The sequence below is a fragment of the Lissotriton vulgaris genome, chromosome 6 (assembly GCF_964263255.1).
Source record: "Lissotriton vulgaris chromosome 6, aLisVul1.2, whole genome shotgun sequence".
NCBI classification, from domain to species: Eukaryota; Metazoa; Chordata; class Amphibia; order Caudata; family Salamandridae; genus Lissotriton; species Lissotriton vulgaris.
The window spans coordinates 1,774,768,346-1,774,840,434 of NC_141694.1; the positions used below are offsets into that span (position 1 = coordinate 1,774,768,346).

Consider the following 72,089-nt stretch of genomic DNA (forward strand, 5'->3'; position numbering starts at 1 on the left):
ACCAAATCAGTCTGTAAACCATAGATTAAAAGAAGGCATGCAAACCCAGTAGGAGAAGGCGATGTCTGTTTTTTTTAAATGTGATGCTACGCTGAGGGATGTCCACAGAAAAGGAAAACAACAGGTGAATTTAACCATATCACCCTGTGTTCCTGCATTGACACATAGATCATTATTTTACTGTCCCTAAAATGTTAAAATACACATGTACTCGGGGCTGTGTGTTGCTTCATGACATAGGACCACTTAAAAAATCTCAAGAACTCTTTGCGTGACAGCCATGATTGGAAAATCTAATTCTGCTTTTTACCATCCAGTACTTGTAATTTTAACATGCCACCACAAATGGCACACGTCAGTTTCTGTAATGCACAAAAGAACTGCTTGCGATTAAGTGTCAATCAAAATGTCTCCCATGTGGACTGTAAATGTCACACACAGGCACTCCACAAACGGAAATGTCACATGTGCACCGTGAGAGCCTGGCAGCTGTGGACAGGGTATTACGAGATTCGTCTCAAAGCTCCACCACATATGTGCACATCTGCCTTTGTATGCAACTATGCAGACAATATACATCTTCTCGTTTATTCCTTTAGTCCTTTTAAAGCCCTGATCTACTGACATTCATTTGCCTTCCGTCAAGGGTACATGCTGCAGCCTCCCCTGCTGCATGTCTGTCTGCCTTTTCATTGCAGCTTTTTCATCGTTGACCCTTTCCGCATAATTCTGTGGGTCTTTTTTACTACTTCACTGTCACTGTCTCATCGTTTGTAATTTTAACTTGTATTTTTTACATTACCCATAACACTTACTATTTACACCTTAAAATTACCCCTTACCATTACACCTAGTTTAACCTCTGACCATCTATTATTTACCCTTATATTTACATATAACTCCTAAATGTTCCCGTAACCTCTTACCCAGTTGACCCTTACCTTTACATTCTTAACCTCTTACTCCCTTGTACCTTTACCCTTACCCTTCACCCCTTCTCACTGTCTCTTTACCCTACCTACAATTTATCCTCTGCTCATATCCCCTTATCCTTTGAAGGAAGTGACCCGATTAGGGCCGCCTGGGTTACTTGCGGCCACCTCTCTGCCTTCCGCACAAATGAAGTGTCGGTCAGACAGTAGAGAATGCAAACCAAAGACATTTATCGAAAGTACACCCAAGTGGAGTCTGGTCTGACCAGCCTCCTTAGATTTCTGCAGAGGGACTGACTTCAGTCAACATGGCGATGCATAAAGTACATTTCCAATACCCCTAAAGACACGCCCAGGCTGGATTTTTCCAGTTAGTTGCTGGTGAACAAAGGAGATACATGAATGATGGGTTGCAATCCAGGGACCGGGCACACATTATCTTGCAGTCAAGGTTACTCTGCCTGCTCTCACCGCTCTGGGTGGGGGGAGCAGGTCTATCTAGTCAGCAATGTATGCAATATTAAAAGTGGTCTATTCATATAGACAACAAAACTCAACCTTGGAGAAATACACGCACAGAGGATACATTGGCAGCTACTTTTCGTTGAGGCAGAAACAAATTGTACAGTGCATAGGGTATTCAGCAAAAGCATTTCATCCAGTCCAACACCTTCCCTTTAACACCTAACCTCTAGCCATTTACCCCTTACCAGTTAGAATTACCATCTTATACAGTTGCCCCTTACTCTTAACTCTGTCCCCATTACTTTAAACCTTAAACTACTTTACCCTTTACCCCCTTACCCTTATCCCTTGCCCACTTAACCTGAACTCTTTCTCTTACATCCACATCCCCTTCCTTTGCCCCAATCCTACCCTACTTGCAATTAAATGTCAAATGATAAGATGATGTACAATGACATTGTGTTGGAAATGTCCAGAAGCAAATGACATGACACTGAAATGGTTGCAAACAAATAGTATGGAGGGATTACCTTAAATAATGGGAGTAGGATATGCTTGAAGATCGAGTCTGTCTGTCAGCCTAATGCCCATGACATTTACACAGGCATTGTGGCACTTGGTGCATACATGCTTTACGTTTTAGGTCTTGCCAGCAAACAGCCTTAGTTGTCTGGTGAAAGCTCATGTCATCACACTCCACACATCACACACTACACACACAGTACATACTTATGCATGCACACAAAGGGGCTTTAAGACGGCCCCTTTCAGCCATTGGAAACTGTTCAGTTTGCATTAGGCATTGGCTTTATGGGTTGCGCATCAGACTTTTATCAGCAAAAGAGGGGGAGTTTCCTTTCTGTGGTTATTTCTGTATCATTATATTCTCATTAAGACCAATAGAGTAAGACCCCTGTTATGAAACAAGTTTTCTAGTATCCTCAGTAATACATATAACATCAAACCAGAAATTGTATCAAAAATTGTCACATTTATTAAAAAAGAAGAAAAAAGCATTAATATTAAAGGTTTTCATACAAATTTCACATAAGCATAATTATATCATAGAAATACATGCATATACTTTTCCTTCCAAGTATTACAATAAAAACATATACAGAAAAAATGTTAAAATAGCCAGTGTTGTCGACGCGTTTCGGTGCTTAGTTGGGTAGAACACCTTCTTCAGGACTATGTTTAAAACTTCATGAATCTAAAAAACAATACTATATATGGCATGACATTAGTATGGGGTACATGAGGATATTTTTTTAGAAAACAGAAACACTTTTGGTCTAAATTCATACAGGGTCAAAACTACTAATGGTCAAATAATCTTACTTTAAAAGCATTTTCAATTTGCTATGCCAGTCTTGATCCTGGAGTGGAATGTCCTTAGTTTGTATTCTCTTCAGCTTGACCATATGAAGAATCTTAAAAATGCAATAATACTCAATTTAGCTTATGGTTCTCTAAGTAGTTCATATTTTTTCCTTTACGTGCACCAATGCTTACTTGATAATGGTGTAGTGCTGAATGGAGACTTCTGCAAGCGCCTTCGTTTTTTCTAGGTCGCCTTGAAATATACAGGAACCTTCTTGCAAGTTAATTTAAATTACTTGTTTCTTTGAAGGGAATTAAGGCGAGATTCTCACCTGTAAACGAAATTAAACCGGCAAATTTGATTACCGTGGTTGGTTATAAGTATATTTATGTGCATACAGTCAATTTACAGCAGCTAGCACTTGATCCCTGCTACGTTTTATTATTTACAGAAGCCTAAAGGCGCTTAACTGGTGGCTACAAAATTATAGCGCGATATGATAAGAGTGCCTAGGTTAGCTTACTATAAGGCTACTCATCAAATGGTGGCTATATCATTTATGCCTCATTGTGTTCGTGCTGGTTTTTCTTATTACAATTGAGATAGCATTGTAGATGCAGTTGCACCTCCGTATATTGGGTTCGTAATCCATGGCCTTAGAGTGCGCAGGCATTATTCGTGTAAGGCACATGTTAAAAGGTTTTAAAAAAAAGCTCTGTTTGGATCATGATAGTAGAGCGAGCTAACGGAGTATTTCAGCCAATACGGGAAATATATGGCATAAAAACTGCTAATAGATGCATTATTTTTTATCTTAATTGTGGCGATCATATTATTAAGGCTAAACAAACAGAGAACTATTTAGAGCATGGTAACAGTGTATTGCAGCCAATGCAAAAATTCCCTGGCACAAAAAGCGGCTACTACATGCACTGTTTTTACTTTTCTGTAGCGGCGATATTCATAAAATAGACGGGAGTTGCATTTAAACTGGGCAGCCAGAGAATTGTATCTCTGTACATGCATGTTAGGTTCCGCGATCGAGGGCAGAGTCTTACCTGGATTCAAATCTTTTCGCGCTCTCCGCCTGGTCTCCCCGGTCTCCAGAGTCGGTATGGAGGCCGGGGCGCGGAGGTTGTATTTATACGCGTTCAAGAGAGCGGTAAGCATGCTAACTAGATGCACCTGTTAATTATCAGGTGAGATGATCGAACAGCCGCGCCATTTTAGTAGTTTTTCCATCGGCTTTAGGACTCCGAAAGTGAGGAAGGACTTAAATACGTGCCGATTAGTTGTCAAAATGCCGTATATTTTGCGTTAGTGTCCGAAAATAAACACAGGCTTAGTTTACCGTCGGTGCCATTATTTTGATAAATGGCTACAAAGCGTGCATCAAAAGGAAACGGGTTCCACTGGATTTCTTTAGCATATTTAGTTCGTATTTACGACCTTTTGAAATTAAATATATATACGCAAGACCTTACAGTGATCTTTCAAGCAGTTTCATTTGTGTGTAAAGTTAAATTAACAAATACATTCGGTTCACAGATATAAGGAAAAGAACGTTCCTATTATCCAGCCTGCAATTCCAAATGAGCTAGTTATACAAGGATATAATATAGGCAGTAGTGGAAATACATAAGTTACATTACGGCACAAGAAAGTTTTAAGGAGCAGTAATACTTGTCGGGACACCTTATGTAAATATAGGAATATATGGACAATTCCATATATATGGCTATTGATAATGGAACGTTCTTGTACATCAATGGAACCAATATCTTGAACCATCTGGGCAGTTATACATCAGTATTATTTATAGAAGTTGTTGTTTTACTGCATTATGTCTTCAAGTCATCTTGCAAAGTACATAGTTATAGTTTACAGACATGTTTGGTGCATTCGTAACATGATTATGTCTGCAAATTTCATTACACATCACATCTTAATATAATCTGACATATTCAGCTATCATATGGTGGAGCAGTGTACACTTAGGGGTCGATTAGGATCGCGGACGGACTTGAGTCCGTCCGCGACCCCAGAGTATGAGGGAACGTCCGCATGGGCTGCGGCGTTCCCTCATGTGCGATTAGGATGTGACCGCCACCCTGGCGGTCACATCCTGGATATTTAACATTGCGGCGGGTGCTGCTTCAAGCAGCACCCGCCGCAATGTTAAAAGTGCATGTGTAACATTTACATGCACAAAGCGGCAGGCACCGCGCGGTGCCTGCCGCATTGTGCATGTAAATGCTGGGGGGTACCATAGGTACCCCCCATGTGCACCCCCCACCCACCAACACCCTGGGGGCCCGCAACGGGCCCCCAAAATCAAAAGTACACATGCTTTTCCACGGCGGAAAAACCGCCGCGGAAAAGCATGTTTTCAAATGCTTCCTAATTTGGCCGGTGGTGTCTGATAGACACTGCCAGCCAAATGAGAGCTTTTCCGCCGCGGTTGTAATCCGACCGCGGCGGAAAAGCAGCGGACAGAAACCAAGACCCACAAGCCATCGTAATGTGGCGGTGGGTCTTTGGTGAGCCCGCAATGGATTTTCCGCCTCCTCCGGGCCGGAGGTGGCTTCCGCCGGCCCAGAGGAGGCGGAAAATCCTCCATCCTAATCGGCCCCATAGTGTTGTAACCATAAAGGGGCATTATTTCATGATCAATATTTGAGCAGGATAGTAACTAGATTATACTGGTGGGGTAATTCTATCTTACCAATCTCTCCCACTCTTCTCTGCTATTAAGTCCATGGTTATAGGTGCGGAACTTAGACATGAAGAACTGCTCCCTTTGTTTACGTTTGAGGTCTATGTTACCACCTCTTGCTGATATTTTGATTTTTTCTACTATGAACCACTTGAGTTCATCCTCCTTATGATTTTCCGTTGTCCAATGTTCAACCAGAGGAGCATTCTTTTTCTTATTCTTGAGCGCCGACCTATGTTCGTTCAGGCGCAATCTCATTTCACGGCTTGTTTCGCCGATATATCCTCTCTGGCAGGGGCAAATTAAAAGGTATACCACATTGGACGTTCTGCAATTAACGTGATCATTCATCCAACGTGATGTACCATTCAATTCCACCTTGTCGGCTTGAATGATTGATGTACAGTGGGAGCATGATCCACAGGGTTGATTACCTCTTACTGGTCTTCCTTGATCTATGCTTAATTGCCTGCCAGTCTTTGGTTCTCTATAAGTATGAACCAGGCAGTTCCGTATTGTCCTATTTCTCCTATATGAAAAAATAGGTTTGGGAAGTGGAATTCTGCCTTGTTTGTTGAGAATGGACCAATTTTTATTTATAAGATTTTTAACTTTAAAGCTGAGACCATTATAGTTTGAAACCATAACAATAGTGTTGTCTGGTTCCTGGTTTTTATTTTTTGGTTCCAGTAGGGTCGCTCTATTCTGATACTTTGCTCTTTTGTAGCTGTCTCTAATAAGTCTTTTCGGGTATCCTCGCTGGAGCAATTTAGTCTTAAGGTTCTCTGCATGTTTCTCAAAGCAATTTTTGTCGGTACAATTCTGTCTTATCCTTATAAACTGACTGTAGGGGATGCCTTCTTTTTGGTTTTTGGGGTGATAACTTGTGGTGGAGCAAGGTATTACGGTCAGATGGTTTGACAAGGAGCTCAACACTTAGCTTCCCCATTTCTGCTTTAATTTTTATATCTAAAAAGTCAACTGCCACTTGACTTTTGTTGCTGGTAAATTTAAGGTTATCATCCCCACAGTTCAGCCACTCAATGAAGGCTGTGAGATCAGTTTCACTACCTTCCCATACAAAGAAAACATTGTCTATAAATCTAGACCAATGTTTTACATTTTCAAAAAAAGGACTAAGTTCGTTATAAATGTGATGTTTCTCAAAATTACCTACGGACAAGCAGGCAAGGCTCGGCGCATAGGTAGCACCCATGCTTGTACCTTTTATTTGGCAGAAGAACTCATTGTTAAATAGGAAAATGTTATTAAGTAACACAATTTCTATACATTCAACAATAAAAGTGTTCTGAGCAGAGAGATAGCCTTCTTCATCACTCAAAATCTCTTTCATCATCCTAATAGTATCATGTTGAGGTATGTTGGTGTACAAGGACTCGATGTCCAAGCACACCAACCATTGGGTTTCATTATTGAAGCTGATACCTTCAACCTTTGAAATCATATCTTTGGTATCTTTTATGTAGGATGGTAATGTCTCTACTAAGGGACGAATAAAACAATCAGCATATTTGCTGAGTGGCTCTGTAATAGAATCTATACCTGAGACTATTGGTCGCATGGGGGGGTCCTCAATGTCCTTATGGACTTTGGGGAGTCCATATAGGGCTGGTATTTTGGGATTGCTGTTAACTAAGAATTTGTATTCATCCTCACAGATGATACAGTCCTCTTTCGCTAGAGTTACTACATTTTTCACTTTCTTTTTGAGACTGTTCCACTCGCCTATGGTTGATTTTCTATAGTGGGATTTATTGCTAAGTAGACCGTACATTTTTTGATTATAATCGTGAGTATTGAGGATCACAATACTGCCCCCTTTATCTCCAGGTTTGATGGGGATATCATCATATGTTTGGAGATTATTCAAAGCCGCTCTTTCCGTTTTGGAAAGATTATTCGTGGTCCAAGTTTTTCCGTCTAGCAGCTTTTCAAGGCCAATAGTGATGACTTTTTCAAAGGTATCTACTTCCTGGCTCACCATAGAGATGTCAGGGGTCCATATCGAGGGAGGTTTAAGCCCAGATTTGTTGTTCTTAGGTCTATTCTCCTTGTTCTCAAAGAATCGTTTGATTCTAATTTTGCGGAATAAGTCCCTTATATCTTTCTCTATTGAGTATCTACAGATACCACGACTAGGGGCAAAACCCAAACCTTTTTCTAGAATATTAATTTCCTCTGTTGTTATATCTGTGAACCGAATGTATTTGTTAATTTAACTTTACACACAAATGAAACTGCTTGAAAGATCACTGTAAGGTCTTGCGTATACATATTTAATTTCAAAAGGTCGTAAATACGAACTAAATATGCTAAAGAAATCCAGTGGAACCCGTTTCCTTTTGATGCACGCTTTGTAGCCATTTATCAAAATAATGGCACCGACGGTAAACTAAGCCTGTGTTTATTTTCGGACACTAACGCAAAATATACGGCATTTTGACAACTAATCGGCACGTATTTAAGTCCTTCCTCACTTTCGGAGTCCTAAAGCCGATGGAAAAACTACTAAAATGGCGCGGCTGTTCGATCATCTCACCTGATAATTAACAGGTGCATCTAGTTAGCATGCTTACCGCTCTCTTGAACGCGTATAAATACAACCTCCGCGCCCCGGCCTCCATACCGACTCTGGAGACCGGGGAGACCAGGCGGAGAGCGCGAAAAGATTTGAATCCAGGTAAGACTCTGCCCTCGATCGCGGAACCTAACATGCATGCACAGAGATACAATTCTCTGGCTGCCCAGTTTAAATGCAACTCCCGTCTATTTTATGAATATCGCCGCTACAGAAAAGTAAAAACAGTGCATGTAGTAGCCGCTTTTTGTGCCAGGGAATTTTTGCATTGGCTGCAATACACTGTTACCATGCTCTAAATAGTTCTCTGTTTGTTTAGCCTTAATAATATGATCGCCACAATTAAGATAAAAAATAATGCATCTATTAGCAGTTTTTATGCCATATATTTCCCGTATTGGCTGAAATACTCCGTTAGCTCGCTCTACTATCATGATCCAAACAGAGCTTTTTTTAAAACCTTTTAACATGTGCCTTACACGAATAATGCCTGCGCACTCTAAGGCCATGGATTACGAACCCAATATACGGAGGTGCAACTGCATCTACAATGCTATCTCAATTGTAATAAGAAAAACCAGCACGAACACAATGAGGCATAAATGATATAGCCACCATTTGATGAGTAGCCTTATAGTAAGCTAACCTAGGCACTCTTATCATATCGCGCTATAATTTTGTAGCCACCAGTTAAGCGCCTTTAGGCTTCTGTAAATAATAAAACGTAGCAGGGATCAAGTGCTAGCTGCTGTAAATTGACTGTATGCACATAAATATACTTATAACCAACCACGGTAATCAAATTTGCCGGTTTAATTTCGTTTACAGGTGAGAATCTCGCCTTAATTCCCTTCAAAGAAACAAGTAATTTAAATTAACTTGCAAGAAGGTTCCTGTATATTTCAAGGCGACCTAGAAAAAACGAAGGCGCTTGCAGAAGTCTCCATTCAGCACTACACCATTATCAAGTAAGCATTGGTGCACGTAAAGGAAAAAATATGAACTACTTAGAGAACCATAAGCTAAATTGAGTATTATTGCATTTTTAAGATTCTTCATATGGTCAAGCTGAAGAGAATACAAACTAAGGACATTCCACTCCAGGATCAAGACTGGCATAGCAAATTGAAAATGCTTTTAAAGTAAGATTATTTGACCATTAGTAGTTTTGACCCTGTATGAATTTAGACCAAAAGTGTTTCTGTTTTCTAAAAAAATATCCTCATGTACCCCATACTAATGTCATGCCATATATACTATTGTTTTTTAGATTCATGAAGTTTTAAACATAGTCCTGAAGAAGGTGTTCTACCCAACTAAGCACCGAAACGCGTCGACAACACTGGCTATTTTAACATTTTTTCTGTATATGTTTTTATTGTAATACTTGGAAGGAAAAGTATATGCATGTATTTCTATGATATAATTATGCTTATGTGAAATTTGTATGAAAACCTTTAATATTAATGCTTTTTTCTTCTTTTTTAATAAATGTGACAATTTTTGATACAATTTCTGGTTTGATGTTATATGTATTACTGAGGATACTAGAAAACTTGTTTCATAACAGGGGTTTTACTCTATTGGTCTTAATGAGAATATAATGATACAGAAATAACCACAGAAAGGAAACTCCCCCTCTTTTGTTGTTACTATTTCCCAGTCCTTTCTGGGTTTGTTCGGGAAAACTCTCTCTTGTTTTTCACTTTCCTCAGACTTTTATCAGCCCACTCCATTTCGCAATGTGAACTTCTTAAACTAGCACCTACACTGGCTAATAGGTCAGCTTGAACTGAAAGTCCAACTTCAGTCAGCAGAGAGCTCAGACACTCAATGCACTCTGTCATTCACCCCAACACTAATGCACACATTCACCCAACCTCTGACTCATTCTTGCAGTCACTTACTCACCATTCCCTTCTCCATACACTACCGATACCCTTGCGTATTGCAGACGTCAGAGCTTGTGAAATCACTGCATTACTAACAACCCGTATGACATAACAAATTGCTTGATTTGCATGAGCACACTGCATGGTATAGTGGTGAGTTATAGTTAATGTAGTGTGGCGAGTGAAGAAAGAAGACTATGTACAGAAGTGCGCAAGTAATGTGAATTTGAAGGTGGTGCATAAGTTGAAAGGCGAGTTATAAGCATAATTAATATCAGTGTGAAAGTGGTGCTTAAATTATAACATTTAGACATAAATATAACTGTACAATTTCTAATGTTTGAGTAGTTTAAGTTGGGTTTGTATAGTAAACATATATAAAGTTTGCCTAACTCTTACTTATGTTTAATCTTTGTTTTTTTTATTAATTAAAACATTTTTTTGTGAAGTTAGTAACAAATGTGTCATATTGATACAGTTTACTGTTCTAGAGTTGAGTATTATGAAGTAGATTGTAGTACAATATAGTGGTGGATAGTGTTGTAAAATCTACTGTAGTACAATTGGAATGAGGTTGATTGGAGTACAGTATATTGTGGAACACTGCAGTGGTGTACACTGCAATTTAGTAGACTTGATTGGCATAGAGTGGAGTACCGTACACTGGAATAGGGTACACTCCAGTAGTGTACCTTAACCTCTTAAGTGCTGCATCGGGGCGTTGGCCGACGGCAGCACTACCTCCCCAGTGCTGCGCACGTCCATTGGACGTCCATTCAGCACTAGTTCCAATGGACAGCGCAGCACTGGGGAGGGATATTTGCGCCGCATCTAAGGTGATAAAGTGGGGTACACTTGAGTAGCATATAGTGGAATAGCGTAAAGTGGAGTTGTTTACAGTTACATAGCGTTCAGTCGGGAGCAGTATAGTGTTGGGGCGTTGAGTAATGTTGCATACACAAAAGTGTAATAGAATACAGTAGTGAGCTTTATACTAGCGTAGAATATAGTGTTGTACACTGGAGTGGCGTACAGTGTAGTTGGGTGAACTACAGTCGAGTAACATAAAATGGTTTAGGGTAGAATTTAGGGGCGTATAGTGGAGAGTCGTAAAGTGGCCAGGCATACGGTAAATAGCATAGAGTGCAATGGTGTTAAGTCACCTCATAAGAGTGGCATAAGTGGAGTGTGTAAATTAAATGAAAATGTTCCATAAAATTATATGAAAATATGTCAATGTTATATCTCCAAATGATCAATTACTATATGTAAATGATAATTTTGTGGCTTTAAATATAAATAGTGTATTTGTTAACTTATAAATTGTATAAAACATACTTATATATTGTGCCATTGTATACTGTGTACAATCCACGGTACACCACGATATATGTGGCTAGGAACTGGTGATGTGATAGGTTGATGACTGTGTTTACCAAAGATAACAATCCGCCATGTAGTTTTATATTTTGTGTTGTGCCAAAACAAGGAGTGGTATTTTGTTTTCATTTAGCATGATTACATATTATGCTGCATAGATATTTATTTTGTCTAGAAGAGGTAAGTAATCTAATAATTTAATGTATTTAGATTTAGTCATATGTTTTATCGCTTTTTCATTGTTCCAAAACTGTGAGTGTTATTTTGTTTAAATTGGTCTGGATTAGATATTATGTTACACGGATGTTTATTTTGTGTACTGCATGTAAGTAATGTATTTTTTATTTATGTTTTAATGTATTTAAAGTTAGTGATATCTCTTGTCGCAGTATTTTGGCGAACTGTGCCAAGCCAACAGAGGGTTAGGTACAGGTTTATTTAGTGATTTTTGTGCTTCACCCTGACAAGGACTGTGCTTATTAATATTAAATACTACTCTAATTTCTTACATATATTGAATGATTGTGATGAACATAATTAAATATTAATATTAGTATTTAAATTTAGATATGTGCCTATTCTAGATGGTTTTAGAGAAACTTTAAAATAAAACATATATTAAATGTTCTTGTGATGGGATAAAGTATTTAATGATAGCAAAGTTGAAATGAGTTAGTAGATATTTTATTAGCTGCGACAAGAGATATCAAATCAATATTTATAATGGCATAACCTTGTATACTGGACATTAAAAGATTTTTTTGAAGCGCACTTGCTTAGATATGCTGTGCTATGCATCTGGGATGCACTGTGGCTACACCTGCACTTGCAGAAAATATATTTTGCTGTGTTCGCCACCAGGGATAGCTGCTTGCTTGTCACCCACGGTGTGTCATTCACCTTGAGTGAAAGATTTGCTGCATCATGCGTATATGCAGCTACTGCTATTTTAATACAATGTCAATGTGATTGTGTAGGCCCAGGAAACTAACCCTGAACATGGGGATTGTCCATCTAGAACAATTCCCCATTGTAGGGTTAGGGTATGTATTAGTGCACTAGAAGAGTACATTTCATTCTCTACAGAATTCTGAGGATTTTTATGAATCTCAAATATGAGAAATTCTGAAAAAGTATTCATTGTTTTCAAGCATCGGCCCCATTGAGACTGAGACTATAGCGTGATAAGACCCTGTCCTCTTCCAATGAGGGCCTTGTATTGGTGAAACACTATATACTCAAAGTGATTCCTTATCATTTTTTCTCATTGGAGAGTGAATGAAGGCCAAGGGGGGAGGGGTCCAGCCAATGCCTGAGGCAGGGCAGGGACTCTTAAATGTAGAGATTTGAGGGGGTGAATATTATTCCTGTGGTAACGTGGTGCTGTGTCGGGCCCAGGCTGTCGGGCAGCTCGCTCCAGAGCACAGGAGCACTGGTGCCTGGGCACGGGAGCCTGGGGGAACAGGCACTGCAGAAGATATTTGAGGAGTCTAGCGCGGCCTGTGGTATTGTGTCTGGACACTGAAACCCAGATCTCAATGTGTTTGTCGATGCCCTGCTCCTTCCCATTGTCTCATTGGACAGTGTCTGAGCTGCTGGTGTCTTGGGCCAAATTGCTCTGCACACTCCATGAATAAGGGAATACCTTGGAGCGGATGAGGAGTTTTTATCTTTTAGTTTCGCCCCCTAGTCTGTTGACTTCTAAGAGCTCACTGGATCACATTCACGCCTACCGTGACCTTTAGGAGTCAGGGTGAAGCTGATGATGAAGCATGACACTAATAGAGTGTGTGAGGGTTACATATAAAAAAAATGAATTTTTCCTTTACCACCCCTAGTAGGTGGTGTTTAGGTGTGGAGGTAATTCCTTCTCATCACATTAAGGGTTGTGAGATCAGGAGGGATACTCCTTCGGTAATAATAAGTATGCAGAACGCCTGGACATGTCTGATAGACTCATTTCGGATGTTGAAGATAAAATGCCACATTTTGTGACAGTATTATTTCATTATTACATCATTTTAGGTCGACCTTAGGCAGTGTGCATGTGCTGTCTGTAAGACCTGTAGTATTCAGTAAAGGATGTATCTTCCGCCTGGTGCTTACCATTTGTTCAGTGCAGTGTCGATCCTCTTTGCTGCCTTGTAACTGGTTTAGGCAGCGATACGTCACTTCAATTTTTTTTTCCTGAGCAGCAACGGCCAAGTATTGTTTCATTGCGCTAGGAAAGATTATCTGTTTTTTTGTCGGAACTCGTTTTTGTAATTGTATTGATTCATGCTTCTGTCAGTGCTCGGTGCATGTATGTGTCATAGTCCCCACCAGTGGCCCCTCCGACCCCCAGCTACCACTTGTTCTTTCTTTTTTTTCTATAGCACTGTTTTGTTTACTTAGCACGGGGAGTCTGTTTTAATTCCTTTTAAAGCCATATAAGTGCTTGCGTCAACTGCGGTCTACTGTCATTTAACACAAGGTTAATTAATTGTTCCCTAGACATGGTTGTAAAGAACAGTGTTTCCCTTGCAGCTGGGGCCTTCTAAAATCATGTGATGCGTGTGTTTGAAAGTGTTACTCCCTCTCCCTCCTCTTCTCTGCTGCATGCGCTGTTTCAAACACAAACATTCTCTTTTGTGTGGCCCCTTGTAACTGATTGCATCCTTCTTTGGTGCACACTCATAACTCATGGGTAACTCCCGTCACTCTCTCCAGGGCCCCAGAATTGGAGGGATATGGTCCATAACGAAAGAGCCTGCCTGTGCCCATACTTAAGGTATTTGTTCCCAGCATTTGCTGTCTGCATGCTCTACTGGGCTTAACTACACCACATGTAAAGCAAGTATCCCCACCCCCCGCATGGCTTAGAAAGAAGTTGTACAATAATGTATTTTTAAATTAATGGAACTAAGATGAAATTATTTACAAGGACTCTTGCATGCATAATACTTTAAGCCGTTTTGTTGCAGGGCTTGCCTGTAGGTGAGTGTGTTCTATGTCAGATGAAACTAATTGCACGTGGTCACCTTTGACCTTTTGTGTGCTTGGCTTTGGACATTTTATGTTTCAGGTCTAAGAAGATAATTCTCTGTGTAATGTGGATGGGATCCGTATCAGAGGCTGCTTAGAGGCAGTCTTTGATTGGTTCAAAAGACACGGTTTGAAATGCAACTCCGATAAATCGGAGCTGCTGTTCTTCGGATGTGTCTCTGAACCAAACTGGAAAAGTTGGTGGCCACAAAATCTGTTTCCTCCTGCCAATGCTAGTACCAAGGCTAAAAATCTAGGTATCATTGTTGACAATGAGTTAACCTTTGGGCCTCAAATTGCGTGTCTTTCAGGGAAATGCTTTGGAATCCTGCGGATGCTCAGGAAATTTCTCCCCTTGATTTCGGTGAACCATCGAAGGGTCATAGTCCAAGCACTTGTTGGGTCGCGTTTGGACTATGCAAATGCCCTCTATCTGGGACTCCCAAAATATTTGATAAGGAGACTGCAGGTAGTCCAAAATTCAGCCGCTAGGGCTATTTATGGACTCCCCAGACGAACTAGTGCCTCTAACTTGTTGAAGGAACTGCACTGGCTCCCTATAGCCAAGAGGGTTCTCTTCAAAAGCCTGACGTTAACCTATAAGGCTCTTCATGACTCAGGCCCTAGGTATATTAGAAAGCGCCTTGCTTTTTACAAGCCGAGCAGAGCTCTGCGATCTGCCTCCTTGTCTAAAATGGTCGTTCCATCAATCAAGCGAACCAGACAAGGAGGGCGTTCCTTCCACTACCTGGCTCCGCGCGCTTGGAATGAACTTCCTATTGTCCTTAGACAGGCCCCCAGTCTGTTGTCTTTTAGAAAGGCATTAAAAACCTGGCTTTTTACTAGTTAATTTTGCTGTTCCTTTTTTGCAGTTATGTTCCTTTCCATTAAAGGACTTCTTCGCCAAAGCGCCGGGACACTCCGACTGGAGTAGCCGTTGCGCTATAGAAGAGCCCAATTAACATAACATAACATAATGTCAAATGTGCTTTTTTTCTGCAAAACCTACATTTGGGAATGACAAGGTTAAACTTTTCTTATGAAGTAGTGAATTTGAGGAATTCAGAAACGAGATACTATTTATTGGGCGTAATACATTTTAAAACTGCTATTTTTACTACTTCCATTAAGAAATATGTGTGCATCATGAGAATGCTTGGTTTGATAGATTAAGGAGTTGGCATGCGTTAACGTTTGTTTAAATGAGGAATAAATGTAATTATCAGTGAGCCAATCATGACTCAGATGAAAGTGCGAAGTTTAGAGACAAAGCACTTTCTCTTTGCTTCACTGTATATTTCACATATTAGGGGATAGCTAAGTGTTATCGATATAAACTAATTTCAAACAAATCCAGAGCATAATAGGATGACAACTGTCTGAACAGCTTCCAGGCGCCCATATCAAGAATATTTTTAAACATCCATATTATCAACTGTTGATTCAATGATCACATCTACAATTTCTATTTTTTCTGCACAGTTTTCACCCCAGCCCGTTACAGAGACACTCTTTCTGGAAAATCGTAGTTGGAGGGACCTTTATGTGTACTGGCACCTATGGGGTTAATCAGTCTCAAATTCAGACATACATTGCCTGTAAAACCATGTTTCATGCAAGAATGTAAGTGTGTTTTTGTTTAGTGTGTATTGATTGCTTTGTTAACGTTGTTTGCATATTATTCGTCCAGGTCTGTGCTGCACATGATGTCATATAAAAGAGAACTATTAGCTCGCGCACTCGTCACAAGTGATAGTACTCGCAGCTTCGTGAGCTGGGCCAAAACTGCGCTGGACACTGGCCACCAAGAGGGAGCGCGATCGATGTACTGCGCGGTGACGTGTAACTCAGCTGGAGGGCCAATGACAACTGAATCACTCACCTTAACCAGCACCTTAAGTTGTGCAGGAGAGCGCTGTTGAAACACATTCTTCTCTTGCACAATGTCTCGGTAGAAAGAGAGTGCCGCAGAGTGTGTCAACATATATTGTGACATTTGAACTTACTTCATGTTCCAGCTATGCATCAGTTATAGGACAAATGAGTTGTGTTGCAACACATTGGCAGTGGCACTCGACATTTTCTTTTCTTATGGCTATACCCAGCCAGCGTCATGGGTTTTGGTACTTTTGTAATGGAATGTGGTCCCATGGCCAGTTCAAGAGTATGCAGATCTAACCTTTGCTCTTCAAGGGGTAGATTATCTCAATCTCTGGATTCAGTCAATTCAACATAGTGGTGTAAATGTGCTAGAAGGTAGCCCTGCTTTTTGCAGTGTCTGTCGTATATGCACACTACCTGATTTCTTTCCTTGGTGATGGCTTTTCAATGCTGTCGACTCTCTTTCCAAACTCTCTTGGCCTGCAAGCATGAAACATCGACAAGCCTAACCTCAACAAACTTTTATGCATCTTTTTATTTAATTCTACCCTTCTCCTAATGAATTATTTTCTTCTCAGGATTTAGGGGTGCGCAGATCTGTAAAATAGAATTCTCATAAACTTCCCACAATTCTTGGCAGTTTTTTTACTTACTATCTTATGGCTCATTACGTTTTGTGCATACAGGTTTTCTTGTCTGTTTTCAAATCAGGACTTTCAAACCCTTTTTAACTTGTTTTGAGAAAAGCATGTCAGCAATATTCAGTTAGATTTCAGAGGTAAACTGTCTTACATTTAACTCATGAGAAATGTTTTTTGAATGAAAGCCTGGATTCACAAGGAAATATTGCAAATTATTGTGAAAAAAACGACCCAGTGGCTTAAAATTCAGGAAAATGTGGAAACTTCTAGACCTACAGGTTAGCCAGCAATCAATCTCTACATGAGACTTCACTTGCGTAATTTTTTAAAAAGCACATTAAGTTCATGAATATCTACTCACAATTGGCGACAATTTTTAAGAACTGGTGTCATGGCAATATTTAAGACATGCAGGTATGAGGACCCTGCATGTCTTAATTATTGCCATTATGTCAGCTCTTGAAAGGTTCAGACATATAATGATTAGACTCATGTTGTCAGACAATTTTCACGTGTTTCTGCAACCTTTTTAATGTTTTCATAGGAGCCCATTATGAGTTTCTCAGAGCAGTCTGGGCAACTATGAGTGGTCTAATATGTCTGAATCAAAAATGACGGGGTCTTGAAACCCCAGACCTGGTTTTACTGGGTGTGAATCCAAACTCATTGAGAAGAGGAAAAGTAGATATGGGCAGAGGCACATCCAAGCCCAAAAGTCTACCTCCCCCCTCCACCCTCTGGGTGCCCCTTCTTCTCGTCCCTCTCACTGTCTCGCTCTCTCTCACACCTCTCTTTTGTTTTCTCGCCACTCTTCCTGTCACTCGCATATTAGTTCACTTCAGGTCTTCAATGACAATTTCTTTCCTGTGCCTTTTGAATATTTCCTTCCCTCAAACCCATGCTCTCCTCCGCTTCTTAGGGTCTCTTCTGCATGCACTCTTTATTCACCTATGGCCTACTCTCCCCTTCTATCTCTCTTTCGCACACACTCTTTCTGCTCCTCTATCTAGAGTTCATTCACCACTTTGTGCAAACACTACCTATCCCTCCCTATCTTCCTTTCTATCTATTCTTTGCAGCTCCCACCCCATCTATTCGCCATGCACCATAATTCCAGTGCACAAATCCACTTCCCACCACACAGTTCCACTCTACACAATTCCATAACTAACCATTCTAATTCAACCTACATAATTCCACTCCAAAAGAAATACATTCACTCCACTCTAAAGCAAAACGCATAGGTAAAAGACATTGTCATTTACAATCCAAATAGTTCTAACGCTCACCTATTGCAGTGCAAATGCTTGTTACACCTGGTATCAGTGTCTGGGAAAAATAGTTAATTTTCTTAGTATCAATTTTACACCTAAATACAGCAATAATCCACTGAAAGATGACCACTCAATGTTTGCAAAAAGCCTTCTCGTGCACAGGAACCCGAGTCGCCATATCGTTTAAAACGTTTGATCCGTTTTAGCTAGAAACACATTTTTTGGTTAAAATCTACAGATTATGCAGCAGATGATGAATTATGTGGCAAATCCATAACTATGAGAAAATTTGCCACAGCCACAAAATCACATAAATCCTGTGTCCATCCAGAGACTGTGATCTGGCACTTCAACCAAAATGATACAAAAGGGACCTGCAATAGGAGTGGGTCGAGCATCTTGCTGTACTTAGGCTTCGCAATGACGGTCCAGGAACTACGCAGGGTTTTTCTGCTGGTGAAGACGTTGCTCCAACGCATGAACCTAGACTGTGTTATGCTTTACCCTAGTATAGAATTAAACACAATGACAAGTTGTTCTTCTTCACTGACCTGGAGGCCCGATGAAAAATCTCAAATATGAGTCCCGTAACTTTTTATTTAAGGCTCAACGATTGTGAGAGATGCTGTTTCCATTGTGCTGGATGGGAATCACTGATACCGACTTGCTAAGACTATATCCATGTGTAATATTGCATTACTGTTTATTGAGGTTACAACAGATGTTGGAAATGTTTGCCATAGCGACTCCTTGGATCGTGGATGGGAGATCCCTATTAAATAGGTTTCCCTCTGTGGTGATGATATGGGCAATGTATGGTGTGAAGAGACTTGAACATTGATTTAGATAGTAAGTTGGGTCCTTCAATGACACTGATATGAATATTACTACTTTGCTAGGTTATTCCACAGTGATTGAACTGCTAGAAGCCAGGATGATGGTAAGGTGAACATCATGCCACCAGCAACGGCCTTTGATCTCTGCGGACAAAGTACGCTTATAGTTGCTTTTATGTTTTTATTAGAAGCTATTTTGGAGTTGAACTCATTTTGGATGGTAGGCATCTCTGTGAAATTGAGGATTCATTGTACAGGGGTTAAGGGTAAAATAATTGTTATCGGGATATGCATCAACAGCAATTGATTCCACTCCAGTACAATATAGTCGATGGAGAGGGCTGAAATCTTGCATCTACAGGTAAGGAGTTGTCACTGTTCCCTACATATTATCTGGTAATGCTGTAAGCCCATACACCAGCTCATACTAAATGAATCACCATGGTTAGCAGGGGTCTTAACAATCAGATGAAAGTCAGACCCCCTTGCAAAGCTTGCCCGACATGACACACAGCCTACCTACAAGAAACTCACCTTACTAGCATCATGGAAAGAAATGTTTCTAACAGCTGGGGATTACAACAGATATTTCACCTCATACAACTCACATGCCAGAGGAGTTGCAACCCTAATTAGATGGGATATGCGCTTCAGTTTCAGCGGTGGTCAATCATTGTTCCGGCAGGTAGACATATTATACTTCAGGGCTCCATCAGTAACAAACATTTAATGCTGAATAATTCCGATGGGCCCAGCACAGACTGTCCTGAGGTTTTTTTATTATGTTAATCTCTCAATTAACTAAATTTGACACTCGTACTATAAGGTGGGAGAGACACTTTAGTGTAATTTTAAATAAACACTTGGATAGATCCACTAAAATGAACATGTCCTTCACATCAGCAATGAAAGCTCTTCAAAATATTTCCAGGAATTATGTATCATTTGACAATTGGCTGCTCAAGCGCCCGTAAACTAGAGATTACTGATTCAACGCGTTAGTCCGTAATGCAGAGCGCCTCATTAATTATTGGCTTTTAACAAAAGATGCACGCACACGTGCACATTGGTGACAGAGATTTTACCAAGCACTATTTCAGGCCAATCCCCTGTGGCATTGGTACTGTCTCGCCTCGACTATGCCAACTCTCTTTATCGAGGAAGCCCTTCATATACCACGGCTCGTGCCTGATGGCATTTCCAGAATGCAATCAGCACTGGCAGTTTTATCTTGTTTCCATTGCCGCACTATTAACAAAAGAATTGAGTTCAGAGCCTTATGCATTTCCCATAATATAAGGGATTCATCTGGCCCACACCCCCTCTGGCATCCTATATCCCCATACAGTGCCTGCAGAGAGCAGAGATCAAATAACCTCTTCCTTCTTTCCGTCCCCAGAACCAAGAGAGCAAGAGGTGGGGGTGTTCATTCGCCTACTTGGCGCCCAAACTTTGGAACGCCCTCCCCATCCATCGGAAATCAAATAAAAACTTGCTAAGTTTTAGGAAGCAATTGAAAACACACCTTGTTATTTAAAGCAGTATTCCACAAAAAAACCTCACTCATCCTTTTAGCGCCGGGAAGCCCATTTTGGGTAGCTGTGCGTTCTATAAGAGCTGGTTGGTGATGACATTAGTGTTAACAGTGCCAACAGGTTTCAGATGACCTGGATCTTTCCCTCTAATGCTTACAGGATCCTGTTTTTAAAGATAAACTTAGTCAAGGAATGAAGGAATACTTTAAGATAAATGAGTGTTCCGTTTCGAGTAGTTCAAATTTGTGGGAGGCCTTTAAAGTATGTATGAGAGGGCCTTGTGTTTTCAAGCAATCAGGTGTCCTATAAGTAGTTCCCCATAGCAAACACTAGAGAAAGAACTTAAGGTGTGAGAGGAAGGATACTCAAAATATTGTGATACTGAGATGAGAGAGCAGATTCATAAAACCTTTTTGGAGTTCAGGGAGGCAAATGAGCAGATTGTGAACACTTTGGCAAATGTGCAGTTGCAAAACAGTTTGGAGAGAGACAACGCCCCAGTCGTACATTGGCCAGGGTATTGAATCCTAAATGGGCTCAGAGGGAGATTATGGAGGTTGGTTGTGCAGATGAGACTGTGTGTATTACAACGTTTCAGATTTTGGAGGAGTTTACTAACTATTATAATGATCTGTAGACTTTCAAGATTGGCATCTAAAAGAATGATAGAGATGACCCTCCTAATCATCATCAACAAAAAACTGGAATGACTGCACCAGTCAACACCATCAATGCATCCTGCTTTGACACACTCCAGATGCTGAGGAAGATCTTCAAATGGTTCCCAAACAACACCAGAAAAAAACAATCATTCACGCCTTAGTCAACAGTAAGTTGGACTACTGGAACATCCTCTACGCCTGGATAATCAAGCAACTCACCAGAAGACTACAAACTATCCAAAAATCGGCAGCCAGATTCATTCTCCCACATGTAACTCACTTCAAACCACACCTCGGGGAGCTTCACAGTCTCCCGATACAAAAACATACTAATTTCAAACTCCTCACTCACACATTCATGGTACTACACAACTTAAACCCACCTACCCGAACAGTTGCCTCTCCTTCCATCAGCCACCCAAACACTTCTGCTCTGCAGGTCTCCTACTCGCACACATGCCACGCATATACAGAACCAGATTAGGAAGATGAGCATTCCCTTATGTAGCTCATAAAGTGTGGAACGAGCTCCCACTCCACATCAGAGCTGCCTCCTCTCTTCTTGAATACTGCAAGAAACTGGCTTTTTAATTAACTGCCCTGCCATAGGCAGGGTAAGACACACACACCTGTTCAACACCAAGATACCCTCGCAGGTGATAGCGTGCTTTACATACACACATAACAAAACACATCTAGATTATCTTCCCCGAGCCACACTGGTTTGGTTTAAGGCTTATGAAAGGGAGTCGCTCAGAAAACTCATTACTTAAAAAGGATCAAAGCGTTAATAAGTCCTCTGCCTAATAGCAAAGCCCTGGGCTTCGGCATAGCATCTGAATTTTATAAAGAGTATGAACGTGCTGGTCCATATTTACTTCTAGTGTACAAATAGTCCTGTGAAGCTGGAATTCTCCCTCTGGTGTCGAGAAAGGTCACTCTCTTGGTTTTACTGTAACCTGGTAATCCCCCAACTGATTATGACTCTTACAGGCCACTGGCATAAATTAATGTTGACACTAAAAAATTGGCTTAAGTCCTACTGACCCATTTATAACCCTATATGTGAGGCCTAGTGCTCTCCCCAGCACTCAGGATGTATACCCAGGCCATTCTACGCTAGGTAACTGGTGTTCCTCCTTCTCCTTGGTATGCCAAATTGATCTGGAAATGGCCAATATAGCCCTTGTTGGAAGTGCAGAAAGCATCTGATTCTCTCAGATGGTCTTACATGCTCTCTGTGTTGAGGCTTAGGGGTATGGGGAGGGGTTGGTGTGGCGCTAATCCAATGGTCAGCATAGTAATAGTTAATAAGATATCATTGCCTTTTCGGATCACAAGAGGCACAAGACAAGGGTGCCGTCTGTCTCCCCTCTTACTTGCAGTTGCGATGGAACCTCTCACTTGTATCCTGAGAGTAAAGCACCCACATGGATTGATGGTTCTAACGATTTGATATCTTTGTATACAGATAATATAACGCTGTACATGAGAGACCCCTCAGACAATGCATCCTTCTTAATATAGGAAAGGCCTCGAAGCTAACTTACTATCATCCTTCCAGACTCCTTAGATCTTGGGATAAGTGCCTCTTAATGGTCCATGGGTCAAAACATCCCAATCGGGGGGCGGGGCAGGTCGTTCTTGTATCTAGCCCCTCTATATTGATATATTGAAACGCTGGACCTGACCACAGTCGTACATGCATGGATCACCTTTATTTTAGGAAAGCACTTAAGACGACACTGTTTTTTTCTACTACCCTCACTTGCATCTGAACCGTTGCGGTGCCGAGATTACCCTCCCAGGGTGATTTGCACGCATTAAAATTAAAATGACATAATATGAAATGTGTCTGATACTCTGGACTTCAGAATAACTGAAATACCTGCTGTACATGTCTTGACTTTCCCCTTGAGTGGTTTGAGAACCCAGTATGCTATTTAGGCATACAACTAGGGATGAAGAAAGAGTAGGTCATGAAAACTATGGGCCACTACCATCTAAAATGTAAGAAAAGCCATTAAAATGATGGGTTCCCCTGCCATCTTGTAGAGTAGCAATCCGAAAAATGTTTTTCTTACCAAACGTCTTGTAGCTGTTTGCTAATATGCCTATTATGATGCCGATATCCAATTTCAAGCAAATTTGCTAGATTCCTGTTGAATTTACATGAGCCAGAAAACAACGCTGCCTCATTTGGGAAAAATTGACTGTTCGTCACTCTAAGAGGAGTTGGCGGTTCTCAATCCCACACTTAGAACATTGTTACTCAGTGACACTTCTGAGTTCACAGTTGATTGGTTTCATCCTGAGTACAGACCCCCTCATGTGAAAATGGAGGAGGATATGATGACAGCTTTTCCTCCCTCTATGGGGTTGGCTAGGTCGCTCCTGTGTCCACGTGCACAATTCAACACTTTGGCCGCCACAATATATATTTGTGATAAAGTAGCAGGAATAATATAATGGGTCACGATGCAGTCTACTGCCTGGAAATACCCTTGATAGACATTCTTTGATTGACAGTTGTCCTAGGTACCAAAGGCTCAAAGTCAACTAACCCCATCCCAAATCATTAAAGTAGGTGGCTCCTATGTAGTAGGATAGATTCTGATGTTGGAACAGTTTACGGAGATGGGGAAAATCGTCCCTCGATATATTCTTATATTTTAGACGCCGCCACTAAATGCGGGATGGATATCCGACATTTCCCTCGGAACCTCCGTCATTCACAGCTTTAAACCATGTCATTACCTGTAACAGTCACTTAGGTCTTATGTCCAAATTTTATAAAGCAAATTCAAAGAAAAGACAAACAGCCATCAGCAGCGATTAGAAGAAGTGGGCGATAGACTTAGACAATTAACAACCTGACAAAATGTGGCTCTATTGATGCTCTCAGACATAGAGAATATCTCTGAGCAGTAGAAATAGATCTATACATAATTAATTTGTGTATATGTTACATTACATGTTGGCCAAATTGTGTGCCATTGGTCTAGATGTAGACCTCAAAAGTTCATGATGCTTTCAACGCGAGGCAGACCACATTCACGTAGCGTGGGTATGTCCCCTTATAGAACAGTTTTGGATCAAAGGGGCAGATTTACAAGCCCCTTGCGTCGTTTTTGCGCCGCAGTTGCGTCACTTTTTTTGACGCAGCAGCAGTGCAAAAATGCGGCCCATTTACAACGTGACGCATCTAGGGAGATGCGTCACGTTGCAAAGCCCTGCATCACATTATATCTGCGTCAGGTATAATGTATGCAGGGTGGGCGTTCCAAGGCAAAAAAGCCTCGTAGAAGTGACGCAGTGAAATCTACAAGCTTTCACTGCGCCACTTCTAGGGCGCCACTGCGTCAAATTCTTACGCCTGCTTGAAGCAGGCGTAAGGAGTGACACAGCCCAAAGAGGATAGGCCTCCCCCTGCATTGCTGGAGTTGCGTCGTGCTTGCAACACAACTCCAGCAATGCGTGACTTTTGCGTCAACAGATGCGTCAGAATTTCTAACACATCTGTCAATCCTTGCGCCATGATGCACCGTATTGCAAATACAGCGCATCCATAGTGGCGCAAGGGTTTCTCAAAGTGGCGCAGGGAAAGTCATGCATCTTCACAGATGCGTCACTTTCTTGTAAATCTGCCCGAAAGTGTTTGAGGCACTCTCCGTAATGACTGATGTATAACTCTCCCTCTCATGACTTTTAGTATTGGGCTGTGTAAAGGCGGCACCCAAGAGGGTGAGGTGATACACAGCAAAGGTTCATTTACTTACTTAAAGGAAAGTGGTTAAGATGTGGGGGTGGGGGTCCCGCCACACGCAAACCATAGGGACTTGTTGGCCAACTTGATACACTGTAATGATAAGGCTGATACTTGAGCATACACTGTACCTATCATATCGACCAAAACCTTTTGGGAACAATATTTGATGAATCACAGTATGGTACTCAAATAGATGGACCCTCAGGGTCACAGGATAGTGATGGGTGATATGAAACGTCTCACGATGCGCCAGAGACTATGTGAAGTTTAAATAACCTGATGTTTAATATCAACAGTAGGGTGATCTTTATGGGTACTTAAGTCCTAAAGAGGGTGAGTATGGTCCTACAGTCTTACCTAAATTTACTATGGCATCTAGTATAGTTTTGCTTTGTGATACCTTTCAGAAATGGTGGATAAGATAAGTCCAAGTGTGGGTAATTGTTTTGTACACAATTCGTCTGGGTAATGTGGCGCATGCGAATGGCACTGGGCAGACATGAGGTCCCACTCCCAACTTCTTTCTGAATATCTCAATATGTATTTGGATTTGATACGCGTCCCAAACTATGTGAATGTTCACCATCTCACATTTACTAGATGCTAACTTCTTAGGGTACAACATTGACATGGGAAGTATTTCTTATTCTGAAACCAAATGAAGCTGAATTAATTTTGTCTATGAAGTAATAAGTGTCACCATGGGTCAGATCAAAAAAGAGAGATGGAGAGGTCATATTCTACAGATATGATTTGTGATATGTCTTATCTGATTGGCATCATGCATGGGCAAAGATTTGGGGTAGTGACACTTAAGCAGCGAAAGGAGTGTTTTTTTTGCACTTGAAATCTAATCGAATGTGCTACTTATATATGGATCTATCAAACCATGTGTTGAATGAAGTAGTTCAAAGAAAACACATGCCACAACAACAGGACACCAAAAAAGAAACCAAGCACAGTAGGACACAAAAAGAACACAATAAGAAATCACAAGCGAACAGCCCAGAAATGCAACTTAACATAACCAAACTATGTGATTGCATTATTGCGACACTGTTTTGTTGTGTTGTGTTACTGTTATTGTGTCGTGCTGCTGAGAAGTGTTGATGACTGTATTGCATTTTTGTTATTTTTTTGTTAGTGGGCACTGCTGATTTGTTTCGTAGTTTGGGTCTAGTGGTATGTTGTGTTGTTGTGTAGCTGTTTTGTGCTATTTTTGTGTGTCTGCTGCATTTTGCTATTGTGTTTTGTTGTATTATGCTGTGTTCTATTGCTGTTTTGTTACTGCTGTGTTGTAATGTGGTCTTGTGGATAAGTGGTATTTGTGTTATTATTACATTCTTAAACAGGGAGAAACACTTTTGTCATGCATTGCTGCTGCCACATACACCCTTTCATGATGCAGATGGTAAAAGAGTTTGCACCACACAGTGGGCTTCTTATCACTGGCAACATGTAATTGTGGCAAACACACTGTCCGCGATTCTGACCCCAGTCTCAGAAGAGAGCCTTATGCAATATGTGATATCACTCCACCTTTGATGCATTCATGCTCGCCATGTCTTCTTTTACGTTGTTCGTCGCCTACACACTTTTTCCGTTAAGCTTCTCAGGATCCTTGTAGATTCCCTCACATATGTGAAAGGGTACATATACATTTATCCAAAATAAAATAAAAATGTGTTGTTTCATACTAGTTACATTGAAACGTCTGCAACATTTTTCTTACTCTTCCATTTCTGAACTGTCCTCAGCCTCTGTAACAGGAAGTGATATGAGAGGAAGGCAGGAAATTGAGCCTGCATATTGATTAAATCAACACAGATGTGAAGCAAACGGCTGCTTTTTCTTTTCTTTTTCACCATCAAGACAATGCAGCCCTTCTCTTTCCATTGTTGCTGCATTGCTGCACTTCCTGGTCTCCGTTGGTGTCACTTCCTGTTTGAGGGGCGTGTCGAAGTTTACAAAATGGAAGTCGTCCCCAGTAAGAAAAGTACTCACACACAAAAATAATAGGGGGCAGATTTATGTTAACTGGCGCATCCCCAGGGATGCGCCAGTTAATGTGCGCCACAGTGCGCCACAGCTACGCCACCCATGGTGCGCCGCATTTACAATGCGGCGCACCATGGTGCAAAAACGGCACAGATGCGTGACGCATCTGTGCCGGAAATGTGGCGCATTGCTGGAGTTGAGTCGCAAGCGCGACGCAGCTCCAGCAAGGCTCGGGGGTGCCCCATCTTCACAATGCTGCGTCAAGACCTACGCCTGCTTCTAGCAGGCGCAGGGTTTTGACGCAGCATTGGCCAGAAAGTGACTGAGTGAAATCTCATAGATTTCACTCAGCCACTTTCAGGAGGCGTTCCTGCGCAGGAACGCCCCCCCCCACCCCTCCCCCTGCGCAGTAACGCCTCCTTATGGCACAGGGCTTTACAACGTGACGCATCTCCTAGATGCGTCAAGTTGTAAATAGGGCGCATTGTTTGCACTGCCGTTGCATCAAATAAAGTGACGCAATTGCTACGCAAAGAGGCGCAAGGGCATCATAAATCTGCCCCTAGAAGTATAAGCATTACTGGTAAGGAACAACATATATTGCAAGTTTCTTTTAGGTATTCTTGAAGAAGTATCCTTACAGTGCATCATATTGTGGTAGGATGCAGACCCAAGCCTCGTTGTTTGAAATGTGTTGCAGAAAGAAAACTACACCTCTTGCAACCCAACAAAGTAAAAGCGTGACCAATAACACCAGAAGACATAATGCTAAAAAATCAATTTGTATTGATGACGGGATACTGGGAAAACATACGTATCTCACATTAGTACACTTGTCTGAATTGGAAGTCATGAAGTAACAATGAAAGGATAAAATCACATTACACATTCTCTGCCTTGGCAAGCAGTTGGTTCAGATTGTTGACACCTTCAACATTATCGCAAAGTCCAAGAGGTGGGATCACAGAGAGGATTCTGCTCATGTGCACTGATGGGGCGGACATCCCCCTCCCCCACCTTTTTTCCTGTTATTTCCCTCCCACCCCTGAAAAAAAATATTGAATATTGAATGGCTTCACTGGTCAATTCTTCACATTCACAGACAAATAAAGCGAAGGAGCATCCTCTCCACTTCGTATTGTGCGTGGGCGGCTCGAACCACCCGGGAACCATCAGTCCAGATCCACTGGGCGCTTCTACCTGGAAGCCTCTTCCTTCAGCTCTTTGTTCTTCCGCACCTCTTCGGCATGTTTGTCCTAGAAGATCATGGGGATAGAAAAAAAGGTGAGTCCTACCAGCTCAACCAACCTACTTCAAATCACTGCAGGATCAACGGCTGAAGTTCATAGTCCAGCAGGCGCTAATCAGTCCTATGGACACACATTGCATGGTCACTATAGTTATTTGACAGTGCGCATATAGCAGACAGCGGGGGATCAAATCAGTACTTCCTGTCTTTACCTGGATGCAGTTCATTTTGGGTGACTCATGATGTCTGATAGAACAGCGAGTGGCAGTACTTTAAAGTGCTGTTTATCTTACACAGCAGAGAATGCTTAGATCTTGGAATTACCCGCATATATTGTTGTGCAATTGCCGTGGATTGCATAGTGCACGTATAAGCACACAACTCAACTCAACATGAAGAAATACAAACTGTGTGCAGTGCTGCAATATCAAATTTCAGAATTCCATGAACCAGAAATTTTTTGGATGAAGAATGACACATTGGCCCTGATTACCAGTCAGGCCAAGCTGAATTAACGCATTTAATTTGCTGGACCTGATTATAAATTGGTTGGTTTCTGATTATCAGTGGGTAGGTTTGCACACCTTTATCTGGGTGTGGGAAAAGCGTACTTGGTACTTCCATCCAGTGAACCCCAAAGCCGCCCAGAGGCTTGTGCATACATTTACCATCAACTCATAGCATGTGGTAAATGTATGAGTTAAACCCCGTGGAACTGCAAATACTGTGTAGTTTTAGGACAAGACAAATCAGCCCCACGTGGTAATTCCCATTCCATGTAGTTTAACTTGTAATTGACCCATACAGCGGTGGGTGTGCTGCACAGAACAGGTACATTTGTACATTTACCTTTACTCAAGCAACACCAAGCTTGTAAGCAGAGTCATTGTGTCAAATATCATTCAGTGGTGCTTGGGATCACACCTTTGAGCACAGAGAAGTATAATACCAACATGTGGGAAGCAGTTATGCAAGGCATGATGACAAGTGTGCCAGGCAATCTGGAGACATGACTAGATGGCTCATTTACTTCTCATTTACACAGACACAAAACAAGATTGTCTATCAGCACTTTGAGTCCATCCCACTCCCATTAAACACATAGGGGCAGATTTATGTTAACTGGCGCATCCCGAGGGATGCGCCAGTTAACATGCGCCACAGTGCGCCACAGCTACGCCACCCATGGTGCGCCGCATTTATGATGCGGCGCACCATGGGGCAAAAACGGCACAGATGCGTCACGCATCTGTGCCGTAAAAGTGACGCATTGCTGGAGTTGCGTCGCAAGCGCGACGCAGCTCCAGCAATGCTCGGGGGGGCCTATTCTTTCAATGCTGCCTCAAGCCTTACGCCTGCTTCAAGCAGGCGCAGGGTTTTGACGCAGCATTGCCCTGAAAGTGACTGAGTGAAATCTCATAGGGGCAGATTTATGTTAACTGGCGCATCCCGAGGGATGCGCCAGTTAACATGCGCCACAGTGCGCCACAGCTACGCCACCCATGGTGCGCCGCATTTATGATGCGGCGCACCATGGGGCAAAAACGGCACAGATGCGTCACGCATCTGTGCCGTAAAAGTGACGCATTGCTGGAGTTGCGTCGCAAGCGCGACGCAGCTCCAGCAATGCTCGGGGGGGCCTATTCTTTCAATGCTGCCTCAAGCCTTACGCCTGCTTCAAGCAGGCGCAGGGTTTTGACGCAGCATTGCCCTGAAAGTGACTGAGTGAAATCTCATAGATTTCACTCAGCCACTTTCAGGAGGCGTTCCTGCGCAGGAACGCCCACCCCTGCGCAGGAACGCCTCCTCATGGCGCAGTGCTGTACAACGTGACGCATCTCCTAGATGCGTCACGTTGTAAATAGGGCGCAGGGATGCGCCACGTTTCCGCGCCGTTGCGTCACGCAACGGCGGCGTAAACGTGGCGCAAGCCCTTCATAAATCTGCCCCATAGATTTCACTCAGCCACTTTCAGGAGGCGTTCCTGCGCAGGAACGCCCACCCCTGCGCAGGAACGCCTCCTCATGGCGCAGTGCTGTACAACGTGACGCATCTCCTAGATGCGTCACGTTGTAAATAGGGCGCAGGGATGCGCCACGTTTCCGCGCCGTTGCGTCACGCAACGGCGGCGTAAACGTGGCGCAAGCCCTTCATAAATCTGCCCCTTAGTGAGTTAAAACATTTACCAAAAAAGATGACTTTCGAATCTGATCATTTGTAAAGTGTTAAAAAAGAACTGAAAGGGCACAACATAGTACAGCTGGGGATCAGAGAGGATTATAAAAATAACTTTACTACATCCACACTCACAACAAAGTCATAAGAATGAATTGATGCACATAAACACTGTTCAGAAAATATTGAGCAGAACTTACAGGGAAACATTGGTGAGCCGCGCCTCATGGTTAGGTATGCAAATTTGCCATGAATTTCACGGGGAAGTCAAGTCTAGAAGCATAAAGTTCATGGTTAGCCGGATGGTCACTTTTTTTTGGGTATAAGAAACATATGAGCTTGCTTGTGAGATGGAGCAGGTGCACTGCGTATACATGTGCGGGCTACATCCACTACTTCATTTTACATCCCCCCAAATCCCACTTTCTTCACCCGGCCAAGCAAACATTTCGATTCTCTGATACAGTCTAACATGATGGTTCATCAGTAAGCTCCCCTACTTGGGTTGTCTGTTTGCTATTCAAGAACCCCAACAACATGAGACTGTAAAAATACATAAAGGAGTCAATTCAATAAAGTCAATACATTTTGACTTTTGGGTTGGGGTGGAAAATGGTACGACTTCAGGCGACATCCCTAACCGGGAAAGTCATTGACCATAGGGACGTTCCTCTTGGTCATGTTGTGAAGTCCATCTCGACAACCCAAAAATTCTGGTAACCCCAATTCTGCTATTCCCTCAATATCAGGTTAGCAGGTAAACAAGTTGCTTGTATTCCAGGGAACCCATTCCAAGTGCACAAACCCTGAAACTCATGTCTGGTTCAGACCAAGTAGGACAGCGCTCACAAATGTTCCCCGTTACACAAAAGCAGATGACTTTGAAAGATGCACCCATCACAGTCAAACCAACAGCAGGAAGGGCAATGCAAGGACACTTTCTCATAGTCTTCATTTCATATACTGTTTATTGCGACCAAATCAGAATCAAGTGTTTGTTTTGCATTCTATAAGTGGTCTTTTGTAGATGTTTTGATTATGTGTGGTGGGTACCAAGGACTAGATTGAACTCCTGATCAGCCAAGGGAAAAATAAATAAATGTATTGCAGCAAAGTGTAACGTTTTGAGTATGTACCAGACCATTAAGAGAATTACACAGCATCCCAAATTAGAAATGAAAAATATGAGGCACTGAATGAAGCTAAAATGTGGCAGGCATTGAGAGCACTGGTTTGTGTAAAGGGTCAATACCCACATACCGCATACTAACTCTCATGCAGACCAAGCTGCAGTCCTCGGTGAGTCAGATGGCAGCGGAGATGAGTGCACCAGAGGCCACAGTGGGCATGGCCTTTTTCCCTACCATCATGTTTTGTCTCTATGATAGCTGTTTCTTCCTAGTCTTTTTCAGCCTCCTCCAAGGCTACCTTGGAATATCACGAGGAGGAGAACTTCGAGTCCAGAGACAAACATATTCCAAAAGCGGACACGGCTCAATACTTTATTATCTGAGCTTGACCCTCCTCTTCTGCTTGGATGACCACCTCAACGCTCAGTAGGCCCCTATTCCAGCAGTTACCTCAGCCTGTACCCACAGCCAACCCCCAAAGATTTTAGATGAATGCAGAAATTAAGAATTTAAATGTCAATGAGTAGAAGGGTCCAGAAATGGCATCTGCATCTTCATTTATGGTTCATTAGTAGTCGTTATTAAAAGGGGCGCTTGCATTGCCTCAGAACCATCAAGTGGACCTTATGTGAATCAATGTAATAGATTTCACGGTGGGGGCTTACATAAATTGTTACAGTCTCGACCGAGAGGGCTGGGAAATGGAGGCCACATTGAAGAGGACATATGCTCACATCAACCCAGCTTTGCTGGTGGCTGCACACATACACTAAGGGGGCCTTTTAGGCAGGGAATGATTGCTCTGGGGTATTATTCCTCACAGAGACCAGGCTAAATTCACTTCAGATGTGGGGTCTGGTGCACAGGTTTTCAGAGCCCAGGCAGAATGCCATGTTGCTGCTTCCCACTGTCTGTGCTCTAGTAACAAGGCAATTTCTGAAGCTACGTGTCCCAATCTTGTGCCACCTTGTGGACACTTGTAGTAGTGCTGTAAGGTCGGTGTCTACATCTACAGTGACCTCATTGTAGCAGTGGTGCTAAGGCTGAAGTATGGATAACCTCAGGCTGTCAACAGGTGCCAAGAGGGCAGTACGTACACATATCCCCCAGAGTGACATGAAAGCTCATGGTGGTCAGAAGAACGGCATTCTCACGATGGACTTTCAGCGGCGGCCGGCTCAGGTAAGCGCAGTCGGTGGGGCAGGGCACGACAGGTGGGGAAGCTGACAGACGGTGGAATAGGTGTTATTTAATAAATTAACTATACCTATTCCATCATCTGTCGACTTCCCCCTCTCACCCCGCCTTGCCCTTGCCCCACCGCCTCACCACATTTACCTGTGCCGGCCGCCACTGGGTACTTTAGGCCACAATGGAAGAGCCAGACCATAATTCCTCTAACAATTGAAAAAGAACAATGGATTTAACCCAGATCTTTTGACTGGGGGAGAATGTTTGCATTGTCAGCATTCCGTCCATCATTTGTTTGTTCTAACACTTCCCACCACCTATAGATAAAAGCTGTATCCTGGAGCCTTCCCACCGCCTATAGACAAAAGCTGTGTCTTGAGGCCTTCCCACCACCTATAGACAAAACCTGCATATTGATGCCCTTCCAGTGCCTTGGAGCCCTTAGTTCTGTAGGTTAGGATTTGCATTTAGGATCCGTGTCTAGGAAGGGGAAGAAAGAACTGTGCCAATGCTTAGTGACTTCAGATGCAATATCTTATATCTTATCACGCTTGCAGGGGCCTTTCCATCAGCACCATTTGTCCTTTACAATTGGGACTTGTTTCAGATCCCGCCAGTGCAAGTGGCTGTGACTTGCCAGAACAAGAGAAATCAGCCAGTGAGAGATGCCTATTGCCCCAGCAGCTCATGTAATCTGCCATTATACATATAGGATGGTTCAGAGGAATACAATCTCCTCTCCATATAAACTCTTTCAACTTAATATATCACCTTCCTATCTTGTTATTCTTTTCTGCTCCCCATTCTTTCTTCCTCCGACCTTCTCCTCGAAGCACCTAAAGGGAGTAAGGCAGAGAGAGTGTTGGAGAGCCTCTCTATGGATAAATGTTCAGGGCCACTAATAAACCTGCTGTCATCTTAGCTGAAGGATAGCAATTCATACTGCATGGTCCCCCAAAAGACCCTGGTGCCTCTAAATGCCTTGTTGCCATGTTTATGTGTGTTATTGGGGAAAATAATAATTCATAAAACTCTATTCTATGACCTCACCGAAGACATATGATCACAGTGACATGCTTGGGGAGCAATCTGGAGTTAACATAAATATTTAATTATGTTTAGCAAACATAGGTGACCAAATCACACCGCTGCATAAAAAAACTTGAAGACCATCAAGATTGGCCTGTGGACCTCTCCAGTCTCATTTCGACTCACCTTCTCCTGCAGCCGTTCCAGCATGGCAGCCAAGTGGGCTTCTCGGTTCTCTTTGTTGACCTCCATCCTCTGTGCCAGCTTCTCCTTGGCTGTCTTGATGAAGTTGTTGTTCTCCTCGATGGCTTTTTGGATCACCTCTCGCTCATGCTCTCGCTTCTCAGCCAGGTGCTTTAGAAGTTCAGCTTCCTGGTACTAAAAGTATCACAAGAAACGAAGATCTGTTTACTATGGAAAATTCCATTATTAGCATTACTGCCCACCATACTGGGCACACTATCGACTTATTACCCTAGAATGTAACCTTTCTTCCGCCTCTCATTGTGACAAGGTGCAACTCCTACCCATAGTCCTGGATCCTACCATATCTGCCTCTCAAATGCCACACCCACATTCAGAAAGGACTGGATGATATTCAATGTCTTTCCAATTGCTCTAGCATATTGGTTGTTCATTTAAGGAAGGTACTTGCACTATTCCAGTGATTCTGTTTCCCAAGTTTCGATTCATGTTATAAAAACATCTCTCATAAAAAAAAATACATAGGGGCCGAATACGATCACGTCTGGAAAGCATTCTGACCAATTCGGTTCCGGAATGCTTTCCGAACGACTCAGATCGGGGGATTCTGACCAAGCGATTTGGCTGTATCCGCATGATTCCGGATACGATTCGGTTGGACTCCCATTGACTTCAATGGAAGCCTGTGTTCCGACCGAGAACACAGGCTCCCATTGAAGAAAGGGGTTGCTGGGGAAAATCATGCACCCGGTGGCAGGCACCCAATGGTGCCTGCTACACTGTGCATGGTCTGAAAGGGGGTCCTTTCGGTACCCCATCGGGCCGATTCAGAAGGCCCTAGGTGTAGGGGGGCCTGCTACGGGTCCCCAAAGACAGATTCCGACAGCCATTTAATTTTGGGCAAACCGAATCAGAACAGCTGTGCGAATCGTTCATCATAATCGCTCGCTCCGAAACTGAGTCTATAGAGCTGTACGATTTCGCTCCAAAAGACTCGACCTGTCTGAATGCCTTTCGGAACCAATTCGGACAGCCCGAACGGTTTCCAGGCATCGTAATCAGTCAGTGGGAACTGTTTACAATTTGGTCGGAAACAGGGGTTCTGTTTTGGCAAATCCGAACCCGATTCGGAGCCCTTCCGAACGGCATCGTGATTGACTCCATAATCTTTATACTAAAGACTTTAGATTCTATTTTTCCTACATTTACTACTGAAACAGAGGCGCTAAGCAATCACTACAATACGTAGAGTATTTATTGATATATACAAAATAATCAATTACTGCATCTCAGATTTGCCACTGCCAGAGAGAAGACCAGTGCTCAGAGTTGTAGCCTGGTGCCCTTTCGCTCTCATACACTGCCATCAACATGTGCCGTGCACTCATTTTTTACCTTTCGCCTCTCCTCAGCTGCCTCCAGCTTCTTCTGTATCTCCTCAAGTGAGGGGTCCCGTCGTCGAGGGAGCGACGCATTGAATTCTGGGACCCCGTCAAAGGAAGGAGGCTTCAGTATGACCTCAAAGGACTGGCCCGAGGTCCGCTTGTTCAATTCAATCACCTCCATGTCTGATATGACACACCAGGTGAGATCCACAGTGTCTGCTAGAAAGACAAAAGCAAGGCAAACCTTTAATCGACAAACATTCATCAATAAGCACAAATAAAATCATACTATATTTCCACAATGAATAGACGGGATCAGCTTATTGGGGATAGTGAGTTTTTTGCAGTCAACTAAAGAAGACAAAATAATTTCTAATTTATGCTTTTGTAGAAAGCCTTCTTTTGAGTTCAACACATTTTTTCTAATGGTTTGTGACTAAATCTCAACCTCAAAATTGGTATAAAATGGCTTATGGAATTGCTTATTGGGTTGTTGTGACTCTGTCACTGCTTCTGTCCTATCAAATAGAATCTAACTCAATAGTGTCCAAAGTGGATCCAGGAGAATATATTTTAAGGATATCCTTATGCAATGTAGTTACGGACAATAAATATTTATCGAAATCGTTTAGATTAAGGTTATCCTGAAAATGTGGCCCGCATCCAGCCCTCTTTGCCTCATATAAGGAACCTCTTTTCCAATTCCTTGGGAAAAGATCCAAGGGCCAAAGGATGAACACAACTAGGACAATTTAAACACATCAGAAAAATAAAGTTGCTTCTACACTCCCTGATAAATTGTTGTTACTACATTCAATGGCATTTCTACAATACATTTATAATGCCACAGACTTTTACACTGTAATAGTGACTTTGCTGACATTCCTGTGTTTTGTGACTTTCTTAATTTGGATCAGCGTCATCAATGTTGCTCTAATGTTCCATTACAAAAGCAGCCCTGCAGAAAAGTATCTAATATCAACCTAAAATTGTCACTAGCAGGCACGCTCTTCTGGGGTGTTTGGAAGGATGTCCTTTCAAAATCACACCTTAGTGGTCAGCCAGTAAATTTATCGCCACCGCCAATCTTGGTTCCCATCAACATATGAGAAGTCAGGGGAGAAACTGCATATAATATAAAGAAAAATAACAATATAACCCATTTGTTTGCCCCTATTTGAAGGATGTTTGGGCGTAGAGCTCAGTAACCAATCAGAGATAGATACGGCAGTAGATGTGGTGGTCTACTGTCCCACGGGCACGCTGCGCCCACCCTGACACTGCTCAGGATCTTCCCCCTCTACCTTCAGACCATGTGAGTTGCCCTCGAAACCCGCGGTGTTGAATGTCATTCCTACCTTCGTGCGCGTACACCGGGTTCTTCAGGGGGTCGGACAGGAAGCAGGAACAGAAGAGGGACATCAGAGGAAGCTCTTTCATCTTCTCTTTATACGCTGTAGATGGAAAGAGGGAGCAGACGTAGTGTTAATTGACATGTGCAACTACTCAGCCATCACATATTGAACCAACAACCACAGATGTTGCCCCATGTTTACCAATGCTCTGTGATATATGATAAGAAATATATATATTTCTCCTTGTTACTTCCTATTTCCAAGAGTGCTGCAATCTGCAGCACACATTACAAGAGAAATCTGCCTTTAAGGATTGTTTGTCTGCGGGAAGGAATCTCTTTCTGCACAAAAACAATCCTGCCTGTAACGCGGGCACCCTTGCACCATGGAGAAGTGTGGCTCAATGGTTAGAGCGGCAGACCCTGATGCAGAGGTCTAGCCCGGGAACAGGGTTCAATTCTCGGTTCGGCGGGTCTTGGGCTCAATTTCCTCGGACCTGATAATTCTCGCCTCGGTGCCTATTCTAATCATGGGTCTCACTCTGCAACTCTGGGCAATAGCTTGCTTAATCTCCAAAATGGTCCCAAGAGCGCTGGGATGCCGGGCTTCACCATGGGGGTGCCCAGGAGTGGATATTTCACAGGGAAAAGCCAGGAAGGTTTCCACAGTGGTATGCGTTACAGCGCCAGGACAGCCCAGTTGGGGTATTATTGCACTTTACAAGTACAAATTACATTTACCATGTGGTAGGGGTGCCTGCTTTGATGCTCGGAAGCCCACAGTGCATCTGCTCTGGGAGAGAGCTGGCATGTCTTAGTAGATATGGTGCATTGCTGTTCTCTCCCTGTCATGCAAATCAGGGCAGTAAGTTGCCTTGGTGCGTTGCACCCTGTGACAGAAAAGTCAATCTGGCCCAGAGTCTCCTGCGAGTGAGAATTACGTGATAAAAAAAAGTTTAAGAAAAAAAAAATCTAGGTAAACAAATATTCGAATTTACACAAGATGACAGTAGCATAAAAGTGCAATAGTACTGTAGCAGTGCACTGCACCTATCTGAGAACTAGATCCAGGGTCTTTCTTGATGCGGCTAAGACGTTCTGTACCCCGGGGGCACTTGAATTAAGCGAAAGGACTGGAGAAACGCCACCCGAGGTTGGTAAATCTGCAGGGTTTGTGAAAGGGCTGGACTCGGGATCAAATTCCAGCTCGGGATGAATGTTTCAACTTTTAAAAGAAATCTTTCAAACTTTTTTAAATTGCTGATAAGGCAGGAAGTGAAAAAAAGGCAAAGATGTGGTTGTTTCTTTTTTTATTATTATGAAGTGATCCTTGGGATATCCACATTTAAAGAAAAAAGAGGACATGGGGCAAGTAGTGATAGGGGAAAAGAAGATTAAAATGAAATCGTAGGATTAAGGAATTTCCAAATGTAGGAAACAATTATTTATGTTTCTTTGAAATGGGCATTCATCAAGTTAATTTTAGTCAAACTTGACAATCCAATTTGGAATACAAATTTGGACAAAATGAATTAGAGCAAAATGTTCTAATTATGTCTCAATTCAGGATCATGTAGATAGCACCTGCTTGCCACCAAACAAGCAGGAGCCGCCCGTTCCCGCGTCAGCATCACACCCACATTTCATACATGTGAAGAAAAACCATCAGGCAGAAATAATTTTACTCAATCCAGGTAGAGGAAATTTTCTGGTCACTTACCAGCCAGAGTCATGGCGTCGGCTGGGCTTTCTTGCGCTACAGTCTAAGGAAAGAAATGAGAACACCCAGAGGACACAAGACCTGAAACAAAGTAAAAACATTGCATTTAGAAAGGAAAGCAAAGTTTCCATGGCAACTTCTTTATTTTGTTGAAAGCTACTGCTGCGCGCGCGGGCCAGCGCGTCAACGTATGCTTCAATCTGGGCCTTCTCGCATTTTAAGATAAGTTCTCCATGGAAACCACATAACGGAGTAGCAAAATTAAAGGAGGCAGGTACTCTTCCTACTGCACCTACTACTGTACCTACGTGGAGAGCACAAGTGCCTCATGCCAGGAAAATCCCCACATTACAACTTTTGATTTTTTTTCCTCGCCTTGAAATAAAATTGTGTCAGCGCGGGTCTGCAAGTTGCTAAGTGTTTCCAGTGGAAATCCCAGTTTCTATTGAATTGGACACTGGATTATAAATGTCCAGGGGTAAAAAATGCAGCACACTCTACAAATGAAATTTTAAAATGAACAATGATGAAATTGAAATCAACTGTAATTTGCTCCATGGCTTTTTGATAGACGTTGAAGCCCCTATTGCCCATCGCTGTATCCAGTAGGAACCATTTGTCACTGGTCAGCTGACAAGCTGGCTTAAATTCTAATAAAGCCCATTGAATATTCAGCGTTGTGAAATGTGCATTGCTTACTCGTAAGTACAGTTATCATAGAACATGCTCCCAGCTGGGAAGAAGGGCCTGAGACGTGAGTGTCACAACATTTATGTGGTCTGTGCAGAAATGTGCCTGACCCTGTGAAAATGGAACCTCAAACTGAGCTTGGATCTGAATTAACCTGGAGACTTCCCAGGGCACACTGGCAGCAGAAGCATGAGGACAGCGGCTTAATGTTTATGGAACAATTACCCAGCATGCTCTGGTAAGCCGCACAAGGAAGTCCCCACTGGGCATTGAACTCTTGAAATGGCAGGAGGTCTATTAATCTGAGCATGTTGCAATCAGGGCTCAGAGGCAGAATCGATCCGGTGCAATGTGAGAGTAAAGCTCCTGGAATGCACAGTTTATGAACCTACAAGCAGCAGTCTTGCAGTGCAGACCCACAGCAGCCATTATGAACCCAGGAGGGGGTTCTAGGGCCCAGGGCCATACAGCACAACTGAGTCCCAAACAGCTCAGCGTAGATTCCCATTTGAGGATCCTGTGATTAGTGGAACTTGACAAATGTACCAGTCTACCTGAGCATCTTTTAAATCTAGATTTTTTTTGCATGGATTAGACGTAAGCACCAGATTCTCGACAAACATTACTAGGCAGGGGCCTTCAGATCATGGCAACTTAACAATTGTTTCAATTTCAATGACTATTCATGTCGAAAAGACTTTCTATTATTTACTCAAAGTATCTGACTTTTAGGGCCGCATACACCTTTTTATGGGTGGCAACTTTGAAAACCTAGACTGTACCTTGCCTGTGTCCGATGGTCTTTTTTCCACGATCTAGGATTTTCTTGTCTTCTAACTGCAAACCACAGATTTAAATCACTTGTACCTGGTGAGCAAGAAAACAAAAGTTTAAACAAGATCAGTGAAAGACATTGTTGTGAAGGACAACTTGTGTTGCTACACAGGTGTCTTGCACACAGAAGCATGGCACAACTTTCATGTTTCTCAAGGTCTTCTTGAAACTTTACATATGTTCTGAGTTAGAGAATGGTAGTAATAGGAAAGCTACAAAAAATGTTGGATTCTTGAAAGAACGAAGGAGAAGCATGCGTAAGTGTGGCTTCTTTATTCAATACCTCACACTGATTATTACCTTTATAACTGACAAATTACATGTTCCCGGAGTGCATGCAAGTGCACAGGGAAATAGAACATTATGGTCATTTCAAGGAACACTTCGCACTGCTGCACATACCAACAGAAATGAACTAATTGAAATATAACAATTTTCTGTCTAACCCGCAACCAGTTCTACCACCCTCTTTTGAGTGCCATCAATATTGGCCGTCCCACTGGCAAAGACTTCCCCGAATTGCCACATTCTAAAGTCAACATTACTAGGTTATAAAATAGTATGTTATTTTATGTTAAATTATGTTATGTTATGTTATGTTATGTTATGTTATGGTTTTGTATGGTATGGTACGGTATGGTATTGAATTTTGAGGAGCAGAACTACTGCCAACAAGTGGACTCCTGGTTCTAAAAAGGTCAACGTTGTCATGATAAATTGATGCAGCTCTCTGTGTACCCTAGGAAACAATTTATAATGGATTGGGGAAGCCTGCTTCGGCCTTCCACTGTTATGAGGTCCTATGGATCTACAAATAAATGTGTAAACTGAATGTCACAGGTGTGACTGATTGGATTAGCGCACCTCTGAATGTGATATTAGCGATGGCCTATTCTCGAGATCCAATCAGATGCGACACTCTTGAGTACCTCGATAGAGTGGTGGTGAATCTTCACAATTCACTCTTTCCCTTGTCCTGCATTTGGTACTTCAATACATTTCCAAATCAGCCTTTTAGTACCATGTATTCCAGGCTATCCTCACCCTATGCCCAAAGAAGATACAAATTTGTAAAAGTGGGGCCTGTGACCTGGGTCCTACCGGGTTCATTACTTCCTTGTCGGAAGAGGACCAAGTATCCATTTATAATGACTTCAGGAATTAGCTCAAATATATGTTGATCATACTGGCCAATAGGAGGTCAACCGCCTGCATCTTTCCCTGCCACTTCTCTTTCAACCTATATGTGGTTGAGCTGATATTGGTGTTTGAGATGAAGCTTGTGAAATGAATAAACTGTGTAGTAAGGAAAATCTGAAAAGAATAATTACAAAGAGTTAATTCAGAAGGCCTAGAAAACAGAGCACATTTTATGTGTGTTAGTTTATTCTTGAAGTCGTTATAAATGGAAGCTGTAAACACTTAGAAGAAGGAAGATATGAACCAGTGGCACCACAAAGGTGTAAGTTGTTAGTCTTTACCGTACGATACACTTGCCCGTTACTGGGAAGTGCACTGTCCATCACAAGACCCAAAGCTCCTAAGAGAAGCAACCATGGTTGTTGCCTAGCAAAGCAGGCCAAGTACCCCGGGGTCGACAGGGCAGTGAGTGAGCTGAACACAGCGTGCCCTCCCATCAAATACACAACGCACCACTGCAATAATGCGACAAAGGAGGACCAAAATATGTGGCAGGGGTTATTAAACTACGCAGCAAGAGAGATCCAATTATGAGACATAATGGTTCATTTCTGCACCAGCACTATTTTGACATTTTAATAGACATGAATTCGGTGTTAGCAAACGTTACAGATCAAAAGTACCTGTTTACCAATTGAATACAGTAATTAGTAATTGAAAGGTGGCCAATTACCCTTTGCAGATGGTCTGTTGAGTGCCACCACTCTTGTATGGTGCTTTATAGTCACTTTTGATCTGCTTGAGCTAGACCCAGTTGTTTTTTCTTGAAATCTTCAAATTGTGCTGCAGAGGATTCATGATCTGGCAAATGTGCATACCCATATTTATGTGGGAAACATAGTGGCCACAGAATTTCATAATCCTAGTGGCCATGGGCATGATACATCCAACCTTACCACTCAGTAACCAAATTTTAATCCTGGCAATTAGTAACTCAGTCAAATGTCTCTCTGATTGATCCTAACAGTCATTGTACATTTATTTTTGCACGCCTTGGTTCCAAATTGACAGGTGTACAAAAGTGTCTCTAAATATTCAAAATAAAAAGCCCTGATCAGTCATAATCAAATGGAGTGTTATCAGGATCTGTGCAGAGGATGAGCTGAGAGAAAGCCTCGTCTGATGTCCTGGTCAGGAGCATATGGGCCGGCTATATTTATTCTGCGGATTCAGTGTCACATGCTAGCGCACTCAACAATTTGATAAACACAAAGCTATTTTAAAACTGTTTAACGTCAAATGCAGCCCCCAAGAGATGTAAATAGAACACTGATCTCACCACTGGCAACTGAGTCTCAATAATTTCACTTCCCTGATCGCTGATACCCACAAGATCGGTTTTCAAAGGTTTGGGGGATGTTTCAGAGGCTTTTTTCTTATCTTCTAGGAAAATGTATCTAAAAATAACATTGTCCTTGAAATATTTGGAAATAGTTCTAGACTTTCCTGCTCCTCCGCTCTTTGAAATTGAAGGTGAACAATGTAGCCATTTTACCCACTTGGAAGCTTTCAAGGGTAGGCCGGCGCCTCGTAGTCTGACACGTGGTGATTGGCTTGTCTTGGAAAGAGGTAGCTCTCCAATATGTCACGTGCCCGGTTATCACACCAGTACACTGACTCAGTGGCAGGGAAGGTTCAAGTTCATTCAGCCGCGCTCAGTGGTTAATTTGTAAAACAAAAAGTGTCAGGGCCTTCTTCAGGAGGCCACTGCACCTTGCCCCCCCATTGCCCTTGCCAATGCTGCCAATGACAGTACCAACACAACTACTAACCATCGCACTCATGCAAGGGTTGCAATTCAGACTATTCTAGGTCACCCAAAGCCATAAGAGTGATTGGGTGGCAGGTATCAGTGATTTTAGATGCATATTGAATTACTAAACAACTGTTGTTGTGCTCATCTCAAAATTAAACAACAGGGCCACCATGTGGCAGACTGTATAAAGTGCAGGCATTGACAATTAAGGGCTGGGGCTGAGCACTGGTTCAAAGCAAGCACTGGGGCTTATTCGTATGGCTAACAGCAAGCTAGATATCCACAAACTAGGGGCCCGATTCACAAAGGTAAACTGAGATGAAAGTCTAACTCTATGACTTTTGGTTTTCACAATGGGCATTTACCAGTAGTAAAGTTACACTTTTGTCTCAGTTTAACTTGGGTTTTGTCTCAGTTAGATGTAAGACCGAAACGTAAGTTAAACTGAGAGAAAGTTTAACTTTACTACTCGTAAATGCCCTTTGTGAATTCCGAAAGTCATAAAGATAGTCTTTTGTCTCAGTTTACCTTTGTGAATCGGGCCCTGGGTTTTCATCTTGAGTTCGACAAGACAGCATTTGGCTTCTTGCATACAGCTCTGCCGTGTTTTAGTTTGAGCATGGACACATTTTGTCTCCTTACTGTGACTGGCTGTGCTTCACAATTATCTCGCACATTCACACTTTTTCTCCATGCCCGATAGAGTTTGTTTGGAGCCGCACTGTGATGTTGAATGAGCGGATTATGAAGGATGCCTCTCTCTTAAGCGACAGTTCTTCAACTTCCATGTAATGGAACTGCTTTCTTTAGACCCCTCTTCTGAGTGCTCAAGGTGGGTCATATGCCCATCTCTTCCTATTAAGAGTAGTTTAGTATATTATTGTGACTTTCCCCATGTATTGCAGGGGGCACCCCACTCATCCTCGCCGCCACTGATCTATCCACCTTTGCCCTAACTCTAGAGATAGGCAACTTTTGCGATATCTCCTCCTGGTAGATCTGTGGCCAAATGAAGTTGATTGTAAGACCCCAAAGTCATACAACACGTCATAGATGCTATTTCCTTCAATACAGACATGCTGATAAATTGACACACTTCTAAAACTATTGATTAGCCTGCTGAACCTCTTCCCTTGGGTACTGCGACCTCTTACACAGCAGTCTCACTTCTCCCCAGATGCACCTCTTCACTGTGCTATCAAAGGGTCGCAGCTAGAGTTCCATGGCAAACGTTTTGCTTTCCAAAAATGTCTTCCCTCAGCCTGACCACTGGTGTGCTCCTGAGCACACCAGCCACATACAAGGCTGTCCACCCTAAGTGACAGACCTTCACTCTGCACCTTCATTCACACACACCCCTCTTCTAATCCACCAATGTAGTGCTGTGTGCAGTTATCTCCATTGTGATGCAGCTGATAGAACAGCGTAGAGGGCTAATGCACTTACTGCATAGGTCTGCGAGCAAGCTGCAGCATAAGTCTCAAGGATCTGCATAAGTAAGGGGACCAGGGAGCCAGGGAAGACTCAAGTTCAACCCAGAGGAGGAGAGCAGACAATAATGTCGAGGCCGCAGCTGTAGGAGTTCAGAGTCGGTGACAGTGATACAGGAACAGGTCAGGTCAGATACAGGTGAACTGGGACGTTTAAGTTTAACGCCGGAAGGAGGACAAAGAAGTGGTGGGGAATATTGTCTACATTAATGTTCTGCTGTGCAATGGGTCCTCGTGTTTACATGCACCTGGTGGGAAAGCTGTATCTCTTGCCCCTGTGTTTGAGCCCAAACGAGTGTGTCCCATTTGTGAACACAAGACGAGAACCATACAGCTCTTTTGTTCTTCACTGCAATGGCCGCATCGCCATGGAAACCAGACTAGGGTGTGCATGCTAGACACCGGATTTTACTGTCCTCTCCCCTCACATGTGAAACCACACTGCCCCACCCCTTCTCTCACCGCCAAAGGTATAGAAAGACATGGGCATATGCAAACATAATGCCCCTTCAACATATATTTCCAATAACCCTAAACATGCCAGGGCTGGTTGCAGGTGACTCATGCATCCCCTGCACTGTTGGCCACCATCCTGGTCGGTGACTCAGCCTTTCATCCATCCGAGGTCAATAACGACTATTAACGAGTTGGGCAACAACAATTATCTGTTATCTATCAATAGCGCAAATGACAGCTTTGGGGGTGAACGTGGTACAAATATAACATATCTTTTTTTATCACATCATCGACTTACGAACTCAATTATCATTGATATAGCAGGTGCAGTGGCACCGTGCCTAGTGATATGAGGACCCTTCCTTTCCTCAAACTATGCTACAGCCAGAGCAGCACACTTGAGGAACATCCCAAGAGGTCACCCATCACCCAAAAAAGCCCCTCTCATATCCCTTCATTACCTTCTTTACCCTCACCCTGCTTCCTACCGGATCCTTCTATTCCCTTCTGCGCCCCCAGCGGGCTTCTACTGGGTGTAAACGCTGACACCCCAACACATTCATAATCCATCTCCTTCTACAATCTTTGTTTGAAGTTTCAGAGAAGTGGTCAAGTCTGCCCTAAATATCGCGCCAAGAAGTTAAATCTTGAGCCTGCGTTAGATCCACACTTTCCAAGCTCTTCCTTCAGCTCGTCTTCTCGGGTAGTTGGGGTTCTGTGCCCCCAGACAGTCACTCTGCTGCATGGTAAAGACACATCTCAGCGTGTCTTTAGTGCTCTGGTCTAGTTGATCTGTCCTCGCCTCGGCTTCTGATGTGAATGAAGGCAGAAGCAATATTGTAAGTTCAGTTCTCAGCTTGGATTCCAGACTTAATGTGTGGCTTTGATCAAACCGTTGCACTTCTCTGTGACCGCGGAACTAGGAAGTGACCAGAGAAGTGCCTAGAATGCCTTGTGCACACTGTGGGAGCTGTAAATATTCCGTCTATTTCATCCTCATTGTAGCTGTCAGGCCGCCCCATGTTATACTGGAGCCTTGTAGTTTCACCCCTCGTACTGGATGCACGTGCCTACAAGTACCAGCATGCAACGCGTTCTTGGCTGAAAACAAAAGTCTGGCTACCCTGATGAGATGAGGCCGGTCGTCAGCTGCAAGTGATCAAATGCTCAACCATACGCCATCTGCCTGGTAGGATTAAAAACACATTTGTTTGTACCTAAAATCTGACCCCTTTTCTTCCCTCCCTCTGCTCCTCCAGAAGCCTCTCTCGTCTATGCAGGGTTCCATTTTTTTATGGATCACTCCATTGCTCTCAAGTAATTCAGATTCCTACCCGCAGTTATTATAGGCACAAGTCCTGACACCATGTGATAATCTGATTATAAAATGCTTCTGCTGCCATATTGTGCTATTGTTAGAGAAGGACTCATGTCCTGTGCAGCTGCAACCAGTGGCAGCGATGCCCGGTCCTCTGAGCCCCGCGGGTGGCACCGGCTCCGCTCCGGCACCAAGCTCTGGGTGGTACACGTGGCACGCCGCCCTCTCGCTCGCTGCCCTGGCTGGCACCGGCTCTGCTGCCAGGACCCTCATTGTGCTCTTCTAGACAGAGCTCTACGGCATCACAGCCAGGGGGCGCGCGTGCACAAGGCTGCGCGTGCACTTGCGGAGCGGCGCCGAGGTCTGGGGCGCAGACGTCGGTGCGCTTTTGAATGGATTACTAGCGGCCTGCGGGGCTCGGCAACAAAGACGCGCCCGCAGACACCGGGCCCCCCCCGAGGCATGTCCAGGGGCTGTGTGCAGGCAGCCACGTGCCCCCGGCTCCTGGGAGTATGTGATGGCGTGACCTACCGCCGTGGGAGCGGTGCTATATTTACATTCAGATACGTGTCTTTTAACTCCCCAATAACGCACCATCTGCAGCTTTCGGTAGCGCCCTCACCCGTGAGTACTGACGCCACCAATGCCCCCCACCCGCAGTGAACACTGCCTCGAAATCTAAATCCCTGTGTCTGTCCAGCACCCAGCAGATTCATACCCTTCACCCTGCTCTCAAAATCCAAATCTGTTGCTCTTCTTCACGTGCATCTGCACGCCCCCAGCATAGTTGGCGCGGATGGCACGTGCCCAGTGGTCACGGGCCGGGGGCCCTGTGCTGATGATTTGTACACTCTTTCTGGTTTGGGGATTAACGGAGTCTGAATTAACCCCACCCCACCCGACCTCCAACAGGGTGCGGTGGGGGGGGGGGGGGGGGGGATTTTGTTCCCTCCAATCGGATCATAGAAAGAGGACGCGAGCCCTTCCTGCACGTGCTGGGCCTGCATCTCTGCTCCCTGAGGGTGCTCCGAACTGGGAGACTTGCAGAAAACGAATTAGTAAGTGCATCGCTCATTCACCCGTCCAAGCAATGGCCCAATCATCTATTCACCCACCCATTCATCTATTGTCACAAGCAGCAGCTCACCCATCCACAAACCCACGTGCACAAACTCGTTAATGATTGAAGAAGCACACGATTACAAGAAGACCTATGGGCTTTGACAAGCTTCGGAGGGTGAGCCCCGTTGCAGCTGCTGGGATTGACCATGACCGTGAGTTCCCTAGACCGCATGCATTATGTATGACCTCGGCAGCCCTGGCCGTGCTTGACACGTGAGTCAATGAGTCAATCCCAATTAAATGGCGCCTTCGTTTCAGGGGCAGCCGCGCTTCACCTGCGGCCCTCAGGCCGCGGAGTGATTGACAGCTCCTGCGAGGGCGGCATCCCGGGTGAACAGTGATGTGGCCCAGGCATTCATTCATTATATCGATGCAATGCTCACTGGGATCAATGCTTCACTGGCATCATTTTAGAGTCCAGCACGACCTGTGGGTTGTAAAACAACAGCTCTCTGATTGGTTGAGAGGGGGACTCTATGGAGCTCAGATTGTTCATAATTAATTTCCACTGACCCTTTACCCTTATATATGTCCTTTGTTTCTGTCTGTCGGGTAATCAATCAACCGTTCAGTCTGCCTTTACATACGTGCATATCTACTATCTATCTATCTGTCTATCTATCTATCTATCTGTCTATCTATCTATCTATCTATCTATCTATCTATCTATCTATCTATCTATCTATCTATCTATCTATCTATCTATCTGTCTATCTATCTATCGATCTATCTGTTCTCAGATAGTAAGGGGGTTTCTCCATCTTTTCATCAGCCTTTGTCTGCCTCAACATGTCTGTCCAGGTCCCCTGACCTGTGCACATTCTGAGTCCAAGAGCACATGTGATTATTCACTTTGGCCTTAGAGTAAATTCTTCACACCATATCTACAACAGCACAGAAACAATCAATCAAGGTTTTGTTGAGCGCACTACTCACCTGTTAGGGTCTCAAGTAGTGGTGGGCGGAAGTCGCGTAAGGGACTATCGCGGAGAGGCACGGAGATTGAACCAATCTCCGCTCCTCTCCGCAATATTTCCGTTACTCGAGCCCGCCCGCCTCCCGCCCACATCCCGCTTCCCGCCCGCCTCCCGCCTCCCGCCCGCCCGCCTTATTAAATTATATTTAAAGGCTAAAATGAAACTTAAATAAAGCTTTCCTTATTGGGCCGCAACCTTCCCCCATCGCCGCTTCATCTTGGAAACTGCGCATGCGCAGTTTCCAAGATGAAGCCAAGATGGGGAAGGTTGCGGCCGCAATAAGGTATGTTTTATTTAAGTTCCATTTTAGCCGTTAAATATAATTTAATAAGGCGGGCAGGAGGCGGGCGGGCGACCAACTTCCGTTCCGACCGGAATGTGCGGAGATTTGCCCACAATTTCCGCCTTGTTTGCGCAAGGGCAAATCTCCACACATTCCGTGGGCGGAACGGAGATGTCCACCCACCCCTAGTCGTTGCGCATAGGCGCAAGGGATTATGTGAGTATTTTTAATCAACAAATTGTGTACGCTATAAGAGAATGTGGCATTAATACAGATGTATATTGTAATTTACAGTTACACCTGACGAAGAGCCAGATTGGCTTGAAATGCATTGGGTGTGAATAAACTGCTTTTTACGAACCTGGCTCTACTACGTGTTTTTGAAAGAGGCTCAGATGGCCCATCTTTAACATAAGAAACCTGGAAAATTGCTTTTTCTTCACATGTGGATTGGACAGAGTACATGTTGACTTAGATAAACAAAGTATCAAAAAGAGGGAAGAACAAGAGTAATAATCTCGAAATGAAGATAAAACAGACTGCTAATGGCGGTATTTTGCAGTGCCACTGGTTTGGGACCCAAAGTGGTGTCCCATTTTTGAATGTTGTTGAGATTCTTAGTGAGCGACAAGTCCAGTATGATCCTGAGGTTACGTGCATGTAAGCATGGGCGGAAAATCCGTTCCGCTCGCGGATTTTGCGGATTTTCGGGAAATTCGCAATCCGCGAGATTCGCGAATCTCCCGCAAAATCCGCAAATCCGCGAGCAGCGGATTTTGCTCGCACTGCTCGCACTGTTCGCGTGAGTTCGCGCCCCGCGAATAAGTGCAAAATTGCAGAAATACGATCTTAGCAAAACTGAAAGTAACTACTTACCAGGTTCAAAAGTTCAGGCTCATCATTAGTAGCCATTTCCTGTAGTGCTTCCTGAGGGGCCCCTCCAGAGTTCAGTTGCCAGTTGAAACTATTATGTGACCCTGCTCTGAACCTCAGAATAGTTACACATATGCCACAAAGGTCCTGAATTACAGCTAAGGGAGACAAGCAGGAGCCAGGCTGGAAGTTAAAATCCATTAATCAGCCCCTAATTCATTATTGTCAGTTGGGGCAGGGCAGGTGTTGTAACTAATTTTGCAACAATGAAAGCACTTAGCAAGTGCAAAAGATCACTAATCAGGGCGCACTAAGGAAGCAGGTGCCAGCTAAAAAAATATTCTGTGACACATTAATCAGCCCCAAATTAATTCAGGTCACTTGAGGCAGGGAAGGTGTGCTTTGCTTTGCCGAAAATAATGTACACTGGACAACCAGAGGGTGTGGTGATGAAACAGAGGGTGGCATGGGTGGGCCAGAGGGTGGCATGAGTAGTCAGAGAGTGGCAGTGGTGACAGAGAGTGGCAGTGATGAAGAAGAGTGTCCCAAACAGGCTGGACACGTAGAAACAACAAGTTCGCAAAACTTGCGACCCGACAGGTAAGTTCGCAAATTGCGAAATTGTAAAAACCCTCGCGAACTGGCAGAAACACAGGCGAACACAAAAAAAAAAAAAATTCGCGGGAATTCGCGGATTTTGTGGATTGCGAATCCGCAAATCCGCAAAATTCGCGAACGCGAGATCCGCAAAATTCGCCCATGCTTACGTGCATGGTCTGTCTGGATAGGTGGGTTTCCGAGGGAGGGGGTCACCAGGTGTCGTTCCATACGAAGGGGGTGGAGAGGAGGATGAGGACTTCTGTTCTCTCTGAGTTGAACTTCAGGCAGCTGTTCATCATCCAAGTTGTGACGGCTTTCATCCCTTCTTGGAAGTTGTGCCTGGTGATGTCGGGTTCCTTGTTGAGGGAGAGGATGAGCTGGGTGTCATCGGAATAAGAGACAATGTTGAGGCCGTGGTTTCTGACGATGGTTGCGAGGGGGGCCATGGAATCTGGCGGCTAGTGTGCGGTGGAGACAGTGTCAAAGGCTGCTGATAGGTCCAGGATAATGAGGGCTGCTGTTTGGCCTTGGTGAAGGAGGGCGCAGATGTCTGTGGCGGCGAAGAGGGCGGTCTCAGCGCTTTGGGCAGCACATCATAATTAAAAGCATCCGCTTGCTTAGTCTAAAATGCTTGCTTACAGCCACTGCCACTGATTCCAGTGAGGCTGATAGTACAGAGGAGCACTGTATATTCATATTACCAGGCATTACTGTTTTAAAGGAGGAGGGTCACTGAATTATCAGTGGTAATATGAGTCACAATAGTCCAGGTTTATAGACGTAATCGGAAAATGACCTTAACAAGACTATAAATTCCAAAAGTGTGAGACTGTCAAGAGTTACAGAATAGTTATGTTTGATTTATAGTTATATTTAATCTGATAACTCTATGGATGATTTTGATGATCTTTTGTACAGTCATACTAATTTACATCAACACGAGGAATGCAGCACACAAAATAGTTGTGATTATGTGCACATCTGTCATAAAGGAATTAGCTTTACTTGCAATTACTATGCCCAGAAACACGTGTCAAACAAATATATGTAATGACTGTCTATAATTGTACCAAACAGCATTGGGGCAACATGTTTCGACCCCTTATACTAGCCAGGGTCTTCCTCAGGACAAGACATAAGAGTGAAGACGATGCCTCAGACTGCGATTAATTCCATTTAGAAACAGTCATATCCCCCTATGCTGCTGGCCAAAGCACAGAGTGAATCATTCTTGACCCTTAATTTAGCAATTACTATGCTTCTGTACATCTCCTAGAATTAAAATATGGACCTCTTCATCCCTGATACTGACAAACATTATTTGACGCATTTTCTTAATGAGTTCATGATCTGCTTCCCTCTTAGATTTTGTCCTAAGAAACCCTTCAGCCCTAAGCTGCTCAGAAAAGTCAAAACGCATCGAAATGACTCGCTGACAGAACTGCGGGCCCTTTTAATGAGTATAGACAATGTCATTCATTATACTTCATTATACGATTTTTTAACAAGGTGAGACTTGAGTGAGCACTGGAGTGCTCCACAAATTTTCACACAGGTAAGAGCAATTATATTTCATTCTATAAGGTGCTCTATTTCTTTAGAGTATAAATGTGTGGGGTATATAAACACAGAACTAAAACAAGGCTGAAGGGTGGATTCACCATGTCAGTTGTGTGCTACATTTGCACCTGAAAGGAGGTAGTCAGACATATACAGGAGCATCATATTTAGGGACTTCTGTATGTCAGAGCACTTTACATATCATTCTCATCTGAATTAAATGTATACCAAGGAAATCATCTGTGTCCAGGCTATCACTCAGAATGCAAAAACAAGGAGATGATGGACGAAGCGCTGACACTTTTCAGACACTCACCCCCAGTCACATATCTGGGTTGAATCCATCATCGTTCTTTAGCTCACTCCGCCACCTCAGTTCAGACCCAGCTATATGCAAATCAGTCTCGACCCTGTGTCACACAGAATGGCATCTGGGATCATGCAATCACACACACAAAAGGGCATTTTTTTGTACCAGCAATCACACAGCATGTCGTCTATGTCCTGGCAGTCCCACAGAATGGCATATGTGATCATGAGATCACACACAAGGGCATTGATGTCCCAGCGAGCACACAGAAGTCATATGTGTCAGGCAATCACATAGAATGGCATCTGTGTTCAGGCAATCACACAGAATGGTACATACGTCTGGTAAACACGCAGGACGGCAGGGGTCCTACGCAATCTCACAGGGGGTCACCTTTGTACAGGCAATCACATAAAACAGCAAATGTGCCCAGGACATAGGATGAGACGCCACTTGAGTCCAAGCAACCACAGTGAAGCTACTCATGCCCAGGTAAATACACTGAATGCTGTATGTACCAGGCAATCACACAAAATGATATCTGTGCCCATTCCATCATGCCAAATGCCAACATGGGTTGGGTACAATCACACTGAACCGTGCCCAGGCAATCAAATAGAAAGCCATGAGGGGCCAAATGTTAACAGAAAATTGTACATATGAGCAGGTAATCACACAGAAATCAAATATGATAGGGGACGATACAGAACGTCGCCTGCACCCAGGCCATGGTGGCATACAACGTCACGTGCCTAGATATTCTCACAGGAGATGGTAGGAGCTGCAGGGGCAATCCTTGGAGCACGAACACAAGAATAATCTGCAGTCCATGACACAATTCTGTAACGGTTTATTTTGAACTTGTTTCCCCTGCTCGACAATTCCCCCCCATGGACCTAATGACGCTGTCCTTGCGGTGACGCCGCCGGTCCCTGCCCGCGTGCCAGGGAGCGCGGGCAGGTGAGGGATTACGTCATCGCCTGAAGCCCGCTGCAGCTGGAGCGGAAAACACAGCGATGAGGTCATCTCTGGGCTGCGGCACGTGACCGCGCATGGGGATGGGGGCCTCAGTCACTCACACCTCTTGACAGAATTCAGCGCACGCAGTAAACAAACACCGGGAATCGCTGTATATTTGAGCTGCTGTTCACATTATTCTCAGGCGTGCTAGACATACCAGTGTGTCGCCTGTGACTTCCGGAATTTATATAGGTAAGCCTATGTCACATACCTGAATTTTCTTCCAAAACCTACTTATACTAAAATTGAGGAGGTGGGTTACACACGTAGGGTGTGGAAAATGGTGGACTCTTAATGCATAGTTTTTTCTTAATTTTAGCTTTACATGGAATTTGTTTTCCGATGAGAAGTCTGCCTCCCCCCTGACACCTCTTGTAAGAACAGGGGACTCTGGAGCCCTGTCCCATACTTGCTCCACTATTCAATACCCTACTATTTATTTAGGTATAAAGCTTGAAGTTCATGTCTGAGTTGGAAAGGTGTTACAAATGTCAATGGTTACCTATAAAATGACAACTAGGCGTGCCCTGCTCACTTACAAGGACCACTCCCCTGGGAGCACCGACTAGGTGTGTCTCACTGTGAGAAAATAGAATGCTCACTTAGTACAACTTCTGTATTCGTAAGTGACCTCCCTGCGCGCAACAGTCTGACCACGCTGACTTAGTGAGCTAAGATAGAATTTACAGAGATTTCCACTTTTCTGTGCACCAGTCTGAGTTTTGCACCGAAAACATTTTTTGAGTCCGGTCTTTCGAGTTTGTGTTTGTGAAAGGTGTCAGCTGGTGGGCTCTGGGGAAGGAAGGCCTTGGCGAGCCAAGGAAATGGTCATGGCATGAGCAGAGAGAGAGCATGTTCTGCCGTCCATCTCTGGAGGTGGCACTGTTAGTGGCCAAAGGATGTGTCCGCTAGCCCTCCTCAAGGCTTCTTTCCTTGGGTAGAGCGGCCTCATGGTGATATTGTCACCATGATTACGTTAGAGAGTACAGCTGACCCCAGGAGTTGTCGAGGTCACCAACACGTTTCGCCAGCCTGCACTACTTTGTACTAGATCATAAAATACATTTTTGGTGATGGCTGGTCCATGCTGGAATTGTCACTCATCACAAAAAAAAAAAAAGAAATATAGAGTCGCACATTTTAGATAGAGTTCAAAGTTTAGCAAAGTACAATACTTTGTAAAAACTGCCCACTGAATTGTGTCCTGCTTCATCATATAGCTGCTGGAATTGATCTGGTCACCTGGAAGTTAAAGGCTCTTGTTACACAAATGAAATGACTCCAGATAAAGATTGCAAAAAACAATAAAGATAAAGATGAAGATAAAGATGTCACTCTTTAACAGTTACAGCATAGGCCACGCCCATCTCCCCATCCAATTATCTGACCTAAACGCCGCCTCTGATCTCTGGCCAACATCCCACAGGTGAAAAATTCCTCACATTTCCATGGTTACAGAGTCTCATGAGACATACCACAACTCTACCCGCGCCACGGGGTTCGGTTACTAGCAGTGGGTCATCTCATAATACACTTTAATTTATGGCATCTAATTGCAATTAACTGCAAATCACCCTTCCAGAGTTAGCAAGTAACTGTGTGATCTGGAGACCACCATCTCTGACCAGTAACGGTTGGTCATTGGAGATACCGCTAACAGCTCAGCAGTTGCTGATTGGTGGACAGGGGTCCCACTGCTGATCAAAAATATTGCCTGGGCAAAGCCCTGTGACCATTTGTCTGATACCTCCTCACTGGGGCTAGCATGACAGCACCGCTGTCCGAAACACACATCGTTCCCATTAGCTAAAAAATGTCAGCGTGGCTTTGGGTCCACCCACAGAATATGTATCTCTCATCTCTGGTTATTGGTTGGTTATTTGATGTATCACTCCACCTTCCAGACAGTGCTTCAATTGAGAGGGAATATGTTGCACCTGAAAAGTACACTCCATCATCACACTATCATATTCAATTCTTTATTCCTTCACACATTCTGCAGCGAAAGCAATCCTTTTATTCTACGTTTTTTCACAGCATAGGCAAGTCATTAGGACAGGCTTAGATGTGATAAACAGCAAGTGTGCATGTAGCACATTGGTAAATTACTATATTTAAATGTTGGCCCAATAAAGCCAGACCTATTAGCTTTGTCAATGCTTGTTTCAAATTTGCCCATCAGACTGCTTTGGGGCTCACTTCCTTCGATGCTCAGTTGGTCAGGCCTACTCTTGCATCAGGAAAACAAGCCTGATAGTTGCTTAATAACCTCAAGATGGAGCTCTTTGCTTCTGGGAACATATCGCAAAAGAGTGTCCCCAGCTCTGGGAAATCCAGAGGCGAGGAGCTGTACAGCGGGCAGGACACAAGCAACACCACACCGGTACAATCTGCAAACAAGCAGGCATCGGACACCACTGCTAGAAACCCAATCAAACACCATGGTTAGTCCAAGGATATCTGGGAGAAACAGAAGTCCAGGTGTGCGACCGCTGACAGCTGGTAGCCAGAAACGACTCTACGTCAACAATCACAAGCATTGGTTGAGTATTTTGACGGTAGACCTCGCCATGCATTCTGGGACTTGTAGTATTCAAGGATCGCGCTCTGTTTTTAAAGTGTGTGCGAAGGGGTGGTATGGTGTCACACGGTCACTTTAAGCTCATGCAACTTTCAGTTAATTTTTGCAGACGATGACTGGTCAGTAAATAGTGTTTTTTAACATGCCACGGTTGAAACTTCTTTCTGTGATATGGACTGAGAAGTAACCTGTTTCATATACCTTGGACTAATTGTGCAGCAAAAATGGTGCTATGGTAACTAAAGGCCTATAAAAGGGACAAAAGAAGAGTAACCAACCCTAAGCGGCAACGAAAGGAATGTGAAAACAGAATAAGCATTCGCAAAGCCAATATGTTTGGCCTTGCCAAATGTGCAATTCTTGTTTTTATTTTTGTAAAAGTCTGCAGTGTGCCAAAAAGTGTAAAACCATCAAACATGAAAACTGGAACCGAAGTGCTCTTATGTTCTGGTAACTGTGCACACCGATAGTGAAAGACAGACATAGATGAAGTGGGCTGGCCCATTACCCCCATGCTTTCTGCTATGGTTGGCAGAAGCAAAATGTGAATGACACTTGGACAGCCAATGGATGAACAGTACCGGCCCAAAGTGCCTTTATGGGTGTGCAACTGCTTTTATTATGATTCTTTCAACAACAGGGGACTAGCCAGACCTAAAAACAAGACGAGAAAAAAAGGACTGAAAAAACACAGCGAGGGAACTAACTGGTGAAACTACAACCATGGGGAAAAATTATTAGGAAGAAAGCACTGAGAGTCAGACAGGCGGAAAGAAAGATAAAGGCAAATGAAAGACTCGGTGAGAAAAGAATAACTACAGTATGATAATATGAGAAATGACCAGTTAGGACAACATGAAGTGACCGAATAAGAGGATATACTCTAGTAGGAAGAGTGGAAGACAAACGAAGAAAGAATGTACATGTGGCATTAAAGTTGTATAAAACGATGGAGTGGCGGGCGGGAAGAGAGACGGAGGCGTGTCAAGCTGTGGTTCTCTTGTTACCCTCCATTCTCGCCTCGGGCCCCATGTCTGGCAGGAGATCTGGACAGACGCTGGTGTGATCCTCTGCAGGTGAGCGGCTCGGATCACACCAGGCCAATCCCGGACAACAGACAACAGCCGCAGGGGTCAGGCGTCTCTCACAACAGCGTCAGATCGATACTGTCACAACAGCAATCACACTTGACCCGTTCACAAACTGCTCCCCCCTGCTGCTGCACTGACATAGATCCGAAGCCTCTGGGGGTGGCATTCTCAGTGTATAGACCGCAATCGTTAGCAATGGATGACTAATGCCGTATATCCAAATACATGCACATGCCACACACAGAGGTGCGCAAGTGTTGCGTGTGCGCGCACGAATAGCGCAAAGCCCCTTTAATCCTCAACAGATATCTCAGCCCCAGGCAGAAAGTAGCATCACCCTTCAAGGGGGCAACGTCCACTTTATACCTCCAGTGATGTTTACAAACACACTTACAATGATGCCAACTCTATTGTTGTCTAGAAATAGAGGGGCGAGAGAGAGACTTCCGACAGAAGTATAGACAGAGAGGATAAAAGAGAAAGCCAGGGATGCTAAAGAGAAACAGAGTGTCACGGACACAAACACACAAAGGTAGAGTGGACGTACACAATTAGATAGACAGACGGCAAGCTAGACAGATATGCATTGGTATTTCCCTCTACAATTCATACATTAGCGTGCTCTTCCCCGCATTGTTGTCATTGCGTTAACCCTTCGGGTCTACAGGGTTTTCTCTTCCTCAGATCCCTCCCCTGTCCCCCCAGTAATGCTCATTGTGTCTGTCCTCACCTCAGCCCCGGCGCCTGGCGTGCCGCTGCTTCTCGTCGCTGCCTCTGTCAGTGCTGAGGACAGCTCCCAGCATCAGCACCACTTCACCGGCTCTCGGCATTACATCACCTCTCAGCGCGCTGATTGGACGACGGCCGCCGGGCCTCCTGATTGGACAGCATCCGCCTAAGGAACAGGGCTTGCCTGAATACCTATTCTAACACCAGGCAGCCAAGAGGTGATGTCATCCACAGAGCTCCCCTTCCTCGCTGAACGATTACAGCATTGGACACACATAGAATGGTGAAATATGTGATGAATGCAGCCGGGGAGAGAGAGGAAGCAGGGTGAATCATAAAATATACAGAGCCAAGGCTTCAGGTGCAGATGGCGGATGCTGGCATGCATTTTAATGCATGCAAACATGAAATGCAAACACAAATATTCGGAGGTTATTCTTTATTTCGTGGATTCGGTATCACTCATTCGAATGGTTAATTTGGGGTATTTTTAATAATTAAAATCTTCGATATTGATATGATGTACGTACGTTTAGACATCTACTCCATCCCATTGGCTATTTTATGTAAAAACTACTATACATTTCAATAATGGTGAGATAATGCGGTGCATCGTGCTATTTGCTCATTTTCAACCAGCCGTTTGTGGCACATTTTATGTGGTGTGGACAACAATAACCGGAAGAGGGGGCCCTCAAACACACCCTGGACACACAGGTAGAGGCAGATGTCCTCAAAGACACCCTCTCTCATTCCATGGTTGCCCCAGCATCTCACCCACCCTTTCCCCTGCCTCCTTCCTGCTCCTGACACCCCTGCATCTTTGACAACCCTCTCCTCTCCCACTTCATGACCCCATCGCTCCACCCCTTCCACTGTTGCTGCTCTTTTCTGCCCCCTCGCTGCCAGTCAAGCACTGTACCCTCCCCCTATCACCCTCCCTTTATTCACCCCACCTCCCATGGTGGCACAGCCCTATCTGTTCTTCCCATTTCCTCTCTGTGCAACACCATGGCCTTCCTTTAGTGTACTTGGCCTCCAGCTCTGTCTTTGCTCTGCACCATTCTTCTATTTCTATTCAAAGCTAAAAAAAAGACACTGAGGACAGACTCGATCTCCTCTTCTGGCCAGTATGGTCGTCCCCACGGCGGGTGCAATACCACACACTGTCCAACTCTGTCCTGCACTTCTGTTATGAATTTATAAACAGAGTTAAATTTGATTTGATGGTAGGTCATGAGCACCAGATCCTTCTCTTCTACCCATTCAGACCCTTCTGATTCAACCCGTTGCCACTTGATTTCCAGAGATCACGTTAACCAGCTCCATGGTCATCGATGCCTCAGGACCAGAAAAATCCTGCAAACTCACTAAGATTCATGCAAAAGCAAAGTGTCCATCCTCACAACCTTTCACAACCTGGGAGTTTTGAAAAAACAGTCCTATAGCTAATTACTGGTGTTAGGCTAATAATGCCTGCCCCTCATGCAAATGGATTGACACTGTGGCTGTGACCTCATCTGGCATCCTAAAGTCTTCTATTGACAGAGAGAAAGAGAGAGAGAGGGAGAGAGAGAGAGCGAAGGAGTCAGGCTATGCATGTGGGGAGTCAAATGACCCCCCTTGAAAGTCAACACTCCTTTCCTGAAACCCCTTCCTTTTTAACCACTCTTCATGTCTCCCATGAAAGACAGCGGCTGCTCTCTTCAGCCTGGGGTCTTTCTCATACTGCTTCTGCCATGATTGCTTAACCCTGCTCTGATCTCTACAGTTTTCCATTCTCTTTCCAGTGTTTAGTCCTTGGGCCTTTGAGATGTAGTGTCAAACCCTTACAGTCACAGGTATATGTTCTCTTTCTGCTACTTCCAATATGGCCTCCTTCTCCAAAAAGTCAGGGTTTGCTGTGCTTCCTGGTTTCTAATCCCTTCCCTCTCTGCAACTCCTCTTTTAACTGGTTACTGAGGGCCACATCACTGAGAGCCCGGAGCCCTGCTTGTTTGGTGGGGAAGGTGGGGGCTGGTTGGAGAGCCCAGCAGAAACGGCGCCCGAGATCGCCACAGGGAACTACAGTCCCCAGCGTCCATAGCGGCAGGAAGCCGCTCTGACTCGCGCCAGGAGGCGCAATAAAGCACGCCTACCCCCCGCGTCGCGGGATCGCGCGCGGGTCGGCGCCGGGAGAAGCCCGGGACAAGGGCGGGACCATCTAAGGCCATCGTAGGCCAGAAGAGGACGGGACGGGCCACCCCCCCTGGCCGTGCAGCTAAAAGAGGTAACAGAACGTGTGTTGAGATATTCCTAGTCCCAGTAGGTGTCTACTGCTACTTGTACCATGTCTTTTAAGGGGGCCCGAAAAATTCCTACTTTGACAAGGGACATGGCGAAGGGGACGATGGTTCAATATCTAACCAAGACAACACCACCTACTGTCCAACAACCCGTAAGAACAGAGTGGAAACGACTGTCCACTGACTGTTCCAACAGTGATTCCCCCCCCCCCCCCACAGTCAGTCGCTGCATTACAAAATCTATCACTCCTGGAGGAACTCAACAGCTTATGCAAATCCACGTACGTTGCCGTCGAGTCTACATCAGAGCATATTAATGCATTATTATTATTATTTATTATTAACCGGGTTTTGTAGAGCGCAAACAACCCGAAGGCCTCGTAGCGCTAAGTACCGTCATACTAAAAGAAAAGAAGGGATCAGATGAACAGGTGGGTTTTTAAATTCTTCCTACTGCTCTACAGTCTTCACAAGTCCCCAGTTCAGAACATTATCCCCAACACACAGAAATCTCCTGGGTACTCCCCCCTGTCCACCTGCTATAGGTAATACGAACCCCATTATGCCCCTTCTGGACCTTTCTGGGAAAAGTAAACGACCCGTGGATAATCATACAGGCAGCCAAGCAAAGCAGCAAAAACTGCCTGTATCCCCAACTTCACCAACCCTGTTGGCCCAGCTACAAACTATGATTAATTCTGTGATACAACCTCTGATAGAAAGAATGAACAATTTTGGGGATAGGATCGTGGCAATAGAGGAAATGACCAAGACAAACTCGCTACTCCTAAAAAGTATGGCAGGCCCAAATCATTTACAGCCCCTATGCGACTCCGTAGTGCCTTTAACAACTCCCCAAAGTAACATTAATCAATCCGACAGGCAGTCCCAGGTATGTTAACCCCACCGACCCAGAAAATGCCGGCCAAACTAATAACAGCACATAGTTGCTCCTTCAAAACGAAGCCGATCAAAGTAACTATACCACCCAAAGGGTCATTTCCCAATACAGGGAACATGCCACGAAAATCAAATCACATCCATTTACCACCGGAGGCAGCCCCGTTTGTGTGTGTCCTTTCTGGTGTGCCTGAGCTTACCAATGGAAAAACTGAAAGTCAACAGGAGTTAAGTAATAAGGCACTGTTTTGGCTAACAAAGAATAGACCCCTGCCCCTCGACATCGATGGTAGAATACAATGTGTTAGAAGGGTGGGATGGTTGGGTCCGCTTCGAAAACAGAGATCTGGCGATCTGGTGCTGATAAAGTTTAGAAATAGCAATGTTGTCCCATACCTACAGACTTGGAAACCACAGTTAGAAGATGGACCTATACATACCTGGGGACTATCTGACTTCTATCCCAGAGAATCACTCCACCCCCATACAAGATTAAGGAAGAGAGTAACTGTTGGTCGGGCTGAAACAGTTCCGGGGTGAGGGGTATTAACATCCAGACTCTGACTTGACCTGATATATTATCTATTTTAGTACCTGACCTTTTTTAAAGATCTTATGCCATAATGTAATTACTGTGATATGAAACGAAATGTAACGGTGTACATATTTTGCAATGTGCTTTTATGATGTTATATCTAAAAATCGAATAAAGTATATTTACTTACTTACTTACTAACTGGTTACTGTTTTGACAGGGGACAAAAAAAAGGCTATTTGAATCAAATTATGCAACGTGCCCTATTCACAAAGGGATGTAAGTATTTTAAAAGTGTTTTTACAGCCAGCAATACTTCCATTTACTCCTGCAAGAAATTCACATGGGGGATGAGAGTAAATGTACTTAGAATAGGAGCCCAGGACTAGAATGGGGCCGTGGGTGGATGGTTGCGCCATGGCAGCCCCGTCAGCTCTGAAAGCAGAACCTTTGTGTGAACCTACCAGGAAGTGTCAGATTGGCCAGTGCCACCCTGCTTTAATGTCCTTCGAGCCCAGGAACCCGAGAAGTGCCAACTGATGTGTGTGAATTAATGGAAAACTGAAGGAGAGAAACCACATTGGAAGGAACAAAATTATGGAAAAACAATTTTACGGAAAGACAGTTTTAAGGAAATACAAAAAAGTCAAAAATTAAAGAAAACATTTTAAAGGAAAGATAATTTTAAGGAAAGATCCCAAATTACATTAAACCTGGGTGGAGTTTAGTACGGCTGTGAGGCTTCTGGGGTGAGGAATGGGTAATCTTTAGGGTGATGAGGGATTTTTAACATTCAGGAATAATAGGAGTTTGGGCACAGAAGGGCTTTTTTAGGGTTTAGAAATGCGTGGAGTGGTTTTTAGGGTTCACTGATGAGTACTGTTCAGATGTGTGAAGTAGTTTTAGGTTTCAGGGCTAGGTGGAGTGCTAGGGTGTTGGGGGGTTTTAGGGTTCATGAATGGGTGGAGTTTATGGCTGGTGAGAGTTATTTAGGTTTAATTATGGGTAGCAGCTAGGGTGGTGATGAGATTTTAGGGTTCAGGGTGGGGTGGAGTTTAGGGTGGTGAGGGGATTTAAAGATTTAGCGTTGGCTGGAGTTTAGATGTGGCAAGGAGTTTTTAGGGTTCAGGGATGAGTAGTTTGCTAACAACCATGCTGTCCAGTCAGACATGCATATTATACTATTTTGTAAAAACTACTTTGAGGAAAGGAAAATATTTATACTTCCAATCCTTAGGCACCACAAATTTAGGCAATGACGGGTCGCTATGTATTTTTTAAAGGCTTTATCAGATCCATTTGAATGGTTTTGTGTTGCTTCATTTCTATGGGCCTGCTTTAGGAAGAGGAAAAAGGTGTGATCACTTGTTGATAGTAGTGTGAAAGTTTTAATTATGAACCGTTCTCTCCTTTTATACAAATGGTTTTAAAGGTCCTATTTCTGATCCTAGCAAACTTGTTTAATACTTATTTTAACCAACGTAAATATGTATTTAATAACTTGAATTTTTTTTATATGAGCTGTTGTGCTTTTATGGTCAATTCACAAAAGATCGAATAAAGCTGTGTGACTGACTGACTAAGTAGTTTGGGGTTATGAGGAGTTCTTATGGGTCATGGCTGGCTGGTGTGTAATGGCAGTTGGGGTTTTAGGGCTCAGGGATGTTTGGAGTTTGGGAGTGCTGAGGTGTTTTTAAGGGGTATGGGTTGGGTGGGGATTAGGCATAGAAAGGGGATTTTACAGATTCCGGAATGGGTGAAGTTAGGGGTAGTAAGTGATTTTATGGTTCAGGGAAGGTGGATTTTTGGGGTACAAAGGGCTTTTAGGCTTCAAGGATGAGTGTTTTTTTAGGTCTGGTGAGAGTCTTTAGGGGGCAGGGACTGATGATTTTTAGGTATTGTGAGGGGTCAACGATGGATGATGGATATGGCTTGTGATGGGTCAGTAAATTAAAAGCATCCAAAGTAATTGTTTGACAATGTAAAATATATAAATATGAAATAATGTTCCCTGAAGCAAAGCTCTGAAATAAATATCTCTGACAAAACTGTTTCTGGAAGTAAGACCTGCAACCATTTCATTACACTTAAAAATAAGCATTCAAAAGCCAATTTTGACCAAAAAGACATTCTATGAATTGGTTTCTACGAAAGGGTATATGTCATTAATTCAGAAAATTTCCATTAAACTGTTTAGATGAAATGGTTTCTCACTAATGGTATTCCATGAATTTTTTTGATGAAATCACGTGCATCCAGCTATACCACCACGGTGTAAAGCTATTAATATTGGTGAATACGATGGCAATGTACATCATGAAATGTGCAGGCCCAACAGCGGTAATACCAGTAAATGAAATGTCGATGCACGCCATAAACTATGCATGGATAACATTGTCAAGAATAGTAAAAGCAATATGGAGGTACGCTATGACAACTGTACATACAATAACAAGAATGTCGGTAAATATGATATCAATGACCATAATTGCTGTCGAATTTACCCAATATGACCTCGCCATTAACCCTGAGTCAAAGATACGTGGTCAGACAGGCCCTACGACCCAAACCCAGGCCTACCGATTGATAGGTCACAGGTGGGGTTACATTATTTATTTATTTATTTATTTATTTATTTATTTATTAATGACATTTATAGAGCGCAAACAAATGCCCTTAGGCATCTCGGCGCTAGCATATCTGCATGTACTTACTCCTGATGGAAGAGGGCTCTATGTTTACTGATTAAACAGCCGGGTCTTTAACTGCTTGCGAAATGACCAGATTGATGGGCTTGTTTTTATTTCCAGGGGCAGGGTATTCCATAGTTTCAGAGCTGATACCAGGAGCCTTCTATCCCCCCAGGTGACCGTTTTGGTACGGGGAACCATTAGGTCATGTGAAGTGGAGGAACGTAAAGATCTGGGTGGACGATAAGGGATAAGGTTTTGTATAAGAAAAGTGGGTCCTTATTTGTGCAGAGATTTATACACAATACAAAGTGTCTTGAACTTGATCCTATTTCTGATAGGCAGCCATTGTAGGTTGATGGTTTCTGTGGCAGATTTAAATTTAGGAATTCTGCCCAAGAGTCTGGCTGCTGAATTCTGAATAATTTGCATTTTATTAAGGACCCTTGCCTGGGCATCTGTAAACAGAGCGTTACAGTAGTCCAGGGTGGACAACACCAGAGAAGTCACCAAAGTTTTGCCAGCCGTATCAGGGAGGAAGGGGAGGATTTTCTTTATGAGTCGCAGTTTGTGGAAAGCAGAGGAGGTGATTAGATTGGCATGTGGAAGAAAGTTGAGGCGGTCGTCAAAGGCAACTCCCAAGTTCCTCACTTTGCTGGCTGGTTTGGGAGGGTTTCCGAAGAAAGTAGGCCACCATACTGAGGACCATTCTGGAGTTAATTGTCCAAAGATGACAACTTCCGTCTTGTCGGAATGAAGTTTTAAGCAATTGGTGGCCATCCATGCCCCAATTGCCAACATACCCTCTTTGAAATTTTCTGCTATTTTTTGGCCGTCATTTTTAATAGCTAAGACCAGCTGCGTGTCATCCGCATAGGAGGTAAGGCTCATCCCATGTGCTCGAATGATGTTAGCAAGGTCCGACACGTATATGTTGAAAAGTGTCGGACTTAGAGATGAGCCTTGAGGTACCCCGCATGGCAGAGACAGGTTGGATGATTGGTAGGAACCCAGTGTAACCGCCTGGGTCATGTTGGCCAGAAAGGATGCTAGCAGTTTCTTGGCTGTATGTTGGATGCCCATATTTTCGACACGGTCAACCATAATAGAATGATCGACCGTGTCGAAGGCTGCCGTCAAATCTAGCAGTATTAATACTGCTCTTCCACCAAGATCTCGGATGGATCTGATATCGTCCGCAGCTTTAATTAAAGCCATCTCGGTCCCGTGAAATTGGCGAAAGCCGAATTGGGTCTCGTCGAGTAGACGGTGTTCCTCGATAAAAGCAGAAAGTTGTAGGTTCATTGCTTTTTCGGCGATTTTAGACAAGAATGGAAGGCTGGCAATAGGGCGGTAATTTTTCAGTTCGTCCTTATCAAGGTGTGGCTTCTTTAGTAGAGGTTTAAGGAGCGTTTTTTTTAGGGCTTCTGGGTAAATGCCTGTTCTAAAGATGGTACTACAAATGGAGGTGATGGCAGGCAGAAGCACGTCAATAATGGGTGGAAGAATTTTGAAAGGACAGGGATCAAGTGCAGAGCCTGTTCTAATGGTGGAAATGATTTCCGCCATTTGGGAGATGGTGATATCTGCAAACTGAGTGAGGGTAGGGCCAGAATAAATTGAAGTGGTGATTATAGAGGGAGAATTAGTGGTATTTGAAAAAGTCGAAAAGATGTCATTGACCTTAGTGAAGAAGAAGGTGGCCAAGGCATCACAGAGGGATTGGGATGGGGGTGGGGTCAAGTCTGGGGAATAACCAGCTAGCTGCTTGGTAGTCTCATAAAGTTCCTTGGTGGAATTTTTAGCTGATTCTATTCTTTCAGCGAAGAACTTTCTCTTGGCATCGTTTATCATGATTTTATATTTAGACAAGGTCTCTTTGTAACAAGATTTGGTATCATCGGTGTAGGCCTTGCGCCAGTGCCTCTCCTTATTCCTATAGAGTTGCTTCTGAATCTTTAGATCCTCCGTAAACCAGGGGGCCGAAGGGGTGAGTCTGTTACGGGTCAGCTGTTTGAGAGGGGCCAGTGATGTGGCAGCAGCACCCAACCAATCATGAAATTGTGTTGCGGCGATGTTGGGGTCGGCTGAAAAAGAGGGGTTAGAATTTATTAAACGCAGTTTCAGATTGACACTGTCGATATCGTTCCACGCACGGAACGATTGACGGGGGTTTGAAAGATGATGTGGAAGAACTGGAGTCGTGGATAGTCAGGGTGGCCAAAATAGCATAAGGATCCGACCAAGTGAGGGGGAGGATTTGGGTTATGTGCATTTCCCCAAGATTGGAGAAAATGCCGTCCAATATGTGGCCCCCTTCGTGCGTGGGAGAGTTGACCAGAAGGGGGAGACCAAAGGTAGTCATATCCGCTAGTAGGGATGAGGTGTCCCTATCCTCTGTTTTATCTAGATGAAAATTAAAGTCACCAAGGACTGTTAGAGAATTTTCAAGGGCCATTGATTCGAGGATAGAACTAAAGTCGGAGATAAAGCCTCCTCGCGACCCAGGTGGTCGGTACAGTAGGATGCCTCTGAAATTGTAGGAGGGGGATAACTTGATGGCAAATTCTAGGGCTTCACAAGAGGGTGACAGGATAGCATTTGTTCTTACAGTGAATGAATCACGAACGATAATTGCTACTCCGCCCCCTTTTTTTCGCTGTCTGTCGAGTCTATGGATGGTAAATTACCTTGGAACTGCTATCACCAGATCAGGATCAGATGAATTATCCATCCAAGTTTCCGTCATAAATAATATATCTAGTTTTCTGTCCTCTATGAAGACTGCTATATCCTGTCGATGTTTACCGAGTGAGCGGACATTGGAGAGAGCTATAGAAATGCTACTAAATGCGTTATTTTTGATACTAGAGTTTGTTTTCGGAACTAAGGGCATTGATGTTTTACAGTGGGGACAAGGCTGGATGAGGTTACCAGGAAGAAATACAGGGTCCAGTTTATGGCATTCTTGATGGTTGTGAGGACGCATTTCTAGGAGCTTAGCCGTGGAGTAGGTTAATTGGGGTGCTCGGTCACGGGAGCCAGGGGGGTGGCCCTAGGCACGGTCCTTGCGCAGACGGGTGCAGACGGGCTTGCCTTTGGCGTGCCTTCGGCGCGCCGCCGACGCGCCCACTGCGCGGACGGAAAGGCCTGATGTTTAAATACATATCAGGGGAGGGGTCAGAGGAGGGCGGGAGGCGTCCAAGAACTGGAGCGCTACCCTTCCTCCCAGCAAGATGGGAGCAAGCTGTGGTGAGTTCCGGTGACAGCGCCTTAAATCGGCTGCACCGATCCGAACAGAGAAGTGTGCAACTTCGGTGCGACGCTAGTCTCGCGCCGAAGTGCAGAGAATTGTGGTGCTATTAAAACAGAACCATTAAAATATGAACAAGTAATTAAGAACCCACACGTACTTCGTGTTCAGGACGCGCTGTAGCTAAAGACACAGAGTGCAGAGTAAAGAGCCCCCAGCTTCCGCCTCAGGGGAAAGTAGAGCAGTATTCTAACAACAATAAGCACGCCCCCTTAAGTATCGTGGGAGGGCGGGAGGCGTCCAAGAACTGGAGCGCTACCCTTCCTCCCAGCAAGATGGGAGCAAGCTGTGGTGAGTTCCGGTGACCGTGCCTTAAATCGGCTGCATCGATCCGAACAGAGAAGTGTGCAACTTCGGTGCGACGCTAGTCTCGCGCCGAAGTGCAGAGAATTGTGGTGCTATTAAAACAGAACCATTAAAATATGTACAAGTAATTAAGAACCCAAACGTACTTCATGTTCAGGACGCACAGTAGCTAAAGAGACAGAGTGCAGAGTAAAGAGCCCCCGGCTTCCGCCTCAGGGGAGAGTAGAGCAGTATTCTGCCCGAGGACAAACACGCAACTAGAGAAACCCTGATCAATCCCACAGATAGGCAGCTACACCACAAGCAGGTCAGAGGAAATTGGCCCCAATAAAACACTTGAGACCAAAAGCTCACGTTCCCAATATACCACAAAGTTAGATGCCAAATGTAGTATGGAACACTCAGCCAATCAGGACACAGCATGCACACCACATGTAGTAATCACACGCTCCTCATGCCGGACATCTAGACACCTGCACATTGGCCCACACTCGCTCTCCCTGAGGTCGAGAGTCACCTGTGTCCCCGTTATCAGATAGTTGTACTTAAAATTTATGACTAGGCCCTGACCCACATGCTTTACAAAAATCTGTAATCAATTTATTGTACTTCATGAAACTGTATAAAAGGCCAGCCAAAACCTCTCTTCATTGAGACTGTCTTCAGATGCTACTCTTGATTCTCTCCCAGCTGCTGCATTCAATTAAACCAACTTGTACCTGTGTTGCCAAATGCCTCTTGCCTTTCCATTTTTTTTAGGTAAATTCATTTCCGAGAAACACATCATGTAAGAGTACAAATACAGAAAACAAATATTGAGTACATATCTCAAAGTTCAGCATCTTGGTTTCGGCGTTTTTAATGGAGAGCAAATTATTTTAAAGTTGTTATTTTTGCTTGAGTCACATGCATTTTCAGGTGAGTTGTGTGGCTGAATTCTTGATTGAAGAGGTCTGTGTTCCTAGTTTCTCAATATGGAGACTGATACTAACTCGCTGCAACGGTGGTGGCAGTGAATTCCAATGTTAACCATTATGCACTCCACCACCAAGGGGGCCATCTTCTCGCATTGCACTGGATAGTCGCATTGCATCAAGGCACCATCTTGTCGCATCGCAACCGGGCCGCACCACAAGATCGTCGCATCACCTCCTCTATGGTGAGGAAAAGACGCATCTCCTACTTTGCGCAAGCACTGAGAAACAGACGCAGCCCCTCCCCCGAAGCAAGGAACCGACGCATTGATCTCCCTGCAAACCTTTTGTTTATCTTGCGTGACGCATCCAGAGGTACTTTGTGAGAACCGTTTCGCATTTACCATCTAAAGTGAACTAAGCTATTTCTATCATCTTAAAGTCATTTTCTTAATACTGTATTGTGGATTTTTGTTGTTTGGGTCTTGTGTTAAGTCTATATAAAGAATAAATATTTTGTAGTGTTTTTACTGTATTACTGTATGTGTTCAAAAATGCTTTACACACTGACTCTGAGATAAGCCTTCCTGCTTGTGCCAAGCTACCACGGGTATGAGCAGGGGTTATGTAGGAGTGTAGACCCCTTACTCTGAATAGAAGCAAGGGTCCCTATTTGGACAAAGGTGCAAGCCATTGCTAACTAGAGACCTCCAGTTCTAACACATGGTACCTAGATTCAACTAGTTGCATCTGCTCAAGATGCATGCGGTTCTTTATGTGCACTAGTGTGTTGCCATAGTGCCTAGACACATCTTGTTAGACCTACTCCACATGCATGTGGTTCTTTGTGTGCAGCGCATTGCCATGGCACCAAGACTCATGTAAAAGGAACAATTGATGGACAAATGCTAAACAATGCAAACATTCACCCCCAGTCACAAGGTTCTGACTTTAATCTATTGTTCTTTTACTCACCACTCACCCGTTTGGACCCAGCCATATGCAAATCACTCTTGACCATGTTCCTCATGGGAACAGTCCAGCCTACATTGCCAAGCCAGGCCCTCCCTGGACCAGAAACCAGCATACTGGGACCGTTTTGGGGTATCATCTCTGAGAGACCTGCCTGACTCCCGGTCAACAAGAGGATAACCTTCAATCTCCTCACCCACGCACAGAAGGCACTCCACAACACCAGACCAACGTACCTCAACAGATGACTCGGCTTCTACTACCCCACGCCAGCTTCTCTCCGCCGACCTTGCCCTCGCCACAGTCCCCTGCTTCCGAAGAGCGACCTCTGGCGGCAGATCGTTCTCCCACCTCGCCGCCAAGACCTGGAACACCCTCCCCATCCACCTACGGCAGACCCAAGACCTGCTGACCTTCAGAAAACTCCTCAAGACCTGGCTTTTCGAGCAGTAGCAGCATTCCCCACCCCAGCGCCTTGAGACCCTCATGGTTGAGTAGTGCGCTTTACAAATGATATGATTGATTGATTGATTGATTGATTAGCCAGGCTAGCTTGAATCCAGTGGCGGAGTGAGCACAGGACCCTTGTCTTGGCATACCCTTTCTACTTACAAAAACATTCTGTCCATCAATTGTTCTTTATGTATTTGTCGCCCCGAGTGGGACGGGTATGCCCAGACTTGGGTCCCGTGCTCTCCATACCACTGGAGTCAATCTAGCCTGGTTGATGACAGATGAAACCCCGAACCCAGTCATAGGATGCTTCTTTCTGCTCCAGGGAGGACTTGATCTGGCAGTTTGGGCATGCCTGTTCCCATGGGGAACAGGGTCAAGACCTACTTGCATATGATATGTTATGTTATGTTATAACAATTTATTATGCGCACAGCGACTCCAGCAAAGGAGCGTCCCGGCGCAGAGACCAGGAGCAACATAACACAACAGGAAAGATAAGGCCTAAAAGAGATAGCTAAAACAAGAATGTTTTAATGGCTCTACGGAAAGACAACAGGTCGTCAAGCAGATGGATTTCAACTGGGAGGGTGTTCCAAATTAATGCAGCTTTCACCCTGAAAGAACGACCCCCCATCCTGCTGAGCCTGAATCTGGGGACAACGGCAAGGGCCTGACCTTGAGATCGAAGGTTGCGGATGGGAGCATAAAAGGAAATGCAGTTGGACAAAATTTCAGGGCCTATACCTCTTAGGATTTTGAAGGTCAGACAAAGGACCATAAAAAGAATACGCTTCCTAACAGGGAGCCAATGCAGGGAGCGGAGGACATTAGCCACCGGGCAAAATCTAGGTAGGCCAACAATGGCTCTTGCCGCGGCGTTTTGCACCCGCTGCAGACGAGTTAACTCAGCCTGGTTAGCCCCAGCCAGAAGAGAGCTAGCGTAGTCCAAACGAGAGATGATAGTTGCCTGGACTACAAGCTGTCTGGTAGGGGCATCGAAGAATTTAAGAACTGGTCTTAAACCTCTTAACAGTGCAAAGCAACAGGCTGCAATTTTTTTGGTATGCCCTACAAAGGTAAGACCAGCGTCCAACCAGACCCCTAGATTTTTCACCTCCGACACCGGGGTCGGAGTAGGGCCCAGCTCCGAAGGCCACCACTGATCGCCCCAAAGCTGCACTCCCTTCCCGACAACTATAACCTCCGTTTTTGTGGCATTGAGCTGGAGACAGTTTCCTGTCAGCCAGCTAGCCACCGCCTTCAGTCCAGACTGAAACCTGGGGGCATCCTGTTCCGCATCCCCGCTGAGAGTAACCGCCAGCTGTGTGTCATCGGCATATGAGACCAGAGTTAGGCCCCACTGCCTCGCGACATCAGCCAGCGGTCTCACGTAAAGATTGAACAACGTGGGACTCAACGGTTGTCCAGGAAGGAGCGGAACCATTGCAGCGCCTGGCCGCCGATACCAATCTCCTCGAGCCGCTGCAGGAGGATGCTGTGGGATACAGTGTCAAAGGCGGCGCTGAGGTCTAACAAAATCAGCGCCGCCGTCTGACCAGCATCCAGCCTCGCACGGAGATGTTCCACCATCACAAGAAGGGCGGTCTTTGTGCTGTGGCCAGCACGGAAGCCATTCTGTGTGGGATCGAGGGCATTGGTCCGGGCTAGATGTTCAGACAGGGCCAGATTGACATGGGCCTCTGTCAGCTTAGCTGGCCAGGGTAGCAGCGAAATGGGACGATAGCTTTCCGGCTTAGACGGGTCCAGGGAGGGTTTTTTAATAATGGGAGACACCACCGCCTGCTTCCAACTAGTTGGAACTACCCCCGACTCCAGGGAGAGGTTGACAAGGGAGCGTACAACCGGGCGTCCCATAAAGGTCTGGTCTCGAAAGAGAGCAGGCCTCACTGGATCAGATGGGGACCCAGATTTAACTTGCATAGCAAGTTTATCAAACCCATCTGAGGTGAGAGGGGGGAATGAGAGCAGGGTGACCTGATGAGGTGTCTCATTGGAGCTACCCAACACAGTCCCAATGCTAGGGAATGTCCGATATATAGCTTGGACTTTTCCCAAGAAATAGGAAGCAAGGGATTCGCAGTGTGCGACAGAGCTCTCAGCCGTAGAGGTAATCCGCTTTGCCATAAGATCTTTGACCGCCTTAAAGATGGCCTTCGACGGGTTGGTGCTGTTCCGGAATTCTTCGGCATAGAAGGCCGCTTGAGCACGACATATGGCCCGGTGGTAGAGCTTGACGGACGCAGCATATGTAGCTTTTAACTCAGGCCCATATGTCTTCCGCCAAGCCCTCTCCGCCCGTCTACAGGCCCCCTTCAGGGCGTGCAGAGCGCCATCATACCAAGGGCTCGACTCACGAGGATTGATCTTCGTCGATACAATAGGTATCAAAGCGTCCAGAGCCCTAGTGAGCCAAGAGCAAAAGAGGTCATAACCCTCCTCTAC

General features: G+C 44.2%; 1 protein-coding gene across 6 annotated transcripts; it reads right to left on the minus strand.

Annotated features, from left to right (window-relative positions):
* Positions 1-27,694: 27,694 nt before the first annotated feature.
* Positions 27,695-57,308, minus strand: STMN4 (stathmin 4). 6 transcript variants are annotated; one of them, XM_086925488.1, is made up of 9 exons: positions 57,257-57,308; positions 39,838-39,922; positions 38,366-38,446; positions 36,650-36,745; positions 35,302-35,510; positions 33,889-34,080; positions 33,445-33,509; positions 30,553-30,625; positions 27,695-28,184 (listed from the first exon to the last, which is right to left on the minus strand). In XM_086925488.1, exons 3-8 carry the CDS (start codon positions 38,376-38,378, stop codon positions 30,583-30,585), a joined length of 618 nt encoding a protein of 205 aa, XP_086781614.1. In that variant the 5' UTR covers positions 38,379-38,446; positions 39,838-39,922; positions 57,257-57,308; the 3' UTR covers positions 27,695-28,184; positions 30,553-30,582. The 6 variants fall into 6 exon arrangements, 5 of the variants coding, with proteins under 5 accessions (XP_086781614.1, XP_086781616.1, XP_086781615.1 ...); XM_086925490.1 differs by having other exon boundaries at positions 35,302-35,507; positions 57,257-57,298; XR_015296553.1 differs by lacking the exon at positions 33,445-33,509.
* Positions 57,309-72,089: the final 14,781 nt, after the last annotated feature.

Coding starts and splice junctions, on each gene's coding strand:
- STMN4 (XM_086925488.1), bottom strand. Junction 34,081..35,301: donor CAGCTGAGGAGAGGCGAAAG/GTAAAAAATGAG, acceptor TGATACTTTTAG/TACCAGGAAGCTGAACTTCT. Junction 33,510..33,888: donor TGGAACGGCTGCAGGAGAAG/GTGAGTCGAAAT, acceptor TACTCCCTTTAG/GTGCTTCGAGGAGAAGGTCG.